Source organism: Hibiscus syriacus, unplaced genomic scaffold (genome assembly GCF_006381635.1).
Source record: "Hibiscus syriacus cultivar Baekdansim isolate YM2019G1 unplaced genomic scaffold, ASM638163v2 tig00110904_pilon, whole genome shotgun sequence".
Taxonomy (NCBI): domain Eukaryota; kingdom Viridiplantae; phylum Streptophyta; class Magnoliopsida; order Malvales; family Malvaceae; genus Hibiscus; species Hibiscus syriacus.
Window position 1 is genome coordinate 144,609 of NW_024062907.1, and position 72,089 is coordinate 216,697.

Below are 72,089 nucleotides of genomic sequence, written 5' to 3' on the forward strand. Positions count from 1 at the left end.
GAGCGGTTCTTGATTCACATTTGGTGCTGCAATTCTCTTAGAGTTTCTTTCTTCGTTGGCCATTATTCCTTCTATTTCATAATCGCTGGATGAATCAACCAAGTTGAGTGTAGATTCCAATTCAGGGGATGAAGAATAAGAAGCTTGTTTGTTGCGCAAGTTATTTTCTTTTCTTAACCTGCGAGCGGTCTTCTCGATTTCAGGATCGTATTGGAGTTTACCTGCACGAGAAGAACAAGGCATTAAAATAAGTCTAAATGACACCAATCCTCGGCAACGGTGCCAAAATTTTGGTGGGTGTTGAATCCAACAAATAATAATACTTGCTTTGAGAAATATAAATTGTAGTAGCGATAAGCAAGGTCAAATCCACAAAGATTGGTAGACTTATTTTAATGAAAATTAAAGCAAATAAAGGGGTTTTGAAATTGTGAAATATAAAAAGAAAAGGAAATTATAATCAACTAAGAAATTAGAGAAATCAATATCAAGCAAATATCCAATTAAAGGTATAATTTCAGAATTGGTTCAAAGAATTGATCATAAATACAATGATAAAATCTTCTACTTTTCACTAAATTGGTTATGGTTATTGAGAAGCTCTAACAACCTGTGTCTCCTTAGTTTCTCGATAATCAAGAGAAACTCTTTGATTATTTCCCTTGTTAATGAACAACCCTAGACAAGCTCTTAAGATTTAATCCACCAACAGCATTAACAACTAGAGGGACCACCAATTCTAGCCAACGAATACACAAGCTCGATTCATTTAGACTAGGTTATATATCTTCATAACATAATCAAAATCAACTATGTTACTTTACCACTAATATAAGAACGTTTAAACAATTACAGATTTAAAGTTCTAAATGGCAATTTATCAATCTGGTAATTGAACAACGGGTCCTTTGTACAATCAATCAAGACAATAATTCTTAATAAAAACAGAAGATGTATAAATAGCAAAGAAGTAAAAGAACAATGAAAATTATTTAGATGTCACAATCCTTGAAGAACCAAAACTTCAATTATCCTCCAATTGGAATAAAAGTATTTAGTTACTCATAATTGAAAGAACACCAAAAGAAAAACTTAAAGAAAACTTAATGAAAAACTTAATGTCAAACTTGATGTAAAACTTATGCCCTAGCTCCCCTTTTATAGGGATTTTCCTACTCTAGATAAGGAAGTTTCCCTTAAAGAAAATATCACAAATAGGAGTTTTAAATGGCCTCATCATTTTCTAAAGATATAGAATAATTCAAAAGAGTCTTTCATCCGTCATTAAACACTTTTTCCCTTGTAAATTCGTAACCCTAATTTAGGGTTGTACGAACTGGTAAGGTGCACCTACGCCTTAACTGAAGACTTCTTCTGTGATAGCTCAGGATGAATAAGCCGTGCCTACACCTTATGTGAAAACCTCTTCTGGTCTTGCCAACTTCTTGAATTCTATTTCTTTCTTAATTTGGGGATTTTGTGAAGATCTTGCTAATCATTAGATTTTGAACTTGTTTTTATTTAAATCTTCAACCTAATCCATAAAATACGAAATATAATCAAAATCCATGATTTAAGCAATTTTAGTTATTCACATATGAGGAAAATATCATAGAATATATGTCTAATATGCATCTTATCAAGAAGCCACTGAAATTGATAAAAGAACCATCAGAAGAATGGCGACCTAAAATGTTCTTGATGGGGAAGCCCTATACAAAAAAAACGTGATCAAATCCTGATGAGATGTTTAGATGCAAAAGAGGCAAAGATGATATTAGAAGAGGTACATGATGGAGTTTACGGAATGCATGCAAATGGACATACGATGTCAAGGCAAATTATGAGATGCATATATTTTTGTGCACATTGGAAGATTGCATCAGCTATGCTAGAAGATGTCATAAATGTCAAATCTACGGTGATAAAATAAATGTTCCATCACAACCTCTTCATGTCATGACAACGCCATGATCTTTCTCTATGTGGAGCATGGATGTTATCGGGCCAATCCATCCGAAGGCTTCAAATGGTCATCGGTTCATACTCGTGGCAATTGATTATTTTACCAAGTGGGTAGAAGTTGCGTCATATGCCAGTGTCACTCAGTCCACTATTTGCAAGTTCTTAAAAAAGAGATCATATGTCGTATGGTTTACCTGAAAGAATCATTATCGATAATGCTACAAAGTTAAATAATCAGATGCCGGACGCTGCATGTGAATAATTCAACATAAAGCATCACAACTCTACTGCTTATAGACTAAAGATGAATGGAGCAGTACAAGCAAACAAAAACATCAAGAAAATAGTGGAGAAGACGAGACATACAAGAATTGGCACGAGAAATTGCCTTTTGCTTTGTTTGCTTACCGAACCTCGATACGGACTTCAACTATGGCAACCCCATTTTCATTGACATATGGGATGGACAGTATTGCCCATTGAGGTAGAGATCCCGTCGATATAGGTTTTGTCAGAAGTCAAACTAGATGATGCAGAATAGATGCAATCTCGATATGATCAATTGAACTTAATAAAAAGAAAAGATGTTGAAAGCCATTCATTGTGGTTAGCTCTACAAAAAAATGAATGATCTGAGTACACAACAAGAAAGTGTGCTCAAGGGTATTCCAAGAAGAAGATCTCGTACTGAAAAAGGTCTGGCCAATACAAAAAGACCACAGAGGAAAATGGATGCCAAATTGGGAAGGACCTTATGTCGTAAAGAAGACTTTCTCCGAGGGAGCACTGATTCTGACCGAAATGGATGGCCTGGAACTACCTAATCTCGTTAATTCGGATGCAGTCAAGAAATATTTCACTTAGGATAAAAACTCAAAAGGGCACCCTAAGTTGAAACAAAAAAAATGAAAGACATTTTAGGGTGAAAACCTGAAAGGGAGCCCTAAATAAATAAAAAAAGGTGGATACGGGATGAAAACCCGCAAAGGGCATCTTGAAACCAATGAGGGATTCAAGTTGAAAACTCGGAAAGACAGCTTGGGTAAGGATGATACTCACGTAGAAGAAGGGTCCTAGATCAAAGTAGTAGAAAGCATCATGGCATCCAAGTCTTTCATAGTTCGGAGGAACTTCACACTCTCCTGAACATTATCATGTTGTCGAAATTTCCTTAACAAAAGATGTACTCAAAAATCATCTAACGGTGTATCAGTTCAAAGGCATCTGCATTATCAAGATCTAGGGCACCTACTTGTATTTCTTTATATTTCCTTGTTTTTCAGAACAGTTGCCAAGTATTCTTTGTTCTTTTTCCTCATCAATAAATATGGTCATTTCTTTAAAAAAAAATCAATTCATTTTAAAGCATCTTGAATTGAATTTAAATTTAAATGATTTATTCACTTTTGAAAATATAACAACTTATTAATGTACAAAGATTTTTGAAAGGTACAGATATTCAAAAGCCGATTAAGGCTTATGCACTATACTCGAGATAATTGAAAGGCATTGCCCAAATCAAGACTAGAAATAAGATCTGGTACATCGGACTTAAGCATGTTTGAAGAATCCAAAAATTCAAGATTCCATAATCAAGTGTCATCAAGACCGACAACAAAAGATTGAGATTTCTCTCTAAATCCTAAAATAAAATATTTCACATATGCATTTTAGGCACACGTAAGAGCATTACATCCATAGCATCACATATATGCATAATTTTGCAGATTCTTGCTAGAGTCAGTTTCAACTTCACAGCAAAAGATATTGGACTTGAAACGATGCAACTTACACAAGATTGGATTTCAACTTTACAAAGAATGATATCCAACTCAAAGCCAATTTGGTGAAGCAATACAACTCGAGATTGGATTTCAACTTCACAACGAAGGATATCCAAATCAAAGTTCAATTTCACAACGAATGAGCCACCCACGATTTCAACTTCACGAAGAAGGATATCATGCCCAATGGATCGACTTAGTTTCACAAAAAATGAGTCATCTACAACAACAAGGGGCTATCTCTTAGCTCAGTACAACATAGCACAAGGCAAAAAGGGTTATATGTCAACGAGGACTTTCGAGTTCTATTTCATTCAGCTCGAGGGAGTATTAACCGCAAGGTAGCAGCAAAGAACTACTTTTCGGTTAAAATTTCACACCAAGGTCTTTAAACCGAGAAGGATACCAAGGTTGACTAGGGTTTGGAAACAAGATGCCACTTTTCGATTCAAATTTCGAATTATGATTTCAACTTCAAAACAAAGGATATCATGTTCAAAGACAACTCAAGAGTCACCCGCAATATGACTCATCAACAGGGAGTCGTTCTCTTCTATTTTTGAATCTCAACTACACTACAGAAGGTAGTTGATAAGAATTCAACTGCAATCCTTAAATTGGATTTCAAGCTCAGAAGTCAATAACTGTCACAGAAGCAGGCTTATTTCCAAGCCCATATGCATCGAACGAAAATTTGTGTTTTTTTTATCTTTACCCTATTTTTGTTACACGATAATGGGCAAAGAGAGACAATTGTAGTAACTCATTTTCGCCCTTGGTTGTATTTAATATGCACATAATAAATAAAACATTTTTGAAATATATAGTTTTGAAAACATTTCTAAAATATATATAATAAATATTTTTGAAAAATATATATAATATATAGTTTTGAAAAACATTTTTGAAATATATATAATATATAGTTTTGAAAACATTTCTGAAATATATATAATATATAGTTTTTGAAAACATTTTGAAAATATATATAATTTTTGAAAACATATATAGTTTTTTAAAAAAATGATTTTTGAAAATATATATGATATAGTTTTTAAAATATTTTTTAAAACGTATAATATATAGTTTTTAAAGAAGGTTTTTAAAAACATATAGCATGTAGTTTTTTAAAATTTTGAAAACGTATATGATATATATATTTTTTTTTGTAAACGTATTTTTGGAAACATAATATATGGTTTTGGAAATATATTATAGATTCCAATATGTATTTAATACCATTTATTTATTTATTTTATTTTCGTTTTTTCATTTTCATATTAGAATAGTCCAAATTTGGGGTCCAACTGGGTAGCTTGACCCAGCAACCCTAGTAGGAGCCCAACAAAGTCCAAACCTGGCCCACAGAGGGTTAGAGTGTTCCAAACCCTAAGAGGACCAACAGAACACATGTAGGTCACGCTCCAGTCAAGTTTCAAAACCGGACTAGATTTTTGGCCGAACAGGTCAGAACTGCACTATCCCGAGATTGTCGGCCACACAAACCACAAATAGCCCAAAAATCGCACAACCGTGGCAACAACTCACATGAATCCAGGAAATAGCCTCAGACGGTGGGTATAAATACCCTTACCGAAGCTGTTGATAACACGAAAAAAATACCAGTGAAAAAACCAAAAAAAATAATTGATTACCAAGCAACAACGACACACCAATCGAACAAACCCGAGCAAAAGTCGAATAAACGAAAGTCACGATAATAGCTTAAACACCGAAGGATCTACCAAGCAAGGCACACACACAAAAAACTAACATATCGAACATTGATCAACAAGCACTACGGGGCAAATAAGCATTTACAAACAAAAAAATTAAGTTCCAATACAAAAAAGGAAAGCTTTTCGCCGTTGGAGTATAGCCAAAGGTCGTCGAAATTCCAAAAGTCACCGAACTAAAGGTAAAGTTCGAAACTTCAAGCGTAGATCTACGTCGTTTAGAGGTTTTTTAGGGAATTTAGGTTCAGTTTCAGGATCTAGGCATTGGGATGGGTGTCTTGAGGGAGTCTTTAGGTTTCCGATCACCAGAGGCGATGGCCGGCATGGAGGCTGGTGGTGGCGAGGTTCCACCAGAGGGTGGTCGGCGCTAGGCCGATTAGGTTTAGGTTGAGAGGTTTTCTCTTTTGATGAGAGTGTTTTTTTTTATTTTGGGATAAAAATGATTTTTTTGTTATTTTGGGGTATTTAAGGGAGGGTTACTTTGTAAATGCAAGTTTCTTAAATTATTTCCGCAGTCCCTGCACTTTTGAAGTGTAATTCATTTTGGTCACTTGTTGTAATTTTGCCTTTAAATTTTGAATTGTTTCAATTTAATCCCTATTTAAAATTCTTATATTTTACAAATTAACCCCTCCTAACTATATATTATTTCTTGCATCCTTCAAATAATATCAATTTGACCCTTAATTATGAATTATTTACAGTTTACCCCTCTTTGATTTGAATGTTATTTTATTTATTTTTTTGTATTTTATTAATTTTTTATTTAATTTACTTTAATTTTTTATTTTTTCTATACTAACCCTAATATTATTTTTTAGGTAACTTCGATTTTGATGTTTTTTTATATGAGCAATTTTTACCTATCGGAGGTAAGTAATTCGGATCGAATCTGTAAATTTTAATTTAAATTTCAATTTTCGCAATTACAACAATCGGTAAATTAAAATGGTACCGAAAGGGCAATTCAAGGGTGCTAATTCTTCCTTGACTGTAACCGATTCTCGAACCCCGACATATCTCTGGTAAAATGCAGATCATGTAAGAGTGTAAATTAAGGTATCCGATCAACCCTTTTTTTAAAATGATCGATGACGACTTCAATGTGTTTATTTTAAGTCAAAGCTCAATTCGGGCCACCGAAGGACAATTGCGATAATTTTATGATGAGTTTATCAAATGGGTGCAGTTAGAACTCGATGCTTATAACTAAAGCATATAATTTTATTCCTACACATCTTAAAAATATAACTATTTAAACATAATTTTTTTTATAAAAAATAATATTCTATTATTTTTTATCATCGACACTTCCAATGAATTTTAAACTAAATATAATTGATCACTAAATAAATTGATGGCATTTATTTATTGTCAAATATAATGAGATATATACAAGATAGGCAGCTTTCACTAAGAAGCACGGCTACAAGGATGGCATTACATTCTAAATCTCGTCTCCGTTCCAGTTCCTTTTGACCTTGGGACCCGTTGGCCCTTCTTCCCCAAGCACTTCATTCGGCAATCCGTTCACAAATTTCTCAAACGCGCTTTTAAGCTTTCCAGGTAATATTTTCTCCACCTTCTTAATCTCATCCGCCAAGTCATAACTAATATTCGGACCCCATTTCCTGAAATAGTTCAGCCACGGCGGCTCCACAACGGCGGTGGAACCCAAGTACTCGGCCGCAACCACCGTAAACTGCAGCCCTGTATCCATAACCATCTTACTCTTCGCAGTGTCATTCCGTATCCCTATCCCACCACTTCCCTGCAAAACCAGTCCGGGTTTTGAGTACATGGCGTGGCCATGCAACGATGAATAAGCACAAGGCTTATTCCCGCCTTGAAACTCGAGTTCCGACGCATCCGCCCATGAACCTCCACTGTGTTCGGAGAAATACATGCGGTGTAATTCTCCGTTGAAGTTGCTGATTCTCAACGTCACATGCTCCCAATCACCGACATGTTCACCTACATGAACAGAAGTAGGATTTATACTAAGATCGAACGTAAAAATGGATATTTAAAATATATAGCAATTTAAAATTTTTAGAGGAACCAATGCCACGTGTGTGGTCCATGGTCCATCCATGTAATCACCTATCTTTCCTAATGGAATGTCGATGAGTTCTACTTTGACCTTTGCTGGTCCATTGAAAGGGCAAAACACCCATACAGCTATGTCGGTATACGTGGCGCCAAACATGGGTTTTACATGCAAATAAACTTGGGAGTTTTGCAAATCTCCTTTCTTTACTCTTTTCCCTTGTTTGCTTCGTCCACTGGAAGATCCAGCCAGTAATTGCCGTCGAGTTCTACTTTGACCTTTGCTGGTCCATTGAAAGGGCAAAACACCCATACAGCTATGTCGGTATACGTGGCGCCAAACATGGGTTTTACATGCAAATAAACTTGGGAGTTTTGCAAATCTCCTTTCTTTACTCTTTTCTTGTTTGCTTCGTCCACTGGAAGATCCAGCCAGTAATTGCCGTCGTTCGAACCGCCTTGGGGAAGGTTCGAACCCGTTTTTTCTATCGGAACCGGTTTCGATTCTTCGCCGGTAGTGTACAGTAATGCACCGTTCATAAAAAACCATTTGACGGACGATGGGAGATAAGTTTCTTTAGGGTGGAAATAGATCCATGGAGAGTAAGCTTTGAACAAGGTGTCGATATGATCGAGTTTGGCTCTATTAACAGGCCTAGAAGTGAAAAAGTTGATTTCACTTGCATTCGTGTCTTTACCAGGTCCCCATATCCATGTATAATTCTCGGCATCGTCGGTGAAATCGGATCGAACGCAGCGGATTTTGTCCGGCGAAGGCTTGGTATTGGTGTTGGTGACGACATGCCCGACTGCCTTGTATCCTTGTGGGGCGACAGGCAACCAAATGTAGCCATTTCCATCTTGCTTGATTTTCAAGGACTCACTGCTCCAAACAAGGGTGTAATCGAGGGGCTGTTTGAGTAAAGAATCATCCGAACTCTCATCTTTTGCTGCAAGAACCCAACCGGAAAGCAACCTGTTGTTGGGTTGGGCGTAGCAGCCTAGCATGTAGTACCCATCCGGCACGGATGCCGGTTCGAAAAACGACGCACCAAGATTTTCCGGTCCTCCTCCGTGTGTGGCCCACTTTCGAGGAAGATGATATGTCACACTGGCACACATGTATTCCGCCAAGATCAATAGTTCCACCTCCAAACCCTTCTGTGGACAAAGAAGGATGCAAAATTTTATGTAAGAGGAATATAAATTTATCAAAATTTAAGAATCTAAAATAGATTATCAATAAAAAAAAACACAAAGAAACATGGGTGGTACTTGGAGGCCATTCTGGTAAAGGAGAGGGAAGCCTGAAGGCGGTTTCGATCGGCAAATCCTTCTTATTTTCGGAGACATCTTTGGGAGAAGACGATGTCAGACAATTCCCCATAGCTGTGTTTTTTTCAGCGGTGTGATGAATAATTGATTGAATGTGAAGCTGTATGAAAAGAGACGAGAGAGTAATGTTTAGAAGAAGGAAAAACGTAGCATATTCAGTATTGGGGCGATGTGGGCAAGGAACTCAAATGGGGATAAGAGGATGTGACGTGCAAGGAAAGAAGCTGCGTTTAACATGCTTGTGGACAATGTTCAACCTCTCTTGTACACCAACCTCCATAATTCAAACCCAAAACATCCTACTAATGGTGACATTAATTAATTATTTGAGTAATCAAACTCAAATCTTTCAAGTTTCAGCATACGTACGTACTTAAGTCCGTGATGGACTCAACTGTGAAACAAAGTGTTATTGAAGCAATAACACCAAAGAAACAACAATGAGTTGGATTCAAAAACTCTAATATCATAAAAGAATAATTACCCAAAATATATACATCATTTCATTACATATTTTCCTTTCCTTTCTTTTGATAAGAGAAAAGAGCATAAATTATCTCTGATCGAATTCGAGATTTAATAATGACAATTTACGTGTGACTGTTAATTTTTAGATAATTTAAATTTGTAGTTTTTGCTATCTTATTTTTTTAAATATAAAATATTATATTAATTATATTAATAGCTTGTTTAATTATTTTTTAGATATCACTTAATGTAAAACTCAGATAGAGTGGAAAGAGTACAACTGGAGTTGTGATCCACAAATTTGTAAGTATATTCCTCTCTGTATTTTTGACTGTCAGTAAGATGATGTTTGGGTAACTAACATCCAGTGAGGTGAGCTTGGCTCCCTAAAACGCAGTGTATCAGCTTGAGTTGATTACAGATGAACATGAAAAGTGGTCCAAAAGCCTTCCAGAGTGAATGAAGCTAATTGACAAGGAGAATCCGACGGAGAGTTACTGTGGAAGCCTAAGGAACAACCGTTTAATTTAAGGTTAAGGGAATACAAAAAAATATGGACATGATAGAAAATATGATAAAAAATATAATACTTTTGATTAGACATAACCTAAAATATTATTTTTTTTTTCTCTAATATTGTCTGTTGAATAAAAAATGTTATCTTCTCCATAAAAAAAAAAATCAACAGAAAATATTAAAAAGACTAACATTTTATATTACGTACAAATAGTAATTGGACTAAAATTATTATAATTTTTATCACATTGTTTTGTTGCTTAGAATTGCGAGAACATCGCCTGAAACAAGATAACAAACTTTATAAAAGAAAAAAAAGTACAACAAAGCTACAGTGAGTAATCGATGAACAACGTTAGAAATCATAATGGCTTTACGCGGCAAAACTTTCGAGATAACGTTATCGAATTTTTTATTTAAGGATATAAAGTACTCTCAAGATTAATTGTTCAAATAGGGCGAATTGCACAGTGTTGGCCGTAGGTCGCCATGCCTTCCGGGCGACCTACGGCGTGGCAGCTTCCCAGCATAGGTCGCCATGCACGCCAGGCGACATGGTAGGTCGCCATGCACGCTGGGCGACCTTGTCCTGCGCCTTGCTCCCCGTTGCATGCTCGCTTGCTCCCCGTTGCATGCTCGCTTGCTCCCCACTGCATGCAAGCGACCTCTTCCGACGTGCATGGCGCATGCAAAGCTTCATCCTCTCGCCACAACTTAGCAAAGCTTCATCCTCTCGCCGCAGCTCGTATAGAACACTTTTATCGTGATTTCATTGCTGCATGCATGAGGGAGACAGGGGTGAGGGAGGTAGAGCCACCTTTGTCGTGATTTCAGCAGAATCACGGAGGAATTCGAGCCATTTGCATGGCGACCTACAAGGTCGCACCGAGTATATGGCGACCTATGATCTCGTTTGGCCTGCATGGCGACCAATCCATGCACTGTATAATTCACACCATTTGAACAATTATTTCTTGGACAACATTATCACGTGAATTGTTTTTTTTCACAGCAATATCTCGTGAGTTTTGCTGGCTTTACGCATAAGAAGATAACAAACTTGATTAAAAAGTTGTTCGATCGTGGATGTCTAAAAAAATGCAGTCTAATATAAGGTTAAAGAAATGTGCAACTGAAATAGTTAATTTGCAAAGTCTTGCTTTATTGAGTTCCTTAACTATTGAAAGTTATAAAATGATCGTCCGACTATTCATATGTTTTAAACTTGTCATTTTTAGTTAAATAATTGATGGTAATCTTAGATGGATGTTGACATGTTCACTGAAATATGATACTCGTTTAAGATTCTGGGATCAAATTTTATCATGTCACATTCATCATGTTAATGTCTAGCTCAGAATGTCGATTTTTTAACATAAACGAACGGGTTTTGGAACATATAAATACTCACATGACCATTATATAACTTTTAATAGTCGAGGAACTCAACAAAGCATATGTTCTATAATTAAGGGATCATTCGTAACTTTTAATATTGAAAGACTCAACAAAATAATACTCTACAATCAAATGACCATTTATACGCTATATCTTAAAATTTATATAAAAAAATTAAAACTTCCTATTTTAAAATTTCTGAATCTGCCGATATACATCTTACTGGTTTACATCTTCCAACAAGTCTAATAAAGCCTCTCAATACGTCTACTACACCTTCCAGCACATTAAACACGTCCATAATCACATCCACCACAAATAAAGTATACCACAATATATCTGTCAAGTTATCTAACATATATTGCTAGAAAGAAAATAAATGAGATTTTATGTTTGTAAATATCAAATAAGATGGCACGTTCGTCTAACACTAGTGAAGCAATAACACGAAAAAGGAACAATTAGTTGGAGTCAAAAACTCTAACATCACTTATCTAAAAAACTCTAATATCGTAATACATTATATTAGATGCATAATTATCTAAAATATGTGGGCGGAGCCACATATACCTCGGAATGGACACCTACCTACTTTTAAATCCGAATTTTCTTTGGTTAGTTTCTTATTTTGTTGATAGTGTCCATCCTGAAATTTTAATTTTGTCCACTCATTCAAAAATTGTGCAATTAGCTTATGTGTGTCTACCCTAAAAATATTTCTGAACCGTAACTGAAAATATGTTTATAATATTATTATGCTTAATATACTTTTTAGGTACTTAAATTATATCTCAAATTGATTTCTGGTGCTTAAAGAATTTTTCGTTAAAAATATGTGACTAATTTTTTTAAAAAATAAACGTAACACGTGTCACTTAACCCTTTTTTTAACAGTATACATCTAAAAATGTAACAAAAAACATTGACACTTATTTTTAACGAAAATTCTTTATATAAAAAATATTTAAAGTATAATTGAGACACCTAAATGTGTATAAAGTCATCTCTTTACTTTTTTCTTCTTCTTTCTTTTCATAAGGGGAGGCAGGGAGGATTGTCTTTGACCGAATCCAAAACTTAATTTCAACAAGTAATGATGTAAAATTAATTTGACAAGTTACATGTGAATATTATTTTTTAAATAATTTAAATTTATAACTTTTGTGATCTACTAGTCCAATAACATATTCTCATTACTCCTACTCCATTTATGCACGCAACTCTGTAATCAATTAATTAAGAATGCAAACCATTATATATATATATATATATATGATGCAATGTGATCGATGACAAAAAAATATGATGCATGCATGAAGATATTAAAACCCAGGCAAAAATAAATAAAACCAAGTTGTACCATTTAGTAGAGTAGTTGTTTGAGCAGTTGGAAGTAAATATTGTGTTGTATGTTGTAATTAGCCATGAACAAAATTTAATTTTATCTAAATAATAATTAAATTCTTCAATTTGATTAATAATAATAAAAAGTTGAATCGTAATTTTAGAAATTTGACTCGATTTACAATATTCCAAATAAAGTTTGAGTCATAAAATGACTATAAATTTCAAAAATTTAATAATTAGTGAATTATTTTTTTAATTTCGAGTCGAGTCTCTTAATCAGATATGATGTATTGAAATCACACATGAAAAAAAAATATGAATAAATATATATATATATATCGTATATGATTATATAAATGATTAATCAACTCAACTTGATTTGATGCTCACTCTTAATATATATATATATATATACACATAACAGACAGTAGGCAAGGCATATATAAAGTATAATCATCTTCTCCTCTGAGTTGTGTGTGACTGGTAAAATGGTGAGCACGACTAATAATGACACTTGTTCATCTGATGGCCAAACGATTGTGGGTAATTTCATGCGTTGCAGGACGTCCAAGTCATACTTGTCCGACAGCATTGCTCCCATGCCATCGTGTAGACGATTGTCATTTTCCGACCTCAGCCGTTCGTCGTCGATGCTATCAGCGAGGATCTTGCCCTGTCTTTTGTGGGTGATTTGTATGATTTCCAGCTAAGCGAGCTGCGGGCCATAACCCAGAATATTACATGCTTGGGGAAGGTGGGTTCGGGACCGTGCATAAAGGTTACGTGGATGAGAAGTTGAGGCAGGGTTTGAAGGCTCAAGCTGTTGCTGTCAAGCTTTTGGATATTGATGGCCGCCCAGGACACCGTGAATGGCTTGTAAGCCAATTCAATATATCTTAATCTTTTGACTAAACTAGTCATCTGATCACTCACTTATTATTTTTAGTTTCTTTTTGGTCACTCAACTATTATTTTTAAAAAATTATGTTCAACGTTACGTTTTGGTTCTGTTTTAATCACTCGCTGTTAGAAGATTAATGTGATACTGACATGATATTTTTATTATTATTTCTCAATATTGATGTGGCATTAGTTTATGATGAAACTTTAGTTTCATCTTTAATTTTTTGGTTAATTATACTCGTTTAGTATCCAACTATCATTTTTGTTCTATTTTGGTTACTCAACTATTTTTTGTTTCAAACTTTGGGATATTACAAATTCCACTTAAGCTAATTCACTTCCAAGGAAGGCTGTATGATTCATTCAGGTCCACCTTAATTAATAGGGTAAACTACGTATTTAGTCACTCATCTATTCCCGCAGTTTCATTTTGGTCTTAGTTCTTTTTTTCCAAAAAATTATGCATAGCTTTACGTTTTGAGCACCCGTTAAAAAATTAGCGGTGATGTTGATGTGTCACCTTAAGGTAATGCCAAATCGTCATTGAAAAAATTTAAAAAAAATGTCATGTCAATAGTTCTATTTATTTTTTAGTGGCTGGCGACCAAAACGAAATGAAAGCGTAACATTAAGTATGATTTTGAAAAAATATATATTTGATGACTGAAATGGAATTGCAAGAATAGGTGGGTAACTAAATACATAATTTACCCTAATTAATATAATGTATATCCACTCAGCCATGTATGTATGATGTTTGATTAATGCAGGCCCTGGCTTGTAAATATTTGAACTGAGGGAAAAGACTGATATATATATATATATATATATCATATAGATAGGTTTTGAAAATAGGAGATTTACATACATGTGAATTAAATGTCTTTGAATGAGCATTATCCTTCGATTATCCCCATAAAATGTTTTTAGATAATCATAATATATAAATTATCCTACTAATTTTTTATTGATGGGAAATCATCTAGTTAAGTTATTAAATGTGAATATTGTTTTTTTTAATATTAAGGGGTAGAAATTTAGGAGCAGTAAATACGTTTTTGAAAGTAATAATTTTCTTCAAAAATATCACTACTTTAAGACATTTGTATTGATTTAAAATGACACTTCCTCCAACTACCACGAACTTGTAAAAAAAAGAAATTAAAAGCCAAAGTAGCACATATCTTAAAAATTTAATCATGAAAACGGCTCGCTGCTGATGTCAAATGTTGAATGGAAACGACAAATTGTTAGCAATACGCAAAGCGACTTTCCTTTCGTTGAGCATTGAAGTAGTAATAATATTTCTTAGTAAACATCAACAAATTGAGCAGCCAATTCCTTCTCCCTCTCCCCATCCCCTTCCCTCTTATAGCCCAAAGGACACTGCAAAGGGCAAGTTCACCACATTTCTCCCGACCCACAATCATATTTTCCTTTTGCAGCCAAAAGTGATCATCCACAGATCATGCAGGCTGCAAAACAGAGAACCCAAATTTCCTAAGCATCACGATCGAGATTACCGATCTATCTCTCTTTTTCTTCCTATTTCTTCCATTTTGTCACCAGGGTTTAGAGCTTACTATCTACATGGCTGCCAATGCTCCTCGGGAAGTATGGAGTAAAACTGCAAGCTCAGTTCTCCACAGCCACCAAATCGTGTCTGCAGATATCGCCACGGCAAAGAGGGCACACCCTGCAAGCCATAACATGTCAGGACATCCCTAAGGCCAAAAACACAATAATCCTATTGCAATAAAAGTAGCATAAATGGGTGAAAAGAAAAGAAAGGAAACCAATTCCACCACCCAAGAATCCAAGATGGCATTCAGTAGGAAAGAAAATAACTAGTTGAGTTTTGGAAAACATTTTCCAGTTTTAATCTATACATGATCAACAAAATAAAGCAAATAATAAAATGGGGAAATTCTTGGTTTTAACTGTAACTCAGAAACCTTGTTTTCCCATTTACCAAACTTAGTTGATGTACCTTCTTTTATTTATCACAATATTGAAGTAAAAAGTGGTGATAGAAAATGAAAAACATTTCCCAAACCAAACAGGCCCTTGTTTTTAAACATTTTCAGAGTTTGGAAAAATTGGTCAATGGTACACACTGGGAAAGCCTCTATGGGAGTTACGGTCTTGCAGATACTATGCAAGTGAACACACCTTGTTTTACCAACAAATATATAAAACCAGTGAGGCAAAGTGCACAAACTTCATAAAAGGACTTTCCAAGATTTTATTGCAATTCTTACACATTGAAAGTGTCGATAGTAAAAGTCACGCAAGGCTCTATCCAGCCAAAAATAATTAAAAGACAGTGGATACATCACAAGTTATGTTAATGGAATGAAGGAATCTAATTCTCCACACATTTTACCACAAGGTTAGGCGGCAAGTATAAGACAACCTTCACAGTCACATAAAGGATCGACAAAACTTTGATAGGTAGCATTTGACAGATAATTTCCTAGGGGAATTACATGAAAGGAAAACAAGAGGTAGATTGATGAGAAGGAAAGATTACAGCATGCAATTCCAATGCTCAAAGACCAAGCATTACCCTTTGGCAGTTTTATATATGTTACATCACCATTCACCACATAACATAAAAAATGCATTTCTTCAAAATTTCAAAGGGGAATATTAACAACTCTTTCAAATATCATGCGACTTCTTTCTGGTTTGCTTCAATATTCTTACTTGATAGCCTAAAATGTGGAGTGCACCCATGTTCTACTTCAGGGGAAGAAATGGCAAGCCTATTTTATCTAGCACACCCTTTTTTTTATAAGATATCTAGCACACCCTTAATCGTTAACTTACAAATGAATTGCAATAATAGTTGTCAGTCTTGTATACCTGTGAATCTCCTTGAGCCACTTGTCTATACAAGTTCTGTGGAATTCATGATTACAAGGCAATATCCGCATGCTATCCCCCTCCTCATACTCCACAAGGCATATGTAACATCTGTTCATTGAATATAAAAGACAAAAAATTAAGAAACAAAAGATGCCTCGTTGCAGACTAATTCCATATGAAGTTGCATTGTTTTCAGCTTTCTTGGAAATTTTTGCTCAGCCCTAGAGGATATTAAAGCTTTTATTCTAGATACTTCAAGTGATAACTTCACATCTCCAGTTTACATCCATGATATCTATGCATATTACTCCAGGTTTTTGTTTATATTTCAAATTTACATGTTATTTGTAGGCTTGTAGCTGGAAAAACATAATTGATTAAAGTAAAATTGGAGTCCTCTAGACAGGAAAATTGCATATGGAACTCATCTCAACCAATATTGGGGATTAATGAATGGATAATTAAATTAATTATTCCTTCTTTTGTAAGTCATTGACTTGAGAAATCATGCCATTAAATTTCAATTCCACATTTTACATAGAATTAGGCTCGTGAATCCACACAAAGGATTACCAATGAGGTCAGCCAGTAATAGACCTACTTGATTGTTACTTGTTAGACGCCAAACCTTCTTGAGCCTACTAGTGACTATAACTTGGAAGCATGCTTTAACAGTTAACTTCCATACAGAGCCCAAACTTCATTTCCTCCATGATAATGAACTAGATCATTCTTTTGGGGTGCACTTAATGTACTAAATTAGCTGATTGAATATTGATTTCAAGCCATTCTGCATTAAATAATCCCAAGAAAAGAAAATTTTCAGCTACCTTATCATCTGAGGCTCATATCGTCATTAGCTTAATTATAGTTTGATATATAGATCAAGAAGACTCATTATCAGTCTACAAACATATTGTAGTTTAGAAAGCTTTCACTTCTTTCTAAACTGATTATGTTTTTATAACTTACAATGAGCTAAAAAGTCAACCACGTATACTTTCATTGCAGATCCATTTAAAGTCGAGGCATATGCAGTTAAATGTAATCTTCAACTATCTCTCGGAGACAATTTTTCAAGTGTGCTTCACATTTTTCAAATAGCAGACGAAAAATAATACTTACTGTGCAGCTTCATCATTATGAAGTTTGTGCGACTTGTATACTTTGAGAGGAAGTAATTCCACAACTTCATTAGGTGCAGGAACAGAACCAATTGAAGATACAGAAGGTCGTGATGATAAAACCACGGATTGCTGGTGAATTTCATCCAGAACCTAGTTAAAATGCATAGAAATTTAACTCCGAGAGATATGTGCAAGAGAAAGAAGGTTGATCCACCCAGAGAAGGCCAACATAACAAATTCAAATCACCTCAAATAATGCTTCAGCTAACATAACAATTCTGGATATACTAGCCCTGGCACTTGTCTCATCATTTGAATTGGAATCTCGATTATTTACACGGCAAGTGCATCGACCAGTTCGATGTTGACCAGATAATATACAAGACCTTTCATGTCCGGAGAAGTTCTCAAAACGGCTTCCTAGCCGTTGAAGAGCTCGAACCTAAAGCAGTCACATAGGTCAGTAACTAAAGGAAACAGATAAAAATAAGCATCACCTTTCACTGAGGAACAATATTCAATCAACTTATGGCAGAATGAAAGCAGGAAAAACCTAAAGAAGAAGCAGACACAATGAGATACAAATAAAGCACTAGGAAAAATTGTTAGCCATAGCAATTTTTGTATTCGAAATGTTAAAGAAGAATGTGCAGTTCAACAGAGGTTGATGAGATGTTATCTGCATAATTCAGTAAACATCAGATATTAAGTTCGAAGATTACAAACCTGAGATCGTATTCTTCTCCTCCTTTCAAGGAAATTGGATCTGTGCTCGAGTAAATCGTGATAGCTAGCTTCTCTAGATCGTGAATTTTCAACTTCAAGGTGCTGAATGTTAAAAACGGGATTGTTGGTGATAATGGGGGCAGTGGATGTAGATGTGGATGTGGAAGAAGAGTTAGCCGATTGCTGTGACTCTATATCCGCTGCAAATGCGTGAGTTTGATTGATGTTTTGCTGTAAAGGGCAGAACGAGAAATCTGATAAGGAAGCTCTACGAAGAACACGGTCACGAAGCCTTCCAACGCTCAGTGTTCTGCTAAAACGTACATTCCTTTCAGCGGGCTCTCGACTTCCAACTCCAATACGTCTATCCCTATCCCTATCTGTGCCCGCATCATGGAAGATTACGGGAGAATATAAATTTACAGAAGAAGAAGAATTTTGGGGAAGTTGTTGTGGACGTTCTTCAAATGTCTCGGAGTTGTCATCCGGATTCAATATCGCAAGATTTGAAGGATATGCCCTAGACGAATCCAAACTATTAGCTCTGCTTAATCTGAAACTAACATTACGCGGAAGGAAGCTAAAGCCGGAGAGGCAACGAGAAGAAGAGTGATGCACTGCTGCGGTGGTGGCTCTGGCGGAGTTGCTACCACCACTGGAAGATATGCATGGCAGCGGCATTTCGTAATCAGATACCGCTTCACCCTTAACCTTCCTAGAACATTCTCTTTTGACCTGAACCGGCTCAGATTCCGGTTCTCTCCGGATCCGGTTGGCGAAATTAGAGCCGTAGTCTTTATTACGGGATTCAGCAGATCCAGAAGGCGGTCCGAGGCAAGAGGATTGGAAAACCCGGTTCTTCCCAATAGATCTTCTGGACGAGGAAGCTCCTCCTCTGCAAGAACCCTTGCTCCCACCGGATCCCATCTTCAACCTAAATCACAAACAAAACAAAACAAAACAAAAAAGGAAATGGGAACAAAATCAAAGCCTAAAATTACGTCATTTCCATCTTCATGATAATGCTAGACAAAAAAAGGGACGCATTCTCTTCACAAATTACAAGCGGAGTTCAAATGAGATACATTATTTACGGATGGTGTTTCTGATTTCAGATTAGATCTGGACGATGAAGTCGCGGCTTCAATAAGAAATTTAAAAGTTTAAATTTGGTCGAGAATAAAAGATTATCTGGGAATAGGATTACGGGAATGTTGTATTTTGTGCTCGATCAGAAATGTAAGATTATCGTGTTTGGTTAAAGGAATAAAAGATTATTGAATGTATATTTGACCAAATTATTCTTATTATATATTTGTATAATATTACAAATTGTAAAATATTTATATATTTTCTTTTAAAAATTAAATTCATAATATTTATATAATTTTTTTTACAAAACTAAAAATATAAAAAAGGTTTAATGAAAGGGTAATTTTTTTAATCTTAAACTTCATATAAAATTTTAATTATAGATTTTTTTTAAATTTAAAATAATTTAAGGATAAATTTAAATTTAACATTTGTAGAATTTTTATTATTCAATGACAGAAGAATGATATTTTTGAAAAAAAATAAAAAATAAGGGTATTTTAGTCCAAAACGCCGGTAATGTTACAATACTTAAGGGAAGGGAGGTAATGACATTCCCGGTAATATACCCCAAAAAATCTACTATTAATAATAAAATATTACCGGTAATGAGATTCCCGGCCAACCAAACATAAGAATATGAAATTCTCATCCATGAGAATCACATAATCCTTGAACCAAACACCCTTTAATATATTTTCTCTTTGGCTTAAATGTCGTATCTCAATTATATCATTTGTAAAGTGTTTTTTAAAATGCTTTATTATTTCAATTATAAATTGTTAGTCCATTTACTCCAAATCGATAACATCATTAAAAATAAAAGGGTAAACTACTCAATGGTTACTAATGTTTGGATAAGTTTTCGTTTTCATCAATTATGTTTTAAAAGTTATAAATCGGTCATAAGTGTTATCATTTGTTATAAATTAGTCACTCGAAGTTAACAGGCGGCGTAACGGAAAACACACGTGGCCTGTTAAGAGCAATTAACATGCTTATTTGGATGGTATAATTACAAAATAATCCATGTTATTTATATATTATTTCAATTTGATCCTATTTTTAATAAATTAAAATATATTTATTTTTAATTCTTATAAATAATGATATATTTAAAAAAAGGAAATCAAAAATTTAAAATTAGTTATAAAAATAAAAAAATTAATTTTTTAATGTTAGGGTAAACTAATAAAAATAGAAAAATACGTTTTTTTTAATAAAATTAACATTTTTTCTTCCCCAATACTAATATTAAAATCTTTTTTATTTTTTTAAATAAATACTAATATTAAAATCTTGTTTGTGAAGAGAAAATTTCACTCGATGCATAAATTTTTTAAAATTAATTTTATTAAGTCTTCATTTTATGAATAGACTTATAATTTAATTTAAATCTTTTAAATTAAATTTTATCACAACATAAATTGTAAATTTAATTATTATTATTGATATGATGAAAACTTAATAAGCACATAGGTCATGAAATTGTTTAGGCAATGGACAGAACTGCATCCGAAGTTACTCGTGATGATATCATCGGTGAATATTCCGAGAGCTTTGTAGATTGGGTAACTAATGGAGATTTTATTCTTCCGATAATCGTCAAGTCGAACTAGTTCGTTATAGATTCGTGATAGAATTCATTTCAACCACAAGAAGAAACAAATTGAATCCATCCGAAGGATATATCCGAGATAATAAAAATAAATCGGTCGAATGTCTGGCTTCTGCCCAAGGAAAAGTAAATTTTCAGCTCGTGTTATATCATATGATACGACCGCATTTGCTTTATCACGATGAATTCATTAGGTAGTGTAAATGGGTGCCTATCCCTAATTCATTTTGGAGCTTCGATTGCCTCTATCTGCAAAAAAGCCATAGAGATTTCGATTTCTAATGATTGTAAATATTTCATAAATAGATTTATGTCGTCTTATTGAGAGCCCCTTAACATTATTGGTATTCATGTATTTTCTCGTGCTTCGATATAGCATCTTTTTGGGAAATACATAAATGTACATTCACAAATTTATCATTTCATGTTATGAAACTTTTGTCTGGTATATTATTTTTAGCTTGAATATTGAATTTTATATTTTCATATCACTTCAAGTAATATTAAATTAAAATTTTGGACGAAAATTTACTTGGAAATTAAGTTTTTTTTCTTGAATCATGGAAATTAAGTAATATTTTCATGTTACTTGGAAATTAAGGTTTTTTTCTTGAATCATGAAGAGGGAGGGGCTTCAAAAATTTACTAGGTGCCGATGATATCATCACGAGTTACTTCGGATGCAGTTCGGTCAATTCCCTAAATAATTTCACGACCTATGTGCTTATTAATTTCTAATCACGTTAATTTTTCATCATATCAATGATAATATTATTATTAAATTTTTGTTTTTATATCATCACGTTAATTAAAACTAGGATCAAATTAATTTAATAAGATTTTCGATTTGGATGGGAAACAATCCTAAATCTAAAAATTGAAAATCTCGTCAAATTTCAAAATTCAAAGCAGTCAAACTAAAGAGAATCGAGGACTAATTGCCGGACATCAACTGAAAATTGGAGAATGAGAAAGAGAACTTACAGTGATTTAGGAACTATTTGTAATCATTCAAAACTGGGGAGCGAGCAAAGAGTTTAAAGTGAGGGATTTTTTTAATTTCATTTGGGTTTTTTTAGATTTAGGGATACAAAATTATTATTAAAATATTTATCATGAGATAAAATTTAATTTAAAAGATTTAATGACAAATTAAATTATAAGACTGTTCATAAAATAAAATACTTAATAAAATTAATTTTAAAAAAATTTATGCACCGAATGAAAAAATTTATCCACAAACAAGATTTTAATATTAATATTTATTTTAAAAAAAGTTTGGGAAGAAAAAATTGTTAATTTTATTAAAAAAAAAGTTGATTTTTTTGTTTTTATTAGTTCACCCTAACATTAAAAAATGATATTTTTTTTGTTTTTATAACTAATTTTAAATTTTTGATTTTCATTTTTAAAAGTATATCATTATTTATAAGAATTAAAAATAAATATATTTTAATTTATTAAAACTAGGATCAAATTGAAAGAATATATAAATAACATAAATTATTTGTGTAATTATACCATCCAGGTAAGCCTGTTAACTGTTTTTAACAGCCTACGTGTGTTTTTCCGTCACGCCTGTTAACGGCGAGGGACCAATTTATAACAAAGGATAACATTAGTGACCTATTTGTAACTTTTGAAATATAATTGATAAAAACAAAACTTACTCAAATATTAGTGACCATTGTAGTAGTTTACCCAAATAAAATTTATGGATCAATCGGAACAAACCGCATCACTACATCAAATATTAGTGAACGTTCGGTTATGTTCGTTCGGTTTTGTTCGTTTATGTTTATTCATTTATGTTTAACTCAATCTTCTTAAATCAATTTTGGTGATCAATTTGTAAGTATCTTAAAAATATTAATTAATCTGATATTCTGATGACCAACTCCATAATTAACCTAATTTTATCTGGAGATTAAATCTAATATGTTAACCCGTGAGGCACCTTGCACCTATATTCATTTCCCCCTTTTTTTTCTAAACCCTAGTCTTCACTAGAGAGTCGAGACGATCGCTGAAAGCTTCAAAACAAGTTATATTATAGTGCAATCTAAAGTTTTACAGGTATGTTTTCATCTCTTTCTCTGTTTTATTTGGCTTAATAGTTGATATGTAAAGTTATTACGGGTATCTTCACATCTAAAACTCAAGAAAACATCATACTTTTTCTAGAAATAGATGGGAAGATAAAGGTAACAATCGGAAGTAAATGAGCATCAGTAAAGAGAAAAATATATAGAATTTGCCAGAAAACAAAACAAAGGTTTCTATGTTATTTCTGAAAAAGAGTGTAATAGCGAAAGTAATGGGTTTTACAGAAGAACCCCTTAATAAGTAGAAAATACACTTTGATAATGAACTTGTGTTTTCATAGTTCTTGTGTAACCTTTAGTTGTGGAGTAGACTTTAGGTACATTAAAATTTTGAACGTGGTTTAGCAATAATATCAGTTACGATATGTAGTATCGAAGGGATTTGGATCTATGTTATTGCCTTATAGTTCAATTTGTACTGTTCGAAATCTTAATGCGGTTAAATTTTCTACTCTGCCAACGGAAAGGATCATTATTAACAAACCTCACTAAAATCTGACATTGATGTCACAAAACTTTTAGCAGGCGAATTTATTAGAATAACGTAGTGAAAAATGATTGTTCATATGTAATCATAGACCACTAAGATAAATGTTATATCGTTAAATTAAAGTCGTGTGAATCATTTAATATCTTTAAAAGATCGATCGAAATATTTGATATCTTCAAACATTTCATCAATGCTAATCAGCTCTTACGCTATTTATCACTGTAGATTTGGTTGATTTGCATTGTCGACTATTTTTCATGAAAGAATAATGGAAGGTAGGGTCTCCAACGTTTATGTTTGTTTATGTTCGTGTTCATTTATGTTCTTGTTCGTTTATGTTCGTTAATTTATTAAATGAACGAACATGAACAAGTTATATTCCTTAATAAACGAACATGAACAAAAAAAAATTATTCGTTTATGTTCGTGTTTGTTTATTTATTAAATGAACGAACATGAACATACCTCCGTTCGTGTGCGTTCGGTTCGTTTACAGGCCTAGGTGGGAGGAAGGAAAGGAGGAAACAAGAGTAAATGGACTTTTATTTTTTAATTATTAAAATATTATTTATTTTATTTTTAACTTATTTTTATATTAGAAAAAAGAAAATTAGAATAAAATAATGATGTGACATATTATGATTGGTCTTGAATTTCATTTTCAACGGTATTAATGATTTGAGACAAATGAGATAAAGATTTATAGTTGAAGAGTAAAACGTCTCAAAATATTTTTTAATATAACTCAGTACAAATATTATAACTCAGGGCAATGGAGCATTTAGCCTTTCTCTTTCTTAGATTGTTATTTTCATCTCTTTGACTAAACTAAGCTGTCTCTATATCTTTGCTGTTTTAATAAGGTTTAATAAAAAATTAGCCTACAAACTATTTCTATGAAAACGTTTTAGTGTATAAGAGTTTTTGTTAGAAATAGGTGTCAGCATTTTCTCAATTATTTTTTAGGTATCTACAATTTATTTTTTATTTTTTAATAATAAAAATATTGTTTTTAAATAAAAAATTTATTAAAACGCAATTTTTTTATTGAAATTATAAAAAACCCAAAAAAATAAAATCTCTCATTTTAACCCTCATTACCTACTGTCGTCGACCATCTCCGGCCACCATCATCATCGCCGAACGATCACCCACCCATTGCCACCCATCTATTGATCAATCGTCGTCTTTACCGTCACCCAAAATCTCTAAATCTAAAATCCCCAAAATCCAAATCTCTAATTCCCAATTTCAATTTCCCAACCCAAACGGTAGGCAACCATCATCTTCATTGTCGAAAGGTTGGGTTTTGATCAGAATTACATGGTGGTTTGAATGGCGGAGGCGGTGTGGGTTATGAACGTCGGAATCAGATTGGATCGACGAAGAACGGTGATGGTATTCAATGAACCTTTGAACGTTTTTCACGACAAACGGTGTCATATACGATGAAAGGTCAATGGAGGTTTGATCATGGATCGAAGTCGGTGTTGATTATGGTGGCTGTGATGATTACCTTCAGTCGATCGACGACTATGGAAGGGGGAATGTGGAAGGGAGAAGAGGGAGAGGGGAGGGAGCAAGGGTGTTTTTGCTTTTTTTTTTTTACAAAAAAGTATTTTTATTTTTTAAATTTTTTAAATAAATTCTCAAAATTACCATAACGTGACACGTGACACTTAACATGAATTTTTAATGGTGATTAACGTCCGAGCACCTAAAAATATAACGTTTGAAACATTAGGCATTTTTTTTAGTTCTTTAGACACTAAGACATTTTTCGATGCATAGTTTGGGCACTTATTTTTTATTAATCATTTTAATAATGAACACTTCTAGTTTTTTTTATCAATTTTGTAAGGGTAAATTATATCGTTTCTTACTGAACTATACTCTCTCTCCTATTTTACTCACCGTATTTTCAATTTTTCTATTTTGCTCACTGAACTTTACAGATTGAATTATTTTTGCTCACTCGACTGTTTTCTCCCTAACAGCTGATGATGTGGTATTTTTATTATTATTTAATATATAAAATAATTAAAAATGAATAAAATCCGGCTTCGTCCGTCGCCGATCGCCATAGATGGCGGTCGTTTGGTCCCAAAATGGGATGGGTCGCTTTGCCTTGACACCTTGAGTCCGAATATGACCTCCATTTTGTGGGAACTTGCTCCGAAGTTCACAAATTTGAGATTGAAAGTGAGGAAACTGAAACGTTTCAGTCCAAATTCACGGGTTTTGGGATATTTTCCAGTGAAACAACCATCAGATTCGAACTCAAGGGGCCGAGACTAACGACCCATGAAATTTGGGACCAAACGACCACCATCTACTACGGTCGATGGTGGTTGGAATGAAAATGACGTGGTGGCCGACGAAGAGAAATTGAAGAAAAGAAGGAAAAAGGGTAAATTACACCACGAGTCATTGAATTTTACTCTGTCTCATATTTTACTCATCAAAACGACGCTATTTAGAGTATATTTGAGTTTTTAAAGACTACTTCATTTTGATTCATGTGCCACGTCACAATGTCGTTAAAAAATTAGCGGCAGAGTGAGCAAAATGATTCAATCTGTAAAGTTCAGTGAGCAAAATAGAAAAATTAAAAGTACGGTGAGCAAAATAGGAGAGAGATTATAGTTTAGTAAGGAACGGTGTAATTTACCCATTTTGTAATCAACTAATCATCGTTTAATTGCCGTTTTAAATGAATTATAATTTCCAGTTATGAATATTTACTGTTTATTATTATTTTTTAGGTTTAAGAGCGTGAAAATTTGTGTATCTTTTAGAAAATTAATTTATCATCAATGTTGATAAAATAATTTATAGTATTGACGTAAGGATATATGTATAAATGATTATGTATAAATGATGATATGAAAGAAGAAACAATTGATTTTAAGAAAAAAAAATAAAAATTTAATTATTTTTTAAAATAATTAAAGGACACGAACCAAATTACTTTAGTGGTTAAATAAATCGTTGTTGTTACTAGAAATCACAGGTTTCGAGCACAGTGACTACAAGGGTGATTGAACGTGTTGAGTTAATCGATCGACGAAATAGCCAAGAGGGGGTGAATTGGCAATTAAAAATTTGGTAAAAGCTTTTGCAAAAAATAGAAAATATTTGCACAACGATTTAGAGTGATTCGACTTTCTCAACCAAAGTCTACGTCCACTACCTTAGCTACCACACTAAGGATTTTCCAACAAATTCACTAATTTGTTCTTTCTTTTGAAGACAAAGAGTAACCTTACAACTCCCTCAAGAATTATACCATAAATTCTTGAGAACACTCTCTCCCAAAGAGAAGAATACAAATTTCGCAAACTTACAGAAAAACCTCACTAGGAAAGATGTTTGTACAATTCTAGAACAAAGAAAGAACACTCAAGAATGAATACAATAGAGCACAAATGGTGTTCTTGAAAGCAAAATGAATATTAAATAAAAATAGGCTTGAATTTCCAATTGTTGAGCCCCCATAGCGGTTAAATGAGACTCTATGGATGCAAACCTCATATCAAATGACTCCAAAAACGATCGAAAGTATGGAGGCATTTGATCCTCTTGCTGGACCGGCTCGTCATCGGGTACATGATTTTCAATATCTCGCATAAGCTCTTAAAACTCTGGATCATCATCAGTTGCCGGTGTCAGGTGCCGCTCGTGAGGAACTAGCACCCTCTATTTTCTCGGTGGATCCAACCCATTGATCCTTGTCCCCGGACCATCCCGATTTCCTTAAGGATGTGAAATTTATTTGGTTCTTAAGCGGGATGCCTACATCAAGCGAGACCCTAAGGTTGGATTTGATAAACAAGTTGTTAAGAAGACAACTATAAACTTAAGTTTCTACATATTTGGAGGGAACGTTGTTCATGGTTTCTACTAGCTCACCAAAGATGATTTGTGGCAGATTTATTTTCTTTTTATTTTGGATACAATGTATCCACCAAAGGTCTAGTACTCTAAGCATAGAAAATCTACCTCCGGATGGTCTAAACCACCAAGAGATGATTAAGTGAAGAAAACGCTCGTGATAGGTTAACAATGTACTTACACTAGCTTTGGTTTTATAAGGAGTAGCCACAATTTCTCTTTCATTATCTAATCACATGTTATCTAACCCAAATTTGGAAGCGATTGTGTCTGAGTCAATATAAACAAATTGGCCTAAGGGATAAGACAAAATACCTATGGTTTCAGTACGAGACTCGTTTTGAACACAAACCACATTGGAATAGAAAATGGAGACTAGTTGGTGATAAACAATGGGCTAGAGCTGAAACAGTTTATCAAATTTCCAAGATCTGAGAATAGGAAGATATTTGAATTTCATATCGACAATAGCTTGGATAGAGGGAATACGCTCTTCCCAGATTTTATATGACTGGAATAAATTAACGAACATATGGTAGAGATCTTGTCTACGACCAGGTTGGTTAAAACAAGAATTTAGAATTCTCATTTCTGGTTCGTTCGGGTTTGGATTTGGATTGGGAGGAGGAATAGGAGGTCGATTTTGAGGTTGGTTTGAAGATCGACTAGAGGATGACCTAGGGCATTTAGACATGATTAGAATTAGAATGGATAGGGTTACCTGTAATTTAAAAACCCATGTATACAATAAAATTAATCCCAAAACTCAATACGAATTCTCAATAATCAAGGTTCTCTAAAATAATCCTAATGGGAAAATTTGAAAACTATGTTTGAAGAATCATAATACTTATAGTTTTCATGAAAACAACATAATTAAATCAAAAACAACAATTTTAAAATCAAAAAATTATTATTTTAATTTCAAAATTTAAAAAAAAGTTGAAAAATAATGTGTTTTTGATGAAATTAGTTGTAGATTATAGTTCTAGACTACAATCTAACAAATGCTCGATATATAATTCAACCTAGAACTAATCAAATCTAGTCCTAAGTTCAAAAATTAATAAAACAGTGGTTTTAGAAAATTTACCTTGAAATTTTGGATTTGAGAGAGATTAGATGTTGTTTGCACGATTTAATGATTATTAGCAGGGATATATATTGAAGAACGAAGAGATTCAGACTTGAAACATCAGATTTGAGTAATTTTTGAGAGTAGGGTGAGAGAGGGGAGCACGGCTGTGAGGGTTTTAGTTTTTGGGTTTTGATAAAATGTTAGTTTTAGGGATTTAATACCCAAAACCCGACGGGTGTATCGGTACACTGCAGAGTGTATCGATACATTGCAGAGTGTATCGATACACATTCAAGGAATGCATCGGTACACTATCATAGTGTATCGATACATAGTGAGGGTGTATCGATACACTGTGCACAAAAATGTTAAAATTTGTATTTAAACACTCAAAATGCTAAATTAATTAGCTCTAGTGGTATTGGCAACTCATATATCAAAAATTAACAATGTTCAATCAATTAAATCTATCCTTAAACTTTATTTGAACATAATATTAATTTTCACTCAAGATCATAAACCCCCTAACTAATAGCATAGAATGCAATTAAAAAGTGTTATATTTATAAGCATTTTTCAATTCTAATTAAAAGTGCTAAAATTATTTTAAACACTAAGTGAAAATAGGTCAGTTAAACCTAATTCTCTCCTAAGTGTCCAAAATCTTTCTTTATATAAAGGTTTTGTAAAAATATCTGCAAATTGATGCAAAGTATCAACATATTCTAGAACTATATCTCCTTTTGTGATGTGATCTCTAATGAAATGATGTCTAATTTCAATGTGCTTAGTTCTAGAGTGTTGGATGGGATTTTTAGTGAGACAAATAGCTCTAGTATTGTCACACTTGATAGGTATGGTACTAACTTCAATTCCATAATCTAAAAGTTGTTGTTTCATCCATAAAACTTGTGCACAACAACTATCGGCTGAAATGTATTCTGCTTCAGTGGTAGATAATGCAACATAGTTTTGTTTCTTTGAAAACCATGAAATCAACATATTTCCTAGGAATTGACAAGTATCGGAGGTGTTTTTCCTATCTATTTTACATTCTCCATAATCCGTATTAGAAAAGGTATGCAAGCTAAAGCTAGAGTCTCTATGATACCAAAGTCCTAAATTAGGAGTGTCCTTAAGGTATCTAAAGATTCTCTTAATGGCTTTTAGATGTGATTCTTTAGAACATGATTGAAATCTAGCACATAAGCAAACAATAAACATAATGTCTGATATAATTGCGGTTAGATAAAGCAAAAAGCCAATCATAGACCTATATAATTTAACATATACACATTTATCTCTTTCATCTTTGTCAAGCTTTGTAGATGAGCTCATTGGAGTGGCTTGGGGTTTTCCATCTTCCAATCCAAACTTTTTGAGCACATCCTTGATGTATTTTGCTTGATTGATGAAGATGTCATCTTTTCTTTGCTTGATTTGGAGTCCTAAGAAAAATGAGAGCTCCCCATCATGCTCATCTCGAATTCACTCTGCATTAGCTTAGAAAATTCTTGGCAAAGAACATCCTTAGTAGATCCAAATATTATATCATCAACATAAATTTGAACTACTAATAAATCTTTACCTTTTCACTTTAAAAACAATGTAATGTCAACCTTCCCTTTTGAAAAACCTTTTTTTATTAAAAAGTTTGACAATCTTTCGTACCAAGCTCTAGGAGCTTGTTTTAAACCATATAACACTTTTGTCAATTTAAAAACATGATTTGGAAATTTTGAATCTTCAAAACCAAAAGGTTGTTACACATACACTTTTTCTTTAATAAAACCATTTAAAAATGCACTTTTAATATCTATTTGATATAATTTAATTTCATTGAAACATGTAAATGCTAATAACATTCTTATTGCTTCCATCCTAGCTACGAGAGTGTATGTTTCATCATAGTCTATGTCCTCTTCTTGAGTATAGCCTTGAGCAACAAGTTATCCTTGTTCCTCATTATATTACCACTTTCATCAAGCTTATTCCTAAATACCCATCTAGTACATACAGTAGATTTATTACTAGGCCTTTCAACTAATGTCCATACTTTACTTCTCTCAAATTGATTTAACTCTTCCTGCATAGCCATAATCCAATTTTAATCTTTTAATGCTTCTTGGATATTCTTAGGCTCTATGCATGAGATAAATGCAACATAATTACATATATTTCTAAGAGAAGATCGAGTTGTTACTCCTTTTGATGGATCACCTATAATTTCACCATCCTTGACATAGTTGTATTCTCATAGGTAAGGGATTTCCCTTTCTTCAATGGTTAAATTCTCAAGAACATCGTGAGTTTCTTCATCTTTCATTTCTTCCTTTCTTCAATGGTTAAATTCTAAAGAACATCGTGAGTTTCTTCATCTTTCATTTCTTCCTTTGATGATGGTTTTCCAATGTCATGTCCAACGCCATTTATTTTTATGATACCTACGTCATCATCAATACAAGAATCCTTCCTCGGAAGGGGATTATCATCGAAAACAACATGTATAAACTCTTCTACCTCTAAAGTTCTTTTATTAAATATTTGATAAGCTTTAGTGTAACACCCTAACCCATATCCGACCCGAATACGAGTCCAAGATGTCACATCGACTTTTAAAAATGACATTCTTACAAAATATCCAAATATTTGAACTTTTTTTAAAAAATTATGATAATATATTGTTGAATCATATTTGTTATAACCAAATTAAGAAAAATATACGTTTTATGAATAGTAAAATATGGTATGAACATTGAACAATAATGTATGAACAGTACCATATAATTTCATAAAAATATAACCTTTCATTACTATGCAGTTACTTTTACATAAATACGTTAAAAACATTATAAAACTCTATCATATGATTTTAACAAAACCGATTAAAACATATCGTATTCAAACCTTTATTTACATGGAAACCACTATCCTTATTACAAAATACATACTATACATTTCTTTTCTTCTGATCTTTGGAAAGGAGGAACTGACCTGTCTTGCATAACTTTTATCAATCTTCCTCTTCTCGGAACCTACGCGCGAAACAATCACACGCTAAGTCGTTGACTTAGTGAGGCATAAAAACATATGCTATTACTCTACTCATATTAATGCATAAACAATTAATACTGTCATGTCATATAAAAGCATATACCATTTACAATACTTATCAATACTCATATTATTATCATTAATTCCTTTATGTCATGTAAACATATACTGAACCTTTCAATACTCACAATCGGACATCCATGTCATTTTACAACAAAGCACACATAATATCATATCAAGTTATTTATTATCTTTAAAGATCATGTATTAGCCCATGTATACTTTTGAGAACTTAAGGTATGTGAGTACATTGAGGTTGTGCACAATTATGTTGTCACCACAGCTCGTATAAATGTCCCGAAGGACCAGTCCATAGATTTCGAAGAACCTAGGTAAACAGTCCATATGTCCCGAAGAACATAGGTAAACAATCCATATGTCCCGAAGAATATAGGTAAACGGTCCATATGTCCCGAAGAACATAGGTAAACAGTCCATATGTCCCGAAGAACATAGGTAAACCCTCGACCCTTGGCATGCCAACTATACCCCTAGCTCTCATATCACATAACATGGGCATTATCATTTATAACAATTCACATTACTTATTCATATCCTTTCTCTTATAAACACATACCTTTTCTTTTCAGTCACATATCACATGTACGTGTAATCATTGATGTTATAATCACATGTTTCTTTTCTTCTATCACATACCATATGTATGTATAAACATATAATAACATATATCCATTTCTATATACTAATGCACGCATAGTAATCACATAACGTTTTATAAGTTACTTCTTACCATAGTAAATCCATCATTTGCTCATCGTAAACCAATGTTTGATCAATCACATAAGTACAATTTAAATTGCACTCACCTTAGCCTTGTCTGCTTTGATTCAATCTTAACTCTTCGATTGTTTCGTAACTCGTTTAAGCTCGATATCTACATAAATATAATTTCTGAGATGATTATCAAAAGCCTAAACCTTATAACTTGATGTTAATAACTCAAGCTAGTTTAATAAACCAAATTTCAGCTTTTCCTTTAGGAGTGTATCGATGCACTATGGGTGCATCGGTACACAAAATAACTTTGAAATATCCATGCATCGATGCACCTCTTAATGCATCGATGCATCTACCCAGAAATCACTGTTTATTGCACGAAAATTCACTCTTTCAACTTCAATTCTTCAAGTTTCATTCCCTTTCATATTCTTAACTCAAATATACATGCTTAAACTCATTTATATCTATTTATTTCATCTTAAAACTCACAATTCTATTTTTCCATATAGAAATCAATAATTATACCAAATTTTCCATGTTATCCAAACTTAATTCTAACACTTTTAACTTCTTATTATCATAGATGACAAGTCAAATTTATCCTCCAAATTCATTTAAACCTTATTATTCAAAATTTCACTTAAAATTCATTTTCTTTGATCTATCATAACTCCTTTATCTTTTGATTTTAAGATAACTTAAGCTTTCCTTAAGTTTAGTTATCATCTAAGGATCAAAACCCATGCTTAAAATAAACAAACAATCAAGAAATCAGAGAACTCACCTTTGCTTTGAGCTTTCACGTGGAGAAGAGAAGAAGATGTAGAAGAGAATTGCTTGGAAGCTTATCTCTTCAATCATTCTCCACATGAGTATTATAATACCCATTAATTATTATTTAATTATTTTCCTTGTTCAATTGCTCATTTTCCCTTTGACTCCTTTAATATTTACTAACAACTTTAAGGAAATATTTCCACATAAATCATTAAACTATTCAACTATTATACTTTAATCACCATATTCTGAAATTTTACAATGTTGTCACTAACCCGTAGTTTGGGATTTTACAAATCTTCCCCCCTTAAGAAAATTCATCCTCAAATTTTCATTGCACTGGAAGATAAGATAATGTCTACACGTCTCCAATGCATTCCACGTATCACCTCTTCAATAAATCTTTCATATTATCCTAAACCTCATTTCCCTACTTTAATTCTTTCATTACCTTTTTCCATTATACATTCATCTATTGTCACTTATCATATACATAGTAACCACTAACCATAATTCATCTCTATCTTTTCGCTCATTCCATTTTGCATTTTACTTTAACCTTTCTATCATGTCACTTAACACATAAACAGTAACATCCATTTCCATTACTTAATATCATAAATCCATCTCTAATTCCTCATAACAGTAACCAAATTCTTATTCCATCATCATTTGATCAAAATACAACTTTAAATCTTCTTCAAATATGATTAAACATATACTTTATAAAATCAAACAATTTTTTTCATCACCTTGCACATTTTCGTATTTCTATATCGAATTTATCATTTACACTTCCATATAACCTCTATCATACTTAACCTTTAAATTTCATTTTTCATTTAATTTCTTTATCCCTTTACTCATTCACAAATAAAAATCTCCTTGTAACATATATCATATCTTTTTTTCAGGCTCTCATACTCTTTTCATATCACTTATATTTATCCCTGATTATTTATACAGAACCTCTTCCTTTACCATCTCTTGTACTTGTATTTTTATTCCTCAGAGCTCCCTTTAAAACCTGTAAATACTCTTCTCATTGCCTTAATCATATATATAAGATCCAAATACATAACCATATTCAAATCCATATCATACTTGAATAACTCACTTTATCTTTTCTTCTAATCTTTTAACTCTATCACCTTTACTCTTACGGCTATTCAATAACAACTGCTCAATCTAGGGCACAAGCCCTAATTAACCAATCATATGCATCGACCTTTTATCATTTCTTAATCCTTGTCTGTACTTTAATACACATGATCTTTTCATATTACTTTATACTTCTGTTTCAATCTTTACTTTCCCTCAAGCATAAGAATCGTTATTTCCTTCACTATATCACATTCATATAATCAACACATTTTCATCATGTAATCTTATTAGCTAACGCTAACTCTTTCTTCTAGAGTACAAACCCTTATCATGTCCACACTATTGCTTATACATAGTACTATCCCTTTATTTTAAATCCATAATTCTGATTTCATTCATCATATAAACGTATCACTGATGCACTTATAATTGAACTCTTCTACAAATTCTAACCACGTCATTTGATTTTTTAACGTTCTTATGGTGACATTTGTTCACCATATTCTATCTTATCCACGTAATAACGAAACTTCTCAATTTAACTTCACCACTTTGGATAAATGAAAACCTTCTAGCATTATCTTCATATCATTTATCCAAAGGTCTGTAACAATATAACCTTCCCCACATTCACTCTTGAGCTCGGGTGCTCATAACTCTTTTAACTATTTTGATACATTCATTCTATGAGTTAACGAAGTATACAATTGAAAACACATCGGAATATCATTCAACATCATGAATCATTCTCTAATCTTATACAGGCATTCCCTGAGGTTTTCGCTCTTCTCCCTGCCTGGCCAGGGTAGGTGAATGTTATTACCTTCAGGTCTATCACCTTGTGCTTCACTTTGGAAGCATATACTCATGTGCTCATATCATTTCTTCTTTCACATCTCACGTGTGCATATAATCATCCAATTCATATCATATAGCATATGTCATTTGCATATGTTCACATATCATCTATCATATCATATAAACATATATCTCATAAATCATTCTCATGTATTCACTTATCTTTTATAACATAACAATTTAACTCTATTAACAAGACAACACACTCCTTACCCTATCAGATCAGAAAAATTTTCACTTTATGTTGGCATGTATACTTTTTAAAACACTTTTGACTTCGTTTTTAGCCTAGAATCGGCTAAACCGTAGCTCTGATACCATTAAATGTAACACCCCAACCCGTATCCGACCCGAATACGAGTTTGAGATGTCACATCGACTTTAAAATGATATTCTTACAAAATATCCAAATATTTGAACTATTTTTAAGAAAATACGCTAATATATTATTGAATCATATTTGTTATAACAAATTTAAGAAAAATATACGTTTTATGAATAGTAAAATATGGTATGAACAGTGAACAATATTGTATGAACAATACCATGAATAGTAAAGTGAACAGTGAAAAATTTTGAATATCAATTATGCATCGATGCACTGCAGCAGTACTGCTACAGTAACTTCGTAAAAAACGTATAAATTCATAAAAATATAACCTTTTATCGCTATGCAGTTACTTTTACATAAATACGTTAAAAACATTATAAACTCTATCATATGATTTTAACAAAACCGATTAAAACATATCGTATTCAAACCTTTATTTACATGCATACCACTATCCTTATTATAAAATACATACTATACACTTCTTTTCTGATCTGATCTTTAGAAAGGAGGAACTGACCTGTCTTGCATAACTTTTATCAATCTTTCTTTTCTCGGAACCTACGCGTGAAATAATCACACGCTAAGTCGTTGACTTAGTGAGGCATAAAAACATATGTTATTACTCTACTCATATTAATGCATAAACAATTAATATTGTCATATCATATAAAAGCATATACCATTTACAATGCTTATCAATACTCATATTATTATCATTAATTCCTTTATGGCCATGTAAACATATATTGAACCTTTCAATACTCACTATCAGACATCCATGTCATTTTACAACAGAGCACACATAATATCATATCAAGTTATTTATTATCTTTAAAGATCATGTATTAGCCTATGTATACTTTTGAGAACTTTAGGTATGTGAGTACATTGATGTTGTGCACAATTATGCTATCACCACAGCTCGTATAAATGTCCCGAAGGACCAGTCCATAGATTCTGAAGAACCTAGGTAAACAGTCCATATGTCTCGAAGAATATAGGTAAACAGTCCATATGTCCCGAAGAACATAGGTAAACAGTCCATATGTCCCGAAAAACATAGGTAAACAGTCCATATGTCCCGAAGAACATAGGTAAACCCTCGACCCTTGGTATGCCAACTATACCCCTAGCTCTCATATCACATAACATGGGCATTATCATTTATAATTCACATTACTTATTCATATCATTTCTCTTATAAACACATACATTTTCTTTTCAGTCACGTATCACATGTACGTGTAATCATTGATCTTATAATCACATGTTTCTTTTCTTCTGTCACATACCATATGTATGTGTAAACATATAATAACATACATCATTTCTATATACTAATGCACACATAGTAATCACTTAACGTTTTATAAGTTACTTCTTACCATAATAAATCCATCATTGGCTCATCGTAAGCCAATGTTTGATCAATCACATATGTACAATTTAAATTGCACTCACCTTAGCCTTGCTTGCTTTGATTCAATCCTAACTCTTTGCTTGTTTCGTAACTCGTTTAAGCTCGATATCTACATAAATATAATTTTCGAGATGATTATCAAAAGCCTAAACCTTATAACTTGATGTTAATAACTCAAGCTAGTTTAATAAACCAAATTTCAGCTTTTTCTTTAAGAGTGTATCGATGCACTATGGGTGCATCGGTACACAAAATAACTTTAAAATATCTATGTATCGATGCACCTCTTAATGCATCGATGCATCTACCCAGAAATCACTGTTCATTGCACGAAAATTCACTCTTTTAACTTCAATTCTTCAAGTTTCATTCTCTTTCATATTCTTAACTCCAATTTACATGCTTAAACTCATTTATATCTATTTATTTCATCTTAAACCTTAAAATTCTATTTTCCATATAGAAATCAATAATCATACCAAATTTTCCATGTTATCCAAACTTAATTCTAACACTTCTAACTTCTTATTCTCATAGATGACAAGTCAAATTTATCCTCCAAATTCATTTAAACCTTCTTATTCAAAATTTTACTTAAAAATCCATTTTCTTTGATCTATCATAACTCCTTTATCTTTTGATTTTAAGATAACTTAAGCTTTCCTTAAGTTTAGTTATCATCTAAGGATCAAAACCCATGCTTAAAATTAATAAATAATCAAGAAATCAGAGAACTCACATTTGCTTTGAGTTTTCACGTGGAGAAGAGAAGAAGATGTAGAAGAGAATTACTTGGAAGCTTATCTCTTCAATCATTCTCCACATGGGTATTATAATACCCATTAATTATTATTTAATTATTTTTCTTGTTCAATTACTCATTTGCCCTTTGACTCCTTTAATATTTACTAACAACTTTCAGAAAATATCTCCACATAAATCATTAAACTATTCAACTATTCTACTTTAATCACCATATTCTAAAATTTTACAATGTAGTCACTAACCCGTAGTTTGGGATGTTACATTTAGAATTTAAGGAATAACCCAGAAAAATTCCTTTATCACTTTTAGCATCAAATTTGCCAAGATTGTCTTTACCGTTGTTTAAAACAAAACATTTACATCCAAAAAGATGAAAATAACTAATGTTGGGCTTTTTTTTTTTTATTTAAAATTGACCTAATCATTACTCAGTTTATAACATAACAAGCGATATTTGTGGCTTCCGCCCAAAAATATTTTGGCAAATTGTTTTCACAAAGCATGGTTCTAACAATTTCTTCTAAAGTTTGATTTTTCCTCTCAACAACTCCATTTTGTTGAGGGGTTCTAGGTGCTGAAAAATTATGGCTAATACCATTAGAATTACAAAAATTAGTAAATCCAATATTTTCAAATTCAGTACCATGATCACTCCTAACACTAGTTATGAGTAACCTTTTTCGTTTTGGATTACTTTTGAAAACTTGATGAATTTTTCTAATGCTTCATCTTTAGTACTTAAGAATATAACCCAAGTATATCTAGAATAGTCATCTACCAATACAAAACAATATTGTTTTCCACCCAAGCTAGTAGTCCTAATTGGCCCAAAAAGATCTATATGTATCAATTGTAATACTCTACAAGTTGACACATCATTAATGGATTTAAAGGAAGCTCTTTTATGTTTTCCTTTAGCACGTGTATCACATATTTTATCATGATCAAATTTTAGCTTTGGCAATCCTCTTACTAAATCTCCTTGAATTAGTCTTTGTAAAACACTCATGCTTGTATGTCCTAGTCTCATATGCCATAACCAACTATCATGTTCATCCTTAGCAACTAGGAACAAGTTAGTCATATTAATAGAATCTAAATGCACCATGTATATGTTTCCTATTCTATGACCAACAAGCATAATCCGATTAGATGCAATGTCAATAATTTTACAACCATTTGTTTCAAATAAGACATTATATTCTTTATCTCATAATTGACTAATACTCAATAGATTATGCTTTAACCCATTCACATATAATACTTTTTCTATTTGTATGGAATAGGTATTACCTATAGTACCTATACCTTCAAGTAACCTTTTGAATTGTCACCAAAGGTTACAAGTCCTCCATTTTAGTCGTTAAGCTCTATGAACTGGCTCTTATCTCCGGTCATGTGTCTTGAGCATCCACTATCAAGGAACCATGAATATGAACTTGTATTTTGCGCCTTGTAGCAATGCTCATTTTCCTACAAACATAGATTAATTTTTTATTTTTGGTACCCAAATTCTTTTGGGTCCATATTCATTAGTACTTAAAATCCTAGTCCCCTTGGGTATCCATTTGTGTAGGATATCCTTATCTTTAGTAGTAATGAGTTATTTAGGAACCCAATATACTTCTAACTATTTTTCTATTTAAGGTTCTTTGGGGACCTCTATGATTGTAATTTTTTAAAGCTTTTTCTAACAAAGTTGGATTTTGAACTTTCTCCATTTTCAAAACGTTTTGGTCCAACTCTATCGAAAGAAGATTTAAGATCATCAATTTATTTTTGATGATCATCGTTGACCTTTGAAAGTAAATTATACAAATCATATTTTTTCTTTTCAAACTCTTTTAGTTTGATTTGTAATTCATTAATTTTACTTTCAAGATCATTGTTGGTCTTGGATATAAGATTATTTTCATTTTTCAATTTTGAAATATCTTTCTTGTATTTTGAAAATAATTTCTCATAATCCGAAGCCAACCCAATAAATTCCTCTACTAACTCATCAAAATAATAATCTTCAAAATCAGATGAATTAGGGGTTACCTAAGAATTTTCCTCGATGGCCATTAAGCACAAGTTTGTTACTTCTTGTTCCTCTTCATCGGATTGTTCATCATCACTCCATGTAGTCACGTGTGCCTTGTGCTTCTTTTTGGATTAACCTTTCTTCTTTAATTGTGGGCAATCATATTTCACATGCCCCGGCTTTTTGCATTCGTAGCAAATGATAGGGTCCTTCTCCTTTGATTCAGTTTTGAAGCCTTCATTTCTTTTGAATTTTCTTCCTCTGTTGGGCTTCATTAGTTTTCTGAATCGTTTGGAAAATAATGTCATTTCCTCGTCATCGTCATCTTCATTCGAATCACTCTCATCGTTTGTAGATTTGAGAGCAACTCCAATGTTCTTCTTTTTCTCTATCTCCTTCTTTGTCTCGTCATTCTTTTCGAGGTCTACCTCATCTTGAATCATCATTTCGTGTATGAGGAGATAACCGATGAGTTCATCGAGAGTTAAAGACTTTAGGTTTTTAGCTTCGATGATCGCCGTCTTCTTAGATTGCCAAGCTTTAGGAAGAGAATAAATTAACTTCCTCATAAGCTTCTCGTTTGGAATGATCTCTCCATATGATTTGAGACCATTGACAATCACGGAAAAGCTATCCGTCATAGCTTTGATGTCTTCATCTCGTTTCATCCTGAAATTTTCATAGCTATGAGTTAGAAGACTAATTTTGGATTATTTTACCTTGTTTGTGCCTTCATGAGTGACTTGTAGTTTATCCCATATCTCATTGGCGGTTGTACAAGATGAAACTCTTCTGCATTCATCTGGTCCACGATATTCCATGCTCCCATGTCACTTTCTTGAATGAAGTACTTCATTTTATTCTTCCAATAAACATAATTAGCTCTATTGAAGAAACGAGGCTTGTTGACGGGCATTGAATCAAGAGCGAAGTCAAAATTTGAAGTGCATGCCATTGATGACTTGAATATCGATACAACTCTTCCCGAATCGACTCAAGAGGTGGTTAAACCTTCAAATGAGTGTAGCTCTGATATCAATTGTTGAGTTAATCGATCGACGAAATAGCCAAGAGGGGGTGAATTGACAATTAAAAATTTGGTGGAAGCTTTTGCAGAAAATAGAAAATATTTACACAGCGATTTAGAGTGGTTCGACTTTCTCAACCAAAGTCTACATCCACTACCTTAGCTATCCACACTAAGGATTTTCCAACAAATTCACTAACTTGTTCTTTCTTTTGAGGATAAAGAGTAACCTTACAACTCCCTCAAGAATTATACCCCAAATTCTTGAGAACACTCTCTCCCAAATAGAAGAATAAAAATTTCGCAAACTTACAGAAAAACCTCACTAGGAAAGATGTTTGCATAATTCTAGAACAAAGAAAGAACACTCAAGAATGAATACAATAGAGCACAAATGGTGTTCTTGAAAGCAAAATGAATATTGAATGAAAATAGGCTTGAAATGCTTAAACAATGAGGTTTGATGCTTTCTCTTTGATTCTCTCTCAATTTTTGTTTCTTGTTATTGATCAATGGCTCCTCAGCTTGTTTAAATACACCTTCAATTGATTCTGAACGTTAGGGATCATTGGTGAAGTCAATAGAGTCGTTATGGTGTAATTATCATTTAAAAAATCTGTTGGGAGCGTAGGTATATCGGTACACTCTCAAGGTGTATCGGTACACTCAGTGTAAAATTTAAATATTTCAACCGTTAGTTGACCTATTGTATCGGTACACTTGGGGTGTATCGGTACACTAATTACATTCGATGTTTCTCGGAGCCAGGAGTGTATCGATACACAAAATGCATTCAATGTTTGGTATGTATTGATACATCCAAGAGTGTATCGGTACATCCCTTAATAAAAATTATTTTTGGCCCGATTATGGTTTGAAATACTTTATAAAAATTGTTTCAAAAATATTTTAAGACCCATACACAATTTTACACTTAAGTAAGGATTAAATTTGACATTTGAAAACTTGGAGTAATATTTTTGATATTTGAATAATTTACTCGAATATATGATTTTAAAATCGAATAAAATCTTAAAAATTCAATTGTACTTATTTGTTATATCGAAACATCAAAATGTTTTCAACATAACGTTCATTATCAAATAGCTAAGAGTACTCAGAACAAATACTACTTTATAATTATCTTAGCTTAACAAAAAATTATAAAAAAAATTAAGGGTCTATTTAATTTTTAAATAAAATTATTTAAAATATAAAGTTATTCAAAAATAAATAAATATTTAAATTACTAAAAATAAAAAATACTATAATTTTTTTAAATAAAACTTGTAAAACTAAAAGATGTTAGAAATTATAAAATTATAATTTTAAAAGTTTTCATAAAGTGTTCACAAAATTGTCTTATTTTAACAAAAAATAATAAAAATTAAGGGTCTATTTAATTTTTAAATAAAAAATTAAAAATATATTTAAAATACAAAGTTATTAAAAAATAAATAAATATTAAAATTACTAAAAAATAATTTAAATAAAACTTGTAAAATTAAAAGATGTTAGAAATTATAAAATTATGATTTTAAAAATGTTGATAAAGTGTTCACAAAATTCAACACATTCATCGTAAATTTGATTTTTTTTCACAATGAAAACTAAAAATTAGAACTTTTGAGATTATATTAAATATTATTTTTCTAATTATGATTTTAAATTAATTTTCTAATATTTAACATTACTTATAGATGAAAAATTACTTTTTCATTACCATTAGAATTATTCCCAAACCGATTTTAATTAAAATACAAAACAAGTTTGCCTTTATCAAGCTTTTCAGCAACTGCATCATGTAGCTATAGCCAACTGCAACAACATTATCAGTTAACCCAAATTAACTTGTAAAATAAAGAAAAATGAAATTATTTGGCATTAGAAGTACAGCGCCAGGGTAAAGGTGATTACTGAACTAAATAATTTAAGGATAAATTACAAATTTAGTAACTAAATTTTTCACTATTTTATTTTTATTTTTTTCAATTAATTCACTAAACATTATACATTGAATTCTTTTATCATTTTATAATAACGTGAATTGTTTTATTATTATTTTATATATAACATGTCAGATTTTAAGGCAAAAGGGTAACTTTTGCTCCTGTAGTAGACCCAATTTATCACTTTCGCCTCTATCGTATTTTCTCATTAATTTAACTCAAGTTTTTTAATTGCATCATTCTATACACTGTCCCTAACTTAAAACCCTAAATTATAAATCTCAAATTAAGGTTTAAGATTTAGGGTTTAGGGCTTAAGTTAGGAGTAGTGTATAAAATGACACAATTGAATAACTTCGAGGACTAAATTGATGAGAAAATATGATATAAGCGAAAGTGATAAACTGGGTCTACTAAAGGGGGAAAATTACCCTTTTTCCATGTTTTAATATTAAATAGGATTATAATAGTAAATAAATTTTAAATATTCTAAATTATACACCTAAACCCTAAATCCCCAAATTATACTAAACCCTAAATCCCCAAATTATCTCTCACCTTGACAACCTTACTTTACCACCTGCTGGGATGGACGTTATTATATTAAAAAAAACCCCAATAATTATTTTTTGAAAAAAAACCCCTTAACAAATTTGTTAGAAAAATGCCCCAAACAACCCACGTAGGATGACATCGCATTCCGCAAAAAGCGAAGTTAGACCTCGCGTTTTATGAAAAGCAAATTTCATGCATTTATTATTGTCTTTATCCAAAATTAAATGATTTTATCTGAAAAAATTTATGGTCTCGCGCCCTATAAAACGAGGTCCATTAAACGCGTTTTATAGGATGCGAGGTAATCCTATGTAGGCAATTTGAGTGTATTTTTCTAACAAATCTGCTAAGGGGTTATTTTTCAAGAAAAATAATTATTGGAGTTTTTTTTATATAATAATGCCAGTGGGATGGGATCGACAAACAGGGCATTGCTCTTTTTGTTCCATTGACTTCTCTGTACCTTCTGATTCTACACCTACAAATTCAACATCCTCTTCAAATAAACAAACAACGATGGTGGCGATTTCTGATTTGTATCACTGTGGTTGATCCTTCACTTAAATCCATGGAGTCTAAGGAATCACTTGGATGTGTGGATTCTTCATTTAAGGGAGCGCCAACATTGGTGAGTGGTGACCATTGTCTTACGGGCTATTAAAATATTAATAAAAGATGATATGTTTTATAAAAATAATAATAAAATAATCCACGTAATCATAGAGTGATTAAAAATTTAATTAAAAATTAAAAATACAAATGTGTAAAATAAGAGAGACTAAAGTTTAATTACTAAATTTGTAATTTACCCATATTTAAATTGATCAAACTGTTCTTATTCTCACAGTGGTGCAACCAACCGAGCCATGTCTTCTCCGTTCAAGCTAAGGGTGTAATTCGAAATCGGAAAAGCTGGCATGCGCCCTTTGTTCGAAATGACATTGTACAATGCTAACGTTTTTATTTTACAATAATTATATTTTCTAACAATTTAGAAGTAATTTCATTTGAATTGATATAATATTGAAAATAGACGTTCGTCCCTAAGATTAACACAATTTTTTATACTTCGTTCATTCAAAGTGAGGAAGTGAAATTCACTTGGTTTCGTTTTTATTTACAATAATTATTTTCTAACAATTTAGAAGTAATTTCATTTGAATTGATATAATATTGAAAATAGACGTTCGTCCCTAAGATTAACACAATTTTTTATACTTCGTTCATTCAAAGTGAGGAAGTGAAATTCACTTGTGTTGTTCTCTTCAACAATAATCCAATTATGTTTCAATTAGGGTGATTGGGAAAGCATAGATGAGTAAAATTGTCAAATGACAACCCGAGCAACTCCCGAGTTTAATTACTCACTATCGTAGTATTAAATTACGGTCACAACACAATGTAATTGCCGCATCCACTACAACAAAATAGGTCTTTAACGGCGTTTGAGTTTAAAGACCATAACTTTTATAAATATCGCGGTGTTTATAAAAAAGCCACAAATGACAAAATTCACGATGTTTTTTTAAAACGCCACTATATAATGATTTATGGTTGCGCTTTTAGGAAAACAACACTATAAATATGTATTTAGTGGCATTTATATAACAAACGCCGCAATAGGAATCAAATATACTGGCATTTTCTATGAACGCTGCAACTGTACAGTTATTTAGTGGCGTTTTAGTAGAAACTCCACAATTATTCAGTACTTTAGTGGCGTATGTTAAAGCAAATGCCGCAATTGTTTAGACCCTTAGGGTTTCCTCTATTCACACCCTTCATTCCTTCTCTGTTTTTCATTTATCTCTACTCCTTTTCACTACTAGAAGCCACTATTTTTGCCACGCTCAACCTTTGATTTTTTATATATTTGTATTTATCCCTTGAATTCTCTTTTGTCCAAACCTTTTATTGGAAATTTTTATTTATCTATGGATTTTTTTCATTTCTATTTTTCTTTTTCTTGATCTTTATTCAGTTTTGTATTCTTTTGAGTTTTTCTTTTTTAGTTTGTTTTTCTACTATGCTGTTTTGATACTTCTAAATTAGAGGTGAAGGAAGAATCACCACAACAAGGATTCAAGTCCGTTTTAAAGAGTGGGTGATAGTTCATTGGCGGCAACTGAATCAGGGGCATTGGTTACTTTGTTAGATCTTCAGCCATCTTCAATTTTTTATGGAATGAGCTTCACTTAGAGTAATCGGAAAGTAAGAACCCTAAACTTTTAGATTTCCTTTCTTATTAATGCATTTTGTCTATTTGTATTCCCTGTTCCAATTTTCTCTTGCTTGGCAAAATTATACTATTAACTCCTCAGGTTGTCTTGTTTCATGGTTGTTATTATTTATGGAAATACAACATTTGGAAATACAGTAAAGTATTGAATCAGAATGTGTTATCCTTTATTGAACTATGCTACTCTATTTAAACAAGAGTTTACAACAACCTTATGTAACCGTGTAACTGCTAGTGGCTTTGTGAAACAAGTGAACATCGAGTTCAACATGTTTACTCGCATGATAAACCGGATTTGTTGTCATGGCTACAACACTGCTGTTATCACACCAAACTATAGGAGTTTTCTGCCTTGTAACGCCCAAATCATTTAGAAGAGTATTCACCCACGTTGTTTCAGCAGTAACATCTGCCACACTTCTGTACTCAGCTTCCATAGTTGACCTAGAAACTGATTTTTGTTTCTTAGAGTTCCACATCATTAGGTTGTCACCAACAAACACAATAACCTGAGATAGACTTGCGATCATCAGCACTCGCAGCCCAGTCAGCGTCAGCAAAGGCCACTACATTGAATCCTGCTACTGCAGGTGCAATGACCAGGCCATGGTTAATTATTCCCACCAAGTACCTCAAGATTCTTTTGACAGGAACAAGATGCTCTTGCCTTGGAGCCTGCATATATTTGCTGCCTTATTGACGTGAAAGTTATGTCCGGGGGTGTGACACAATAAAATAAGGCACCTAACGCTTCGATATTTATATGATCTTGAAGCAGTACCCCCGCATCATGACTCAACTTGGCTGATGCAAACATTGGTGTGGTAGCAGGATTAGCAGTGCGCATCTTGGTCTTCATCAGCAATTCAAGGATAAACTTCCTTTGGCTAAGAATTAACGAGCTACCACAACGTTTAATTTCTATACCCAAAAAAGTAATGTAATTCACCAAGGTATTTAATGCAAATTCCCTGCCAAGAAATTTCACCACTTCTTCAATCTGAATAACTGAACTCCCAGTCAGCACTATATCGTCAACGTATACAAGTAAGTAAACGCAGTATCCCCCTTCCCAGCAAATAAACAGAGAGGTGTTTGCTGAAGATTCTTTGAAACTGAACTTAATTAGGGAATTTTTTAGTTTTTTGTGCCAATTCCGAGGGGCTTGGCGTAAACCATACAATGCCTTCTCTAATCTGCACACCAAGGGACTACCGTTAGCTGCCACTTGCTCGAAGCCTGGTGGCTGCTGCATGAAAACCTCTTCATGCAGATCACCGTGTAGAAATACGTTGTTCACATCAACCTGGCGTAATTGCCAGCCATTGGTAACAGCTATTGAAAGCACTACATTCAACGTGGCAAATCGAATAACTGGACTGAACGTTTCTCCAAAATCGTGTCCTGGTATTTGAGAGAAACCTTTGGCAATTAATCTGGCTTTATACCTACTAACAGAGCCATCAGGGTTCTTTTACTTTGAACACCACTTGTACCCACAACCGAGCGACCTTCAGGTAATTTTACTAAAGACCACGTGCCATTCTTCCAGTGAGGTGATTGTAATGCTTCATGAACATTAAGGGGTTCATGTCTGTATAACTGGCCACAAATAGTTTAGGCTTAAATATCCCGCACTTACTCCTTGTCATCATGAATGACGATTTATCACACTAGCAACATTGTCATCTCTTGAGGAGGTAGTATTATCAACTGGAGCAGTTACTAGCACAGGTTGACTCATATTTGTTGACTCAACAGCTTAGTCGTGCCATCTTCTTCATGCATATCTTCATGAATAGTAGCTTCAAGTGAAGACTCACCCAGTCAGTCATATTTTAGCCAGTATGACCAGAGTTTTCACCAACAGTATCACCATTTGTACTGGCCACTTCCTGTGAAACTGCTGCAGCTAATTCGACTAGGTTCATATCTTTAATTGTTGTTCTTGAGCCTGGACCAACAGTATTATCTCGAAATTGTTTCATGTCAGCAACAACTTCAAGTTCTGTAGACCTTAGCTTATTGACTTGATTAATGTCACCTAATCCTCCAGTCCCTGCAAATGGAAATGTAAACTCATCAAAGATAACATGTCTGGAAATATATATCCTACCACTAGTTGCTAAACACATGTAGCCTTTGTGCTGAGGGCTATAACCAAGGAATGTATAAGGCTGGGAACGAAACTCAAGCTTGTGTTGTTGGAACAATCTTAGGTGAGGAAAACATTTACAGCCAAAAACTCTCATGAAATCATAATTTGGCTTCAGTTCAAACAACTTCTCATAGGGCGACAGTCCTTCTAAAACTCTAGTGGGAATTCGGTTGATAAGGAATACCACTGTAACAACTGCATAGTACCAGTAACGCAAGGGCATGGCAGCTTGTGCTAACAAAACCAGGGCAAGTTCAATGATGTGTCAATGCTTCCTTTCGACCACACCATTCTGTTCAGATGTATGTGGGCAGGCAGCACGATGAGCAATTCCTTCTGTTGGCAGCACAACTGAGAGACTACGATACTCTCCACCCCAATAACTTTGCACATCCTTTACAACCAGTCCAAATTGGGTTGTCACCATATGTTGAAATGCCTTAAATGTGTTAACAGTCTGTGACCTATCTTTCAAAAAATAGATCCAAGTGTGCCTCGAATAAGCATCAACAAAAGATAAGTAATAGCGAAAACCATTCGAGGCTACATGAGATGTTCCCTATATATCAGTGTATACTAGTTGGAAGGGTTTAGTATAGACTAGCAATTGTTTCAAACGTTGAATGTCCTAACCTTCTATGCCAAAGATTGTAAGAATCACTAGCTGAACCAACATTTACACAAGCATTTTTACAAGAACTTGAGATAGTTGTATTAGGAAACATATAAAGCCTTTCTTGCATTCTTCCTTGAAGAATCACCTCTCCACTAATTGCATCACGAACACAGCAACCGTGTGCATAAAATTCAACATCACGTGTTGTCCCTAGCAAACTTGGACACGGACATCAAGTTTTGTGTTATGCAGGTACATGAAGCAAGTCATTAACCAGAAGTATTCTAGAAGATTTCACTACTGTGTGCCAACTAATCCAACAGGTAATGAAACACCATCACGACGACTACTTACCTGGACCATTACATCCAGTTTTGGTTACAACATCTGCATCGGTAACATGATGGGTGGCGTCGGAGTCAACGACCCACTGATCTTGCTCATCTACAGAGTTATCAGTAATAGTTGAAGCATGTAACCGAGACCCCTTCGAAGAACACATGCATGCACACTTGTTATATACAGCAGTGTGAGCTTGGACAGATTCTTCATCATACCTCGATGGAGCATTATTGACTATTTGATAGGACTCATCATAACAATGCCAGTATCTGTCAACTAGATGTCCAATTTTACCACAAAGTTGGCACTGAACCCGTGGTCTGCCTTGCCCTCGACCCGCAGGACCGCCTGACCTGCCACCTGATCAAGCAGTGGTCATATGGTTTTTGTCATAGTTCAAGTAGAATCGTTTGGAATGATCACTTGGTCCAGCTCCACGGGCAACATGAGCCGCAACCATCATCGTTTCTTCTTGAGCATCGAAACCAGCAATTTGAGTTTCTGCATCTATTAACATAGTGCATACCTTATCCAAAGGTAACATGTCAACACTTGAAGTAATAACAGCCATGAATGACTGATATTCACGGGGTAGACCTTTCAAAATGCTAGCAATGTGTCCCAAAAGTGGAACCGAGCTCTCACACGAGGCTAAAGCATCACAAATCTCTTTGACTTTAGCAATGTAAACTCTCATACTGTCTTCTCCTTTCTTGAGAGACTGTAATTTGTAGTGTAGACTCATTACCGAGGTTCAAGACCTCGTTGCAAAATATTACAACACCGTGGCCCATATGGATGAAGCTATCTCAGCTCCCACAAACTGAGATAAGAGGTGCGGACTAATGGTAGACAGCAACCAAGATGCTAATGCACTATCTTAAGCTACAAAGTCATCATATGCTTAATTTGGAACCAAGTTGCCATCTTCATCAATTGTCATTTCTGGCGGAGACTGTATTACACCGGTGAGGAGTCGCTCAAGCCTATGGCTGCAAACAGTGAGCAAGACTTGTTGTTTCCACAACAAGAAGTTTGTTTCATCAAGCACCACATTGATTTTCTTGTTAGTAAACATTGAATCACAGTCTCCAGAAGAAAAAGAACAAGAAGACGATTAAAGAATCTGGTAATCAACCAAGAACACCATACCAAGCGACTAAGCAATTGCCTTCTAAGCTGAATCAACACACCTTGAGTTGATTAGCAAGAAACTCATGGCTTCAGGAGCTTATGGCGATTGATACCATATGGAAATACATCATTTGGAAATACAGCAAAGTATTGAATTAGAATGTGTTATCCTTTATTGAACTATACTATTATATTTAAACAAGAGTTTACAACAACCTTATGTAACCGTGTCACTGCATACAACTAATATAACAGCTTCCTACAACTAACCATACTCATCAACTACTAACTTCATCATTCAACATTATTGACTTAGCTGTTGTTCTTAGCTGAGAGAATTAAGGACCAAGTCTTTAATGCAAAGCACACAGAGGATATTTGGGGAATTGGAATTAGTGTTTGTCCTAATGAGATGGGTTTCGTGAGAAGATGGATCTAAATGAATTATTAGGAGGAAAGGCGAATAGAAATAGAAATTCAGTAGGGTAAGAGATCTTGCAGCGGTCTGTGTTATCGAAAAATCCCATGGTAAAGGGGAGGGTAGAATGGTGGCCGTAAAGTTGATATTATACTGATTGTTTTGGAGATGGGTTATATAATAGTTAGTGGAGGCGGAGATGCTGAAGCGTGGTGGTAGCGTAGGCAAAAGACACCAACATCAACATGAATAAGGTAGCTAGAAATTGGTGGTCACTAATGGTGTGGTATTTGTTGAGTGGAGATGCAAATGAGTTAGTTCATGTTGGTGGAAGTGGTGGCTTTTGTTAATAACGTGCAAAATACTAAGGTTAAATGCCTATACGACCAGCACTTGATGGAACTTGGCTTCCGAATTGGCTCTATATTCCAGTTCATTGGTGAACGCCGTATTCAACCCAACAATGAGGTAAATTCCTATACGACTAAGGTTAAATGCTTTTTTCTTTGCTCTCATTCTTCTCCCCCATCTAAGACTAGTATGTCCTGGTTATGTGATTTATTTCAGGCAGTACTGCAAGCGTGCACTGGTAGGAACATTGATCGTTTCCATTTTCATGTGATGCAGGTTGTACAAAGTCACTCACCTTTTAGGAACTTACTGAAGAAGTGAGTAGATATTGATCTTCATTGTGTTTTTTATTTTAACATCTCTGTGTTTAAAGTAGCATCAAACCTTGTTGCATATTTACTTAGACCACTTTCTTCTCTTTTATGTTTTGATTTGGTGTTTGTTTATTGTCTGAGATGTTAAGGAGGGGTGTTTGAATGAATTAGCAGGATGCTATAACTTGTAAGGTAAAATTTAGGAATAACTAAAAAAATTTCGGTTTGTATCTTTCATATCTTCGTTATTAGGTCTAATATCTGAAGCCATTAGATAAACCAACTTGACTAGGCAATCTGTTATAATATATCGGATTGGAGTTTATGTGGGGATTGGAGTGTTCGAAAGATTTTCAATCATTTGACTGTAAACGTTTAAACATTTTTATAGACATGATACTCGAACTCGAGACCTTTAAGGATAATTATTATCTCTTTAATCACTTAGTTCATGCAAAATACTTATGTTAAATGCAATGAAAAAGTAGAATTTACAAGAATGAATGCTACCGAAAGTAGTTGTTTCCACATTAATAGACTTTAAAGTCTTTATTTACACTCTTCTTTTTATACAAAGAGTAATGAAAATCCATGGTGCATTATAGCTAGAATGCATATAAAGACAGAATCTTATTTTTAGGAAGGAATAGTTGAAGAATGTTTAAATTTGATTACTTCCCAAAGAAAAGAATTCCATTTTCTCTTTCTCTTAGCGTTTTAACTATTAGCTCATTAGCTGCTTCTGTAGTTCTCTCTTCTAATCGTTCTAAAAAATATAAACTTCTATCAAGACTATGAATACTCCTAATACTTATCTTTCTTATCCTAAAAGACTTCTAAACAAAATAGGATTACTACTACTACATGGATGTTTCTGACATTAACATTTTCTTTTCATTCTTGAGGAAATCATATCTTGCCCTATTCTGAAATAGGATTTTTGTCTATTGTGTTATTCAGGACGAGGTAGAGGACCCACCACACATCCAGCAATGTCCCGAGAAGCAGCAACCATGGTGTTTGCATACACTGTCAGCAAATAGGACATTCTTCAAATGATTGCCCTTCACAGGTTTCAGGCTCTCGAAATTCTCGATCCCGTGCTAACTAACAAGATGGTATGCAAGAAAGATTGATATTTCCTTTTATCAATTTAAAATTTATAAGTGTTGTTGCCTGGTTGAAGTAATAATTGTTAAATTCATACTTGCTGAAGGTTTTAATATGATACAACACTCTAGAGCACATGTCGCATTATTGTTGTTCGGTTTCATATTTTGGATGTGGCAACTGTTGACCTAAGCTGAGCAACCTTATTTGATCAGATGGAAATCTGACCTGATACGGTCCAAGCTGATCCGAAAGTAAAGGACCAGTAACATCAAGTTATCTGAACTTGAAATCATCTGTTATAGAACAACTTGAACCCGGAACCACCTAGACTCGAGCTGCTTTTGAACCCTAAAGAAGCCGAAACTTGAAATAGGCACCTATAACATCCCATCATAAACTTAAGCACACTTTAATTCTATAAATCTCATTTAGTTGAGGAAAATATAAAATTTTCATTTCAAATATTTTATAAAATATGAATCTGTAGGTATGTAGATGTATTTGATAAGTTTATTCTTACCAATCCAATATAAGACCCTGCGAACAGACCTGACATCTGTACAACTTGATATCTGATAATTAAAAGAAAAGGATAAATAGCAGATAATTAGGAGCATAAAAAAACAAATAACTGCTATAAATCACATTGATGAAGTCTCCCCAGTTTATTGCTGTTTTGTTTATGCATGATTTGTTTCACAGAATATTGTGGCCTACCCTAGGACTGACTAAATGTACGTGTCTATGCCGCAGAAGATTTGACGATAAAATGAGGGCAGTGGTTGCAAGAAATATGAAAGCGGAAGAATCAACTGAAGTTGCATATCAATGCTAAAAATTGCAACTAGAAGAATGTTTTTTATCGAAAGAGAAAGAACCTAGACTAAATTCTAATGAACAACGTCGAACCATGTTACATTTCATTTTAATTCATAAATTTTGATTGATTTTTCTACATAATTTATATCGTAATTAAATTTCATCCTTATTTATTAGATAACGCTATAGGTTCTTTTGCGGCGTTTTGTGAAGAAAACGACATTAATGGCCTAAACATTTATGGAGTTTGTAAAGAAAACGTCGCTAAATATTAGAACATATAGCGCCGTTTGATAACATAAAGCTACTAAAGATAAGATAATGAGTTTGATCTTTTGCGGCATTTGTAGGAAAAACGCCGCTATAGGAATGATCTTTTGCGTCGTTTTTAAGAAAAACGCCGCTATAGAGCTTGACCTGAAATGTTTTCTATTCACAAACGCTGCTACTGTTGCTGCGCTTTATCGACAGATGAAAATTATTAGCGGCGTTTAAAAACATCGCTATAAACCTGTTAATTTCTAGTCATTGTAAACCGTATCTGCATACAAAAATCATAATTATTTTTAAAAAAATAAATCATGTCGTAATGTCCTCTACATCTTCAATCACGACATTGTACCCACGGCCACGACCGCAATTTAATATTATGACCATCATTTGCACTACTTACACCCTTTTCGTTCTCGTTCTGAGTTCGAATTAGAATGGTGACTTGAATTTGTAGAATACGGACGCAAGCTGAAGGGATCGAGGTGAACGTTTATGATGCTAAAGGCACCCTGAGATGTATGGGTACGTAGCCCATGAAGGTAACGATTCAAGCGATGATTACTGCCAAACTGATGATGATGCATCCACCACAACCAAAGAGGTGACTTCTTATCCCGACCATATAATAATTTTTTATTTGAGAGCATTGTGGTTGGAATTTGAGGTCGACCTATGGCTGCATTCGAACTTTGAGGAGGTTTAAGCTCTTCGAAAAAAGGATCATGGAAATGAGACATAATTATGAGCCGGACGCAAGATTTTATGTTAAGGATGAATTTTTAAAATTTTACGAATAGACGAATTTATAAAATTTAAAGAGATGAAAACAATTTTTCAATACAAAATATATAATATTTTTTAAAATATATGATAATTTTAAAATTTTAGAAGGGACAACTGTGCACTCTCGGTCCATCCATAGAATTAACTATCTGTAGCCTATAAAGTTCTTCGAGAGTCGACCGCCTTTTTCAGGCTTTAAGCTCACCCCACCCCCGGTCCGTTGGCATTATCATCTATCTAAAGAATCCTCCAAAATCAAACATGAAAATATAATTTCGTAAAAAATATTATCTAATAATTATTTTCTAAAATTAAACACTCTTTTAAAATATAATATTTTAGATTTTCAGATTTATAATTAAAATAAATAAATTATATAAAATATATTGTATACACATTATATATTAAATAAAAATTCTTATTTTATGTAATACTCAAATATTTGTGTAGTCATAAAAATATTATTATTTAAGTAATATTTTGTGTCAGAGCCGTATTGAACATTTTTGGGGCCATGAGCAAAACTCAAAAATAGATCCTTATAGAATAGAAATATATTTTATTACTTTGAATAATTAATTTAATTATTAAAAATAATTAAATTTTATCGGACATTAATTTCATTATTTTGTTAAGAAAACACCTTAACTACAATTAAAAGAATTAAAAAAAATTGAATGTGGGTATGAATTATGATATGGAGCTTGATTTTGAATAAAAAATAAAAAAAATGACATATTATTTTATTATTAGATTGAGACGAGAGAAGTATAAGAATTAAAGAATATTTGATAAATTAGATAATGAGATTTGTAAAAAAAAAAAGAGACAAATGTGATTAGACTTAATTCAAAATTAAATGAATTGACGAAATAGATGGAGAAAGGGATAAAAATTGAGAATTTTATAAATTTTAAAAAATTAAGAACTTCAATTATAAAGGTAAAAAGTGAGATTGAAGGAACTTAGGAGCCTCAATTATAAATATAAAAAGTGAGATTTAAAAAATTAACGACCTCAATTATAAAGGTAGAAAGTGAAATTGAAAAAACTCAAGGGCCTTAATTATAAATTTAAAAAGTATGTTTAAAAAAATAGGAGCCTCAATTATAACGGTAAAAAAAATGAAATTGGAAAAATCAGAGACTTAAATTGTAAAGATAAAAACTGAGATTAAAAAAATAGAACCACAATTATAAATGTGAAAAATAAGATTTAAAAATAAGGGACTCTAATTACAAATATAAAAAAATAAAGACCCTAATTGCAAAGATAAAAAGTAGGGACCACGAGGAGTCTCTTAGGGCGTTTCTTCTAGGGGTGTTCGCTATTCAGTTTTAATCGAATTAATCAATCAAATGAATTAGTTCGGTTAATTCGGTCGGGAAACGGTTAATATTTTTTTAATATTCGATTAACGATTAATTCGGTTCGAAATCGATTAATTAACCAAATTTATTAAATATTATATATATTATAAACCTATTTTAAGCTCAAACCTATTAAAAATTAATACCCGAATATTTTTTAATCACACTAGATTCATTAAATTATCAATATATAATTAATTTGTAACTCAAATAAAAAATATACATGTATTATATTTAAATTAATCTAATTATAAAAAAATTTGATTAATTTAGTTAACCGACTGAAATAACCGAACTTTGTTCGATTAGGTTAATATTTTCAAAAAAAAATTATATTCGATTAACGGTTAAATAACCGAATTAACCGTTTGAACCATGCTAATTCCCGTTAAAAACCGCTAATTCCCGTTAAAAACCGGCTTGTTTTGTGTAATTACATAAATTATGTATATATATATATATATTCTTAACATTTATCTTGAATGACAAAATAGGTTATTAGGGCGTAGAATAATATCCCAAAATCGAAAATAAGAGATAAAAAGACAAAAGCAAATCAATTTTTATGTGTATGTCACCTGCCCCTCACTAGGAATGGAAATTATAAAAGACTTTTTGTGTTTTGTCATTTTGCTTTGCGTTACTAATATCACTCCTACTCATGATGAGCAAATTGTTTACCTCGTGCCACGTCCTAAGTAGCGCTGTCATCACTCATCATCACACTCTTACAAATTATAAGTTACAAAAATACTTTTTAATTACAGTTACTATTAGGGTAAACTACATCAATGTTCACTGAAGTTTAGGTACGTTTCTTTTTTCACCACTAAAGTTTTAAAATTTACAAAATAATCTTTTTTATTTGTAACAAGACGATTACTGAGCCGTTGAGCATCGTTACCCCTATCACGAAAACTGATTTAGCACGTTTGAGGTGCCGAGAGTCATCATCACACCTATTTCGAATATTCATTTAACTCCCACTAAAAATACATAATTTTTGCTTTACTAACCCTAAACCCTCAATTTACTAAACCCTAAATTCAAAGAGGAATCAAAGAATAGAGAAGAAGATGCCAAGCAACTTTTCAAACCGAGGCTTCTGATTCTTATGCTTCTTCCCTGCACACGCACCCGAATGCTCACCACCCTATGTTTACAATTCTTCAATCTTTTAACAACGAAGTGCCTAAAATATTATAAAACACGTCTGCCTGTCTTTCCTTCGGCCTAAACCGCCATATTGTCCTCAAGGCCAACGAAGCTAAAAAAATGACACCTCAGCACCTCTTATGTGCTAAGTCAGCTTTCCGTGAGAGAAATAACGATGCTTAACGGCTTAGTGACTGTTTTGTTACGAGTTAAAAACATTTATGACTGTTTTGTAACTTTTAGAACTTCATCGGTGAGAATAAAATATGACCCAAACTTTAGTGACCGTGAATGTAGTTTGACCTTATATTATTCTTTATCTTTAAGTCACCACTAGACTGACTCGAGAGATTCGACGGAACCTAAAAATGTACAATGCATCTGTACATGGCTGATTGTGTGTGGCTCCAAAACTTCCATCTTTCTTTCGAAGTTGGCCAAGTGAAAAGCACAATCTGCTCCTCCATTTTCTATTTCTATGGTATATGTTAGCACCCTTCTTCGCTCACTCTTGACGCCAGCCACACCATGAAGATGAAACCACCAACTCCTCTACATTTCACCTCCAAAACCCTCAGAACCACCGCACTGTCGACGCAATTCGGCCTCAATTCCCACCGTTTGGGACCGAATTTCAAAAGGGTTTCTGTACTTCACCCTCCTTATGCCGCCGCTAAATTCCCACTCACCGGAACATCTCTTCGTCCAACTGGAATCCCCTCCGTTGCCTTTGCTGCAGCCAATTCCCATTTGGACACCCAGACCTCATCCAGTGACTTGGAAGCTACGGAAGAGCGAATAGAGAAGGTCTGATGTTATATATATGATTCTTTAGATAATATATGGTTTCTCGGACTTCACTCCATTTTTGGATGTAATTTTACAGGCCATTTATCGATGTCGGTTTATGACCCTTCTGGCTGTTTTTGGGTCTTTAACAGGATCAATCCTTTGTTTCATCAAGGTACTAGTGTTTCTCTTCTCATGTTTAATTGGTTATCTTCTACTCTATATCGGCTTCAAGATTTGGTTTCATGGATGTAATATTGTTTACTTACACATGAGGCTTTGAGATTCTAAACATTATGTAAAAATACAAAGAGCTGAAAGCTGATAATATGTCCTGGAGAAAACATAATTTATCATGTTTTATTCAATGTACCACTTGTTAGACGAGGTGGCTTATAACATTGCATTTATGTGTTATCTTAAGTGCACTTATGATATGCAGGGCTGCACTTATATTGTGTCATCTTTCATGGAATATTTTGTCGATCGGAGCAAAGTGATCTTGTTGCTTGTTGAGGCCATAGGTGAGGGTTTGTTCGTTACTGAAAGGTCAATATTTTTGCTCTTATGGATATGGTTATGGATGATAGTGAGTACCAATCAGAGAAGCTACAGAGCTTTCGTTTGTTTCTAGGCTGTCGAAATTAGACACTTACTGCTAGAAATTATATACGTAGATTCAATTGGAACTACAGCATACAAGTAATGCTTAAATATGCAGACAGAAAGCAAGTTCCCTAGTCAAGGTTCATTTAGGTTTTACATAAGAGCAGCTGCATCAGCATCAATTTCCATTAAATATATTACATAAGAGCATGAAGAAACCCTTGACAATTGTAATCATTCGTGTGTGTGTGTGTGTGTGGGGTTAGATCCTATTGAGATGAAGCCACTAATCGCCACTGTATTATTCTTCCAGATGTCTATCTACTGGGAACAGTAATGCTGGTTTTTGGAATGGGTCTCTATGAGCTCTTTGTTTCCAATCTTGATATTGCAAAATCACAATCGAAGGAAAAAGGTACATCGACATCAAATCTCTTTGGCATGTTTGCTTTAAAGGTCAGTCGAATTTTCCCGCTATGTTTTCTTTTTGGTCTTTTCTAGTTGCTGCCTTGAGGATCTTTTGTACTACTAGATTGCGGAATTAACAAATGCATGTATTAGCTTGTCAAATAAAATTTGATTTCTGATGTGGCCGACGTGGTGCCCAGGAACGACCAAGGTGGTTGGAAATCAAATCAGTGAGTGAACTAAAAACCAAACTCGGTCATGTAATAGTGATGCTTCTTCTGATAGGGTTTTTTGACAAGTGCAAGAAGACTGTCATACACACACCACTGGATTTGCTTTGTTTCTCGGCTTCAGTACTACTATCCTCCGGTTGCCTGTTTTTGCTATCTAAGCTCAATGGCTCTACATGAGACTTCAAGTTTTCTCTTCTGTATATACATGTATGTTAGATACAAGGGGTTGTTCCGGCTAGTTTGTTATGTATGTATTGGGGGATGTATTATTCGGAAACTATAAATATAATACATGCTTAAAAGGTTATCAGTCCGTTACCTTATATGATTGTTTAAGTCTTCTACTTGGGCTAGTATAACAAAAATCAACAAACTATTATGAACCAGGACACTTCCATGAAACAAAAAAGATTGGTTAGTGTTATAGATGCAAATTACATGGGAACTCCATCATTATCGTCATCATCACATATATGCATCAACAAGCTATTATGACTCTTTTATGTGAAAAAGTATAGTAAAAAGGCCAGCTTCATAGCCAAAAAAAAAAAAATGAACCTGTCATCACTGTATCGGTTTAGTAGTTCCTTCCAAGCATTTCTGCAAAACATCCCAAACAACCACATTCAATCACCTCGAGATAAAGTCTTATTAAACCAAAAGATTAATTAACAGAGATTATAGTTGATGATGACTGTAGAAACCACTGGATTTAATAGAGTACCGAAAACTCATATAGAAATGTTCCCATCGCCTCTCCCACCATGGACATGTCCACTGCTCTAGTTGTAAGTACTGCGCCCGGCACCATAGCCACTAAAAGGCCCATGATTGACATGGGGATGAGAATTACAGGAAATTGTGTCATAGAGCTCATCCTTCATGTAAGCTGGCTGCAGAAAAAAAAAACACCCAATAGAATTCATACAAACTTCTGTGGAGTATAACTGTAGTATATAGGGCTTAAAGGAAAACCTTGGGATCAAATTTTGACAGTATTCCAAGAGCCTGTATGTCTACGAGGCTGTGACCTGACACATAATCCTTTTCCTTCCCAAGATAGCCCCACGGTTCATCCTTTTTAAACTTCTCATACATGCCTTCAAAATCAAATTCTTCAGTAAACTGTGTGGAGTATAGAGACTGCAAAAATTCAATAATATATAACAGTTATTAGTAGAATTTCAACCTATCCAATACTATCTACACAAGTGAATATTAGACACAGCCTTGAACTACATATTGATCCAATTATATAAAGGAAGAAACTTTTAAACTTCAACTAATAGCAACAATTCACAATATCTATGCATGGATATTCACAAGCATCAGCATTCAGGTTCAACAAAGTAAAAAGGAAGTAGAAAAAAAATGAGCTGACCTGCTGCGCAGAATTCACAGACGGAGAGTGAAAGAATCCAGATGCAAAAGCAGTCGTATCCTTATGACCAGGATAAGTATTCTGTGTTGAAGAAATCACATTGGATCCGGTCTGTGCTAGCTGACCTGGAGTTAACGACGATGGAGATGATGCTTGCAAGGAACATGAAGAGCAAGCGTGAAAAGGCATGGAGTTGGGAAGAACAGATGAAGGGTAGGCATCACCAGCAGGGCTATTAACAACTTTGCCGACAGGTTGAAGTTCAGTAATGTTGGTATCTTCAAAAGATGAAGGAAATGAAGTCATTGTTAGTGATAGATGTGCAGCCTGTGAGGCTTGTGCTCTTATGGGTGAGCAGGATGGCATGCTAGGGGACATGGAACATTGTGCTGGAGTAAAAGAGCCTGCAACAGTAGAATGCGATGAACTGGACGTAATAGATGAAAGCATAGAGTTAACAGGTTCTGGTGAATTTATCAATCCTATAATGGGAGAAGAGTGAAGATCAGGACTGTTTCCAGGACCCTGCGTAGTCATAGGAGATGGCAATATCGGAGGAGATTGGAACGAAATATTCTGCTGTGTTTGAGAAACATTGATTAGTGCTCTACTGCATCCATGGCAATACAACGGAGTGGAAAATAATGGAGAACCAGTGTTTTCAGCAGCCTGGGAATGATTTGACGGATCCACCTGGTAGGCCAATAGATGCGATGGTAAAGCACTCTGATGAGCTCTTATAGCTAATGCAGGGGTATCCTTCCGCTGAGGTGATTCTATTGAAGCTCTACCACCAATTGAAGTTGATGGAGAGGACCCAAGTGGCACACCTGAAAACTGTGACTGCGAAGGGAAGTAACACGAAACAAGAAAATCAATTACACCGAGATTTAACCTAAGATAAAATTTAAATGTCAATACCTGAATAATGGCAGGGTCATTGTGAAGCTGCTCATCCATTTGCATAGGAGGGAAGGACTTAACCCGCAAATCCTGGAATTGAATGTCTCAATAGAAATCAGCTTACACCATAAAACTAATATGTCATATAGCATTCCAAAATTTTTCACATGGATGGTCGAGTGCATACGTATGTTCATATACCCATATGATTAGATAACACACAATCAGATTCAAGGAGAAAAACATTGAAGAGCTCCTACTGGCCAGCCATAAGATATAGCATTACCTTGAGTACAGGAGTCAACCCAAACCCCATTTTTAAATTGTATACCTTAGATGCTTTTACTATAAACAACAGCCTTTTCTATCAAGTATTTTAAATATCATAACTTATCCTTCGCCTTTAAGATCAAACCCGAAACAATGTTTAAGGCTGTGTTTTAAAAGGCGCGAGGCACTCCAAGGCGATTACCTATCCGAGAGCCTCAATTTTTGAGGCGCTTTGAGGCGAGGGATTCACGTACGCGAGGCGCTTAATTTTACAAAACATTTGTAAATATTTTATAATCATACTTCAAACACAAAACAACTTAATAATTAACTTAATAAGCAAAAACACCAAGTAGCATATGTCATATTGTATCTCAAAAAGACAAATAAAAAACATCATCAATAATCAAAATGCCTAAAATGTCATATTGTATCACATCGTTGGTGTGATGTTCCGCTATTGGCTGATACTTTTATGAGACATATTGCAGAGGTGGTTTTGATGGCTACTGGTTAGCTATGCTTTGGTGATGTTTGGAGTGGTGGGTGCTTTGGTTGAAGAATCCTCTGTCGAAAAGTCAAAAGGAGCATTAGATAGGGCTACACGTTCGATCGAGTCGAGTTAAGAAATTTTTTTAAGTTATTCGAGTTGATGAGTCCTATTTTATAACTCGAACTTGACTTAAATTTTTATCGAGTCGAATCGAGTTTTTGAGTTTCTATTTAAATTTAATTGTAAATATTCATAATAATATGATATTATATGATCCAATTTAAATGGTTTTTTATACTCATTTACAATACATATATATTTCTTCATATTTTTTTATATATGATATACATATATTATACAGAGTCGAGGGACTCGACTCATACTTGAAAATCAATCCACTAATTACTAAAAAAATTGAACTACCATTCGAGGTTTTCAAGTTGTATTTTATAACTCTATTTGAACTTGAAATTTTTTCAAGCCGTGTTTTTGAAATTACAACTCGAAGTCAATTCAAGTAGATTCAAAAAATAATTTTTTGACTCGAGTCAAGTTTTTGGTCACCCCTAATATTAGATATGATTTTGAAAGAAAAAAAAATAGTTGAGTGACTAAAAAAGGAATTGCAGGAATATATGAGTGACTAAATATGAGTTTACCCTAAAAGTTATTGTATAACTATGACATTTAGCAAAATCTTTGAAATTCAATAAAATATTTTAATAAAATATTAAAAGAAAGCCCGCAGCATGGACTAACCCAAATCAAGTCCTAAAACAAAATGAATATGGCGAATAACGCGTCCAGGTTCATCTCTTCTGCCCCATACCATCTCATTTATTTAAAATGTCATTCGTCTCTCTCCACTTCTTCCATTGAAAGAATAAAGAAAAAACTAAAAACTCCTTTAAACATTACTGAAATCTTCCATTTCTGTTTCCTCAGAAGAAATGAAAGAGAAAAAACATATGGAAGAGCCTCTTACCATGTCCTTCACAAGCTTCCTCCTGGGAACAACCCTTACGTTCGAGCCAAACATGTTTGGGAAATCTAAAGCCCAATCTAAAATGGGTCATTGTACGTGAATCACTAAACGCATCGCCTTGTCGCCTATCGCTGCCTCATGTACTCGCTGTCGCCTTGGTGGTCGGAGGCTTTCTTCTAAACGTCTCACGCGCCTCAAAGCACCTCAGGCACGCTTTTTAAAACATAGGTTTAAGGGGCATCGAATTCCTCGGCCTAACAAACCTTGGTAATACTTTTAAACTTCAATATTAGTTTTCTGTTCTTTCACTCATTAAGACTGTATTGGAATAACAAAAGCATTGGCAAAAAGTTAAAAAGAACATGCATTGATCATTATAGACAGTCAAATCCCAGCAAGTAACCTTCATAAAAAAGTTAAGAAACAAGAATTGTTTTCATAGGAGTCATAAAAGAAAATCCATCTTTACAAATGATACAATCCACATGGATGAACAATCATTGGGTTAAGATGCTCTATCAAAAACATATGGCATGAGATTGGTGGCGGATTCAAACAATAGAAACTAAGGGCAGATCTATGAAATGCTCTCACTTACTTTAATGTCACTTCCGCGAAAGAGAATGAACTCATAAACTTCATTGCATGGTGGCACTTGTGCACCATCCTTCTTCGACCCTCTGTTCCATAAGATTTTACTGCAACATCAAAAGGAAGACAATATACATCAGAAAACTCAAAAAACAGATGAAGTAACAACAAATTCACTATAAGATTTAACAAATAAGCACCTTGAAACAAATGCCCGATAAAAATTTCATGAACGAAATTCCCAAATTATAAATACAAACTACATTACAGAACAAAAATTAACCTCGCCTAACCTAACTCGAAAAGTCATCATCCAAAGGGCAGAGCATCATCCATTGGCCAAACAGAGAATAGAAAATTATAAAGAAGACACATAAGAGGCAAAAGAGACATGCATTACGTGCGTAGTGAGAGAGTGAGAAAATAGAGGGTACTGTTTCGGAGGCCAATGGTGGAATCTTTGACGTTGAGATAATAAAGAACTCTTTCGTAGCGTACCTTGTACTTAAGATGAGACTAATGAAACTTCCTATGAATGAGTCCATGCCAGGTTTGCACCTGAAATTTGTGAGAAAGGATTGCAGAAGAAGAAGAAAAATAGGTTTACAAAAAACGGATTCTAATTTTTCATTCATAATTTCATTTTTTTCCATTACATCTTATATATTGCTCAAATTGACCAATTATTTAGTTACAGCTGTAATATTCTTTCTAACAAAATAAATGTCTTTGTCCAGCTCAGCTATGGCCCGTTTTCATCCTTGTCTCTGACTCTTTCAACCCACTTGTCCTTCTCAGCCATTTTCCATTCCCCTTCATCCTTTGCCCACGCTAGCATCAGATAAAAAATCATGTAATTTCGAAATCCCCAATTCATTTCTCATTTCCCCCATTTCCTCATCACCAATCCCTAATTTGTGACCCCAAATCCCTAATTTTCCTTCCAGGGCCATGACAATACCTCCTCCTGCAGTCGATGCTTGTCCCCAAGGATCAAAGTCAAGAAATTATGACTTCAACACTGTAAAGTCTTCCCAGATAGCATTTTCTGGTCCCAAATTCGCCCATTGGATTAACAATTGAGTTACTGCCTTTTTATCTTTCTTCACAATTCGTTTGTCTAATACCATATATGGATAAACACGAAGTTGTCCATCCGCATTAACCTCTGGTGGATCTCGAGAGGTAACTGTCTTGTTCCCAATCTTCTTATTTAGTAAACTAATATGAAAAACAGGGTGTATCTTTGAACTATCAGGAAATTGCAATTTATAAGCCACTGACCCAATCCTTTCGATGACTTTGTAGGGTCCATAATACCTCGCAGACAACTTCAAATTTTTTCTGAGGGCCACTGAGGTTTGTCTATAAGGATGTAACTTGAGGTAGACTTCATCACCAACTTGAAACTCTCTATCACTTCTCTTTTTATCAGCATAATATTTCATGCGTGCCTTATCTAGCTGGTATTGTAGAATAATATTCATATTATCCCTCTCTTTTAATGATTGTTGTACATATGCTACTTTAAAATCTGTTAGCCATGTCATAGTAGGGGGAATATATCCATACAAAGCTATGAATGGAGTTGTTCCCAAAGCAGTATGGAAACTTGTATTGTACCACCATTCAGCTTGTGATAACCACTTACTCCAATTAGTAGTTCATAAAACACATTCCACGCAAATACTATTTTAGGCACTGATTTAGTCTCTCTGTTTGACCATCAATTTCTGGATGGTAAGCTGTAGTGAATAGGGCAGTAGTTCCTAGGAGCTTCATTAATTCTATACAAAAAAAGGCTAGTAAAAATTTTGTCTCTATCAAATAGAGCTATCTTTGGTTGCCCATGTAGTTTATAAATCTGGTCCAAGTAGATTTAGCTACATCTGCTGCAGTGAAGGGATGCACCAATGGTAGAAAATGCATACTTGGTAAACTTGTCAATAATAACCAGGATTTAATTATACCTATTAGAAGTAGGGAGACCTTCAATAAAGTCCATTGTAATAAATTCCCAAGCTTGTTGAGGAATTGGAAGAGGTTGTAATAGTCATGGTTTCAATACATGTTCATCCTTTATTCTTTGGCAGATATCACACTGTTGTACATAGTTTTTAACCATGTTTTTCATCCATTTCCAATAGAAATAGATTTCACCCTGTGGTAGGTAGCTTGTATACCTGAATGACCACCTTGTGGTGAGTCATGTAGAGCTTGTAGAATCTTTTGCCTTAAAGAACCAGTTTCCCCAATATAAACCTTACCTTTGTATCTTAGGATACTTTTGGAATAAGACCAGTCTGTTGCCTCTTGGTTGGAAATAGCTAATTTAGTAACCATTTCAGCAACTAGGGAATCACCTTGATAACTTTGCTCAACCTCTTGAACCTAAGTAGGAATGACAACAGTAGCAATCATTTGCTATAACTTACTTCCTCTCATCTCTTCTGGATAATGCATCTGCTGCCAAATTATGTCTTCCCTTCCTGTACTGAATAACATAATCCAGTCCCAATAATTTTGTAAGCCATTTTTTTTATATTGAAGTAGTTAGTTTCTGTTCCAGTAAATGCTTAAGAGCTTCATGGTATGTTTTAATAATAAATGACCTCATTCTAGGTAATGTCTCCATTTAGAAATAGCCATAAGTATGGCTAGGTACTCCTTTTCAAAAATAGATAGATCCAATTGCTTAGGTCCCAGTGCTCTGCTTAAATAAGCCACTGGTTGCCTTCTTGAGACAACTGCTCCTATTCCTCTAGAACTTGCATCTGTCTCCAAACAAAAACTTTTATTGAAATCAGGTAATGTTAGGATAGGATCATGACACATTGCACTTTTTAAAAGTTTAAAAACACTTTACTTTCATCTGTCCATTGAAACTGGTCATCTTTAGCATAGTAGTTAAAGGCTTAGCAATCTCTCCATATACTTTTATAAATCTCCTGTAATACCCTGTCAACCTAAGAAAACCCCTTAAGGATTTAAAAGTTTTTGGCAACTTCCATTGTTGCATTGTCTGTATCTTTGCTGGATCAGTAGCCACTCCCTGCTTAGATATACTGTAGCCCAAATATTCCACCTCCTGTTGACCAAAGAAACATTTTGTTCTTTTAGCAAACAGCTGATTCTGCTTGAGGACTTCCAAAACAGTCCTAAGATGCATGACATGGTCCTTTAGATTAGAACTATAGATGAGTATATCATCAAAGAAAACTAATACAAATTTTCTTAGGTAAGGACCAAACAACTTGTTCATTAATGCTTGAAAAGTAACTGGGGCATTTTTTAATCCAAAAGGCATAAACTTGAACTCAAAGTGGTCATGATGAGTCCTAAAGGCTGTTTTAGGAATGTATTCAGGAGTGATTCTAATATGCCAATACCCTGATCTTAAATCCAGTTTAGAAAAATAGGTTGCTCCAGTTAACTCATCCAACAAATCTTCCATTACAGGAATTGGAAATTTGTTTTTTATAGTTAAGGCATTCAATTGCCTATAATCAATACACTTTCTCCAACTCCCATCCTTCTTCTTGACCAACAAACAAGGAGAAGCAAATGGGCTTTTACTTTTTTGTATTATGGAAGAGGACACCATTTCCTTAATTTGTTTTTCCACTTCTGACTTCTGATGATAGGGCATCATGTAGGGTCTAATGTTCACTGCTTCTGTACCCTCTTTTAGTGTAATAGAATGATCATGTTCTCTTGGTGGTGGCATCCCTTTTGGTTCCTCAAAAACTGAATACTCCTCTAATAAACTGTAATTCAACAGGTACCATATTAGTACTAACTTCCCCACTCAGCATAAAAATTTCCCCTGTTATATCATTGTTCTTCCCCATCAATTTAGCAACTTACTATCTGATATCACTTTGATAGTAGGTGAATTATGTTTTCCTCTTAAAGTAATCTCTCCCCATCTTTTTTAAAACTCATGGTCATATTATTGAAATCCATCAGTAATGGACTATATCTTTTCATCCAGTCCACTCCTAGAACCATATCACTTCCTTATAGAGTTAAAACTCTGAAGTCATGTTAAAACTGAGAACCTTGCATTCCCCATTTTAACTTTTTACTCATGGCTGAACTGTACAACTTTTCACCATTAGCAACTGTAATGGTCAAAGGATGAGTTTGTTCCAATTCCACTCCTTCTTTGGACCATTGACCAGTTATAAAGCTGTGTGTTCTTCCACTGTCTATGAGAATGTTTAGAGGTTTCCCATATATATGCCCTTGAATCCTTAATGTGTGGTGCCTGTCTGACCTGTTATAGCATTTATAAAAATTTCTAGCTCTTATTCTACAGGGTCTATGGCAATAGCCTCATTATTTCCTGTTTCCAGAATTCAAACTCTCATGTATCCTCCAACTCCTCCATTAAATTTAACTGTTTGACCTTGCATTAGTTTCTTGGACTAAATTTCTCTCCATATTTGTAACATAGTCCATGTGTCCTTCTATACTCCACCAATGATTGTTTACTTTGGTTCAAATTCTGAACAACTCCTTTTTGTGATTGATTCAAATTAGTGTGAAGGACCTTGTAGTTGAAGCTCTGTCCTGTAGATACTACTCTAGGCTGGAACCTCAGTTTCCTGTTTTCCACTTCCCAAGTCAATTCAACTAGTTTAGCCAATATAAAAGTAGTGGCTAAAGTTGTGGGATTATGAATTTTAACCCTGTGCTTAATTTCTTCTTTCAATCCACTCAGGAACTAGAAACAAAATACCATTCCTCCAAGAATGGACTATACTGCAGCATGTAAGACCTCAACTCCTCAAACTTCTTATGATAGTCTTCTACAAAATTCTTTTGAATCTGCTTGTTAAACTCTTCCACAATGTCATTACAATTCCGATCACAGAATCTATGACATATATCTGCTGTAAATTCATGTCAGTTCACCTTATGCTTTTTAGCTATATAACCATCAAACCAGGTCTCAGTCTTCCCTGTTAAATACATTGTAGCTAATTCTACTTTCTGACCTTCAGGTACTCTAAAGATTAAGAAATACTTCTGACATTTTCTTACCCAGCTTCTAGGATTTGTTCCATCAAACATTTGGAGTTCTATTTTTGGTCTGAAAACATAGCTTGAATGAACATATTCCTCAATGGATGATTCTCCCATTTCTGTTATGTTTCCCCCCATTTTTAATTTTTGCACATCCAAACTAGTATGAGGTTAATTTTCACAAAGTGGTGGTGTATTAACAGGTTTAGGAGCTAATATTCCAGGTTCACCAGTCTTAAATGTATACTTCTCATGCTCACTAAGAACTGTAACCAAACATGGAAGCTTACCTTCATCTTTGTTTTATTTTGCAACTGCTGGTGGTTGACTCTTTTCTGACTTAGGTGAATCTTTTTCCTCAGCTACCTGATTGACCAGCTGTAGGATTCTCTGCAAATAGCCTCTATTTTCAGTCATCCCTTCTTCCAATGTTTGTATCCTTCCCTCCAGCTTTGATTTCTGTCTAGCCCACCAAGATGGTAGGCCTCTTCATCCTTAACCTCTATTGCTTGTTTGGTACCACCACGTTCCAGTCTTTTGCATCTTTTTTGTTTTACCTAACGTGTAAATTTGTTTGGGATCACTAACTTAGCTCTGATACAAATTGTCAGGTTTGCACCTGAAATTTGTGAGAAAGATTGCATAAGAAGAAGAAAAATAGGTTACAGAAAACAAATTCTAATTTTTCATTCATAATTTCATTTTTTCCATTACATCCTATATATTGCTCAAATTGACCAATTATTTAGTTACAGCTGTAATATTCTTTCTAACAAAATAACTGTCTTTGTCCAGCTCAGCTATGGCCCGTTTTCATCCTTGTCTCTGACTCTTTCAGACCACTTGTCCTCCTCAGCCCATTTTTCATTCCCCTTCATCCCTTGCCCATGCTAGTATTAGATAAAAAATCAGGTAATTTCAAAATCCCCAATTCATTTCTCATTTCCCCCATTTCCTCAACACCAATCTCTAATTCGGGACCCCAAATCCCTAATTTTTCCTTCAAGGGCTATAACAATCCCCTGTATTTTTGGAATTCGACGAAGAATGGTTTGTCATCTCCTAACCAAAGAAAACTGTGGTGAATCTCTCTCTTCTTGATCAAAGAAACAAAAGAAAATAAATCTTGAATTTGATGGATTATTTGAAAAGTTGTGTTCCTTGAATATTCTAATCCTAAGGCTTACACTGCTGCACTGCATCGTGGGAAAATTTTCAGATATTTGTACCAGAAAATTACCGAGCAGATTAAACGACGTCGTTGCAGTGCTCAGTCTAGATTCTAAACGTTAAAGTCTTTTCTTCGTTGAATTGGCAAAATCTGCCAAACTCATGCTTACTTTTTTCTTCTGTTTTAATACCAAACTATATTTTTTTTAAGACATTGTCGTTAATTTTTAATGGTAGGGTATCAAAATGAAACTTAAATGTTAGGTATATTTTTTAGAATTAAATAAAGTTCAAGTACTAGAACGGGATAAAAATAATAGTTTATATACTGAATATGCAATTTACCTTATATTATATAGAGAAGTTTAATAGTATTTTTTATATTACCCAATATTTGTGTAGACACTAATTTTCGTTCATTTTATTATTTTTATTATGATATAGTATGTATGCATATATTTATATTTATTACATGTTTTTTATTTACAGGTTCAAACCCCAAAGCCCAACAACCCCAAATAAATCCAATAGTCCCAAATAAACCCAACAGTCCAACCCGAATGCAATCTGAGCGGACCCGAACGACCAAGCATTTTACCCGAATTAGTTAGGGTTTTCTAACCCTAATCCTTCTTTTCCTTAGAAACCGCACAACCAAACACACAGGGAATAGCCGACCAAATCGAGGACTCTTGGAGAGTCCTCACACCTCACGCCTCACACCAACGACAACACACCACCATTACCAAAATTTCCGGCACACAACCAAGGCAAAAAATAGAAAAATATATTAGTGTTTGAGTCATAATAGGAGTCCAAAATCAAGGAAAAACAAAGACTATAAATATGTGCTAAGATGTAACCGAGAGAGGACACGTAAAATTCAAGAAGAAATACAACAAAGAAAATCGAGAGAAAAAATAGAGAGATTCGGTGGAAAAAAGAAAAAGTCGAGAGATTGTTAACCCACAAAAACAAAGCAAAGGAGATAAAGAGGAGAATCTCATATCGAAAGGCTAAAATCTCTAAGGTCGTCGAAGCCATCATTTCCCAAGAGGTAATCCTTAGATCTAGGAGGTTTTGGGCGTTTTTGGGGTTATTGAGGGTGTTTTTCGGGTAGAGGAAGCTAAGAGGAATCTTTGGGAGTGGTTTGTCCTCTCATCCGGTCGTCGGCGTCGCCGGGCGCCACCACAAGCTCCGTCGTAGCCTCTCCTCGGTTTTTTGGAAATGCATCAAATGAGGATGACGTGAGGAAGCCTTTAGGTTAGGCTTATATATCCTCAACGAAACGACGTAGTTTCGATGAGGATCGGTGGGCATTTTTTTGCGTGTGGGTAAATACCAATTTAGGTCCCTCTATCATTTGTAATGTTTCATTTTAGCCATTGAAGTAAACTTTGTTTTCTTTTATTTCGAGCATTGATGTTTTAATATTTTCAATTTAATCCTTTGTATATATACATATTTTTTTCTTTTTTGTTACAATTAATTTTTTCCTTTATTTATTTTATTTAATCTAATATATTTATATATTTATTTTATATTTTTTTATATATTTTATATTTTTATATATGTATTTTTTTATTTTATTTATTCAATTTAACATTAATATTTATTTATATATGTTTTTATACTTTTTTTCTTTTAGTTTATTTCTTTTGATTATTATCTTCATTGGCCATGTGCTAGATTTTGCCTTTATTCCAAGGTCATGGTGCTACTTTTCCTTTTCAAAAAGGATTATAATTATTCTTGTAGAATATGTTCAGTAAAAGTTACATTGTTTATGTAAATAATCATTTTGTCTGGGTTAATATTATTATTATTATTATTATATTAATTTTTTTATTTTAACATTTCGTAATTTAATCTTTTAAAATTCTTTCTTTTTGTTTATAATTCAATATTTTATTTTACCATTTAACATTCTTTTTGACTTTTTCAGTAGTAATTTCAATCGGTCAAAGGTGAGCAATTCAAATTGAATTTTTAATTTAAATTTTCGTGACTAAGACAACCGACAAATTATTTGGTACCGAAAGGGCAATACAATGGTGCTAATCCTTCCTTGACTGTAACCGACTCACGAACTCGACACATCTTTGGTAAAACCCATATCAGGTAAGATGGTGTTCGATCAACCTAAACATTGTTTTAAAATGATCAATGATGACTCTAACATTTTTATTCAAGTCGAAGCCCAATTCTGAGCCCACCCGAAAGACGGTCGTGACAGCTTGGCGACTCTGCTGGGGAAAGGTAAGTGAGTCAAGCCGAAATTAATTTTCGGTTGTCTTTTTAAGAGAAAATAGTAAATTTTAATTTTAATTTATTTATTCGATTCCAATGATTTATTTTTGATTATTTTTCAAATAAATAGTTGTACTTACATTTTTCAATGATTTCATATCTTTAATTTTTTCAATCTAAGGCTCTATACCCGAGCTCCGAACCCTTTTAAGTAGGGGTGAAAGCGACGCATTCGTGAGAATTTATTCTCTGCATAGGCCTAGTAAGTAAACTTCGGGATTCATATATCTTATGTTTTGTGTGAATTTATTCACCGTGCGGACATAAGGGAATGTATCCTCTAGAGTTTAACTTAGTCCACATGATCTTGTAATGGGCTTAGGACTAAGGGTCTGGCAAACCTAAGGGGCACCAGCAAGGAGAACTAGGGTACCTTCTTTATAACCTAAACTGGGAGACTACAAGGAGTTATTACCCACCCCAAAACCTCAGCTAGTTTGAGATTATTTCCTACTTTATTCTCTGTTCAAAAGCATGTGAACTAGAAGTTTATGTGGTTAGGACTTGTTCAAAATCAACTTGTGGGATATATATCATGTGGGGTAGGACTTTTTATTTTCATTATTGCTTTAATTTACCTCACTAACTCTTTTCATTTTGTTCTCTTTCATTTTATTTTCATCATTCACATCATTCACATCATTCAAAAGAGGTATTGATCC

At 33.7% G+C, this 72,089-nt stretch overlaps 2 protein-coding genes and 2 pseudogenes across 2 annotated transcripts; 1 reads left to right on the forward strand and 3 right to left on the reverse strand.

The window, feature by feature from the left end:
* Positions 1–6,823: 6,823 nt before the first annotated feature.
* LOC120146276 lies at positions 6,824–9,013 on the reverse strand (annotated as a pseudogene).
* Positions 9,014–15,049: 6,036 nt separating this feature from the next.
* Positions 15,050–33,478, reverse strand: LOC120146231 (probable E3 ubiquitin-protein ligase HIP1). Its single transcript, XM_039159857.1, has 7 exons — positions 33,475–33,478; positions 29,141–29,148; positions 18,226–19,159; positions 17,747–17,941; positions 17,498–17,649; positions 16,370–16,480; positions 15,050–15,197 (listed from the first exon to the last, which is right to left on the reverse strand). The coding sequence occupies exons 3-7, from the start codon at positions 19,150–19,152 to the stop codon at positions 15,137–15,139; spliced, it is 1,446 nt and encodes a 481-aa protein (XP_039015788.1). The 5' UTR covers positions 19,153–19,159; positions 29,141–29,148; positions 33,475–33,478; the 3' UTR covers positions 15,050–15,136.
* Positions 33,479–56,632: 23,154 nt separating this feature from the next.
* Positions 56,633–58,606, forward strand: LOC120146273. The gene is made up of 5 exons (XM_039159886.1): positions 56,633–57,064; positions 57,144–57,221; positions 57,489–57,570; positions 57,966–58,108; positions 58,261–58,606. Exons 1-5 carry the CDS (start codon positions 56,786–56,788, stop codon positions 58,468–58,470), a joined length of 792 nt encoding a protein of 263 aa, XP_039015817.1. The 5' UTR covers positions 56,633–56,785; the 3' UTR covers positions 58,471–58,606.
* Positions 58,607–59,349: 743 nt separating this feature from the next.
* LOC120146237 lies at positions 59,350–63,754 on the reverse strand (annotated as a pseudogene).
* Between the last annotated feature and the right edge of the window lie 8,335 nt (positions 63,755–72,089).

What these genes read in the sequence shown, in the direction of transcription:
- LOC120146273 (XM_039159886.1), top strand. Translation starts at nt 56,786, where the DNA reads ATGAAGATGAAACCACCAACTCCTCTACATTTCACCTCCAAAACCCTC. An exon ending in CGGAAGAGCGAATAGAGAAG is followed by an intron (nt 57,065 to 57,143) that starts GTCTGATGTTAT and finishes GTAATTTTACAG; the next exon opens with GCCATTTATCGATGTCGGTT. An exon ending in GTTGCTTGTTGAGGCCATAG is followed by an intron (nt 57,571 to 57,965) that starts GTGAGGGTTTGT and finishes TTATTCTTCCAG; the next exon opens with ATGTCTATCTACTGGGAACA.
- LOC120146231 (XM_039159857.1), bottom strand. Translation starts at nt 19,152, where the DNA reads ATGGGATCCGGTGGGAGCAAGGGTTCTTGCAGAGGAGGAGCTTCCTCG. An exon ending in GGAGAAGAATACGATCTCAG is followed by an intron (nt 17,942 to 18,225) that starts GTTTGTAATCTT and finishes TGACTGCTTTAG; the next exon opens with GTTCGAGCTCTTCAACGGCT. An exon ending in TGGCTCAAGGAGATTCACAG is followed by an intron (nt 15,198 to 16,369) that starts GTATACAAGACT and finishes TATGGCTTGCAG; the next exon opens with GGTGTGCCCTCTTTGCCGTG.